Raw genomic sequence first — 72,089 nt, 5'->3', positions numbered from 1 at the left:
TAGGTTACAGTCATATTTTTCATATTTTTATTATTTTCTATAGTTTGTATGCTGCCCGTAACTGCTTCCACATCTACATATGGCAGTGTACTTGCATTCTTTTTTTTTTTCTTCCTACTTGTTTATTGTTGCTTCAAGTTCAAACAGTTCTTATATTTCCATTCTTGTCATTCTTGTCTTATATGACTTTGGTCAGACATACCACCTGCAATACCTTAGGATCAAACTCACCAACCCCTCTTGCTGCCACAGGTTTAAACACTTTGTATGTCTGACCCTTTGTTTTCTGGATTTTATCAGACATATTTTACTGCTTACATTCTGCAGTACCTCTGGTTCAAAGCTGCCCACCTTAGGGAATGGTACCCTATCTTTGTCAGTCATACGTACCCATTTCGTCACAATAAACTTCAGCGTGTGGACCATATTTCCCACACATAATAATCCTCGCTGACCCCTTGGGCCGCGGCTCTTCAGCCTGAACCCTGGCTAAACGTCCCTTAGTTGAGCAACTGTCTCCCATAATTGTGGGCCTTTTCCCACAAACACCAAAATACTCAATATAAGGTGACAGTGAAAGTTCTCCGAGTGCTTTCACCCACTCTCGCCCACGTTGGCCAGTACTACCATACACTGTCGATAGTGAAGGCGATGTACCCAGCCTAGGGCCCCTAATTGACCTATATTTACTGGAAGTTTTTAGGAATGACTTACCCTTTCCAGTAAAGTATCTGTCGTTGGCGATTTTCCTGAGAGAGACCAGCGAAAACTCCCTATGCACTTTTTATACACAAATCATACTTGCGTATGCTGTATACAGCGCTAATGATACCGCTATTTTATGCAAAAGCTCGTAAAAGGGGTATCAAGTTGCGCTATATATCGCACCCACAAACGCGCGGCCCAATCGCACAGCGTATAGGTACTTGTTACCTATCTGCCGTGCGACCACTGGAATCGAATCACAAGCTGCGAAACCTCAGCCGGAGCGTATCAAAAAAACTACATGGGTCACACAGTTCACAATTCACAATTCCCTACCATGCTCCTGTGTAAGTCTCTTCATGACTTACGTATTCCAAATCCTATACTAACGTGAGTCAGCCGCCTCACGCCACCAAGCCTCCACTCACTTGGTGTACCGAACGACGGGACCCCGAATTCCGGGGTTCGAATCCACTCACTCCTATGTTCGCTCACTCAAATACACTTTGTTTTTCTGTACAGAAAATTTTAATTCATTCAGATTGGCAGCTTTACCCCCAGAGGCAATACAGTGTAAACAAAAGTTTTATACTAATCTGTTTTAGAAACTGGGTAGTTTTGTGCTATTGTAGCCTGGCTACTGTCCCACCTTTGAACTAAACGACACTATTGTGTAATTTGTACTTAGTGCCCGCACTCTTACGCACTTTGCGTAAACACGCGACCGTGCATGTCTCTTATGCTGCGTGCGCAGTCCTGTACTTTGTACGAGACACGTGTACAAAGCCCTGCGTCCGCAACAAAACAAATCACACAGCTCTATAAATGTGAACAATACTAATTACTATTGCCCACTAGACACAACTTGTTCTGTATAAACTTTTATGCAGACCTACGTTTGTGTCTTTACACTTACTTCCTTAAAATACTGTTATTTCAAATTTACCTATATAGGAACAAATGTATCCGATTTCACACAGATCTATAATGAATGCAATAATCTATAATTTAAATGATATGATTCAGATTGGATAGCTATCTTGCAGAACATACACTGATATAAATATACACATAATTATAATAATATTATATATATGTATCATTCACTAGCCTTCTATGTGAATAAATAAATGCATTGGTAACTCATAAATGGTGCTTGATGTGACCAAGGAAATTGATTGTTCTGAGCAGACTGAAAATCAGCTATTAAGAAAATGACCTTCCTAAAATGGCCACTGCTTCTCCCCCTTCCACATCCATGAGGTTTACACAAAATGGTGGACAGGCCATGTGGTTAGTCCAAAATGGAGGACAGACCATGCGGCTTCCTTTGTCACAAAGAAATCACACATTATACAAGCACCAGAAGTTATTTTAGGCCTGAGTTATAAAAAAAAACTATATCAAGGCTATGCAGCAACTTTTAAATGTACTTTTAAACCTATTTAACAGATAAACAATTCAATCTGAATCAAACACAATATGACTTATTTGAACTTTGTTTTGCAACAATAAAAATACATTTTAGCATTTTAAATATTATGAGAAATGCATTGTCCCTTTAAATTTCATGTCATTGGCTTACTGATATCACAACAATACACACGGATATGATTTCAGCTTTACGATGCGTCCACCACAAGCTGATCGACCACAGCATCGCGTTTATAATGTAAGACCATGATATTGCGGACCAGCCCCCATCTGTGAATGCCAAATTGTTTCCTTAAAAATATTTAAAATGCCCGCTCTAATATATATTGTAAACGCCTGCACCTCTTATTACCATGTGCCATGAATGTGCGCTATACATAGCAAAACACTGCATCCCATAAGAGAAAACAATACACCCACACATTATCTGAGTTCCAAAGCTCATTGATGTATATATTTGTTATTAAAAGGATATGGATTCAATATATTACAATGTACAGTATACACATAATTACATGATTACAATTTATATAGTAAGCAGTTAATACACACAGTTACTGTTACATACAGTTACAGGCCAGCATACAATACCATTATCTTTCTCAAATAAATTCATCTCTCCATATCACTCTCTCTCTCTCTCTCTCTGTAAAATCATGCAGGCACTCCATCATCGTCTGGGACAGATCAGCAACTGCCTCCTGAGTGATCAGCAATGTGTTATCTAGTTTTTTGGAGGAGGGGACTTTCTCATTCATGATGAGTCACTAGTCTATTTGTATATGCTCCACAGGTTCAGCCTTGAAGACATCCAAAGGGGCTGTTCTGAGTTTCCTGTCCACTACCTGTTTGGAATATCTATTGTTCTAATAAAAGGCGATTTTACCTTTCATACATTTAATCATAACTATTTGTTGCAATGTCCTACAACTTAATAACAAGTATCAAATGAATTCTACACACTAATCTGCTTGCTTTAATACCAAATATGACAGGTGTATCTGGCTTTGTTCAAATAATACACATACATGACATTACTTCATTATATAATTTTAAATCATCATGATGTCTGGCGCTTGATATTATTATAATTATGTACTGCATGAAATAAGTGTCGAATCCATCTCTGTGGCATGTCCGTGTAAATGCGTGTGTTACCATATATTGCTGTGCTCGCTGCGCATATTTTCAAGTATAGCGACTCATAATGTGTGTAGTTTGTATGTTCTTTTTATGTAATATTTTTGACTTCGACATAACTGAGCGCAATAATTTTCAGGCATCTATAAATATTCACTGCACACAGCTGAAGTCATACAGGAAGCTAAAATTCACCATATCTGATGTCACAGATTGTTGTTCACTAAGCTAAATAGCAATGTTTTAAAAGACGACTTACATTCTGTACATCTCCCCAACCGTAATGCTCTGTGGCAGCTATGTTTATTAGTATACCAAATGTTGCGTGTTGTTTTGTGGCAAATAACAGGCAGCATAAGCCATTAGTGCATACAGGGGAATTTCTATGTATCCAGAATCCTCCCCATGAGGGGCTAATTTTCTGTTTGCCCACAATTGTAGCCCCCACCCCCTCTTGGCATTATGCTGCGATTTGCTGGTCAGTGGGGAGTGTGAGGAGCTAATTTAATACAATTAATAATTTTGGTTCCACCCAGTCCCCATAGGTGTGCGAATAATGGATTTGTTCAACAGGGGGCACCCCCAGCAATGACCTCTTGCAGCATCTCAAGCTCCCAGTAAGTGAAAGTAATTGTGTGTGTGCGTGCTATACAGTGTGTGTATAAAATATATATATATATATATATATATATATATAAAGCATGATAAGACTCAGCGACTTTAGTTTGACAATAATCCTTAATTATTATTAATATATGCGGACAGTGTTTAATTCACGCTTGTAACAGTTTCTTCCCTGGTCTGTTCTATTTCATACAGAATACTCAGATATGGCATGGACCGTGGGTAAAGAAATTGATATAGCATAATACTATTACAGCAAATTTTCTTATACTTATTTAAGGAATTTAGAGGGTTATTCAGACCTGTCCGCAATAGCGACCCACAGCGCAGTTTGCTGGTGGCGGGAAACTGCGCATGCCAGGCGGCCGCACAGTGGCTGCGCGAACACACCCCATTGGAAGTGACTGCAATGTGATTGATAGCGACAAACATTTTCAGGGTGGCGACGCAGCATGGGGGTGCGGGGGGAACAGAGGTGGTCGGAGCCGTGTTTTTGGGTGGCTGCGTGACTTTACAAAAAAACGGATGCTGACAGCCTGGCAACCCTAGATCTGATGCATTCACAATTAGATTGCGAACGCATTGGTAGGCGGTCCCACACATGCTGGGTGGCCTTGCCCTGTGCTGGTTGACCCTCAGCATGTACAGAGATGAATGCAGATCTGGCTGCGTATACAGCCATCTGCATTCATCTCTGAATAATCCCCTTAGTGTGAACCAATATATATATATATATATATATATATATATATAAAGTATTCATGAAAATAAGCGCTTAATTTGTGCAATACAGCCAAAAGTAATGACTAGCTGATGTTCCTGGTTTCAACCAGGCCAAGGTTTGCTGGGCAGAACATTTTATCCCTTTTCACCCCTTAGGAGTGGAATTTAGAAAAATCCCTGCTTAATGGGTGGCTTCAAATAGCTGTGACAGTTTCCAGACCGCCCAGCAGGTCACGTGTTCCAGGTCACCCAGCAGTTGTACAGAGAGAGCTCACTGTCACATTTTCCAGAGCACAATGGTGATGCATTGTAAATGGCTAGTGGACATTTTGCCAAATAGATCCAAAATTAAGCAACCAATTACAATACCAATATTTTTCTGCAAATCTATGTACCATGATCTTCAATTTGTTATAAAATGTGCCCTGTTCAGAGTAGACACCGGCATCATAGAAATATGTTGTTTATAAAAGTTGCCTTTCTGCTATTAATATATAGATGCCTCCGTACACCTTATATTTGGGTATTCATTATTTGTAGATTCACAACAATTCTGACTTTTTGCCTTAAGGCAGCCCACTCATAGGGAATTCAAAGTGGTACAGACTCTCCACCTCAAAACCAAAATTCTCAAAAAGGGAAAAACCTCCAATAGTGTAATATGTACACACAATGTATTACATATAAAACCCAAAAAACATAGGTAATGGGTTGTACCATAAAACTGACACCTGTGCTTATTTGAGATCTGCCTCAATAGATAGGGTTGTACTGCATATCCCAATACGTTTCATCCTTTTTGTGGTATAGAACGTCCTCAGGGGACTCTATGTACAAGATAAAACCTTGACAGGTAGAAAATCAATATGAAGTGGATTTGTCACCCAAATGCTCCCGAGTGTCCACTGCTCATTGCATTCAGAATGGCAGGAACTCACAATGGCACAGGTTCTATCCAGGTGAAGGTGCATGGGATCATCCAACACATTTCGTTAGATTACAAACTTCCTCAGGGTTCTTTATCTTCAAGCGAGCGCATTGGTTGATCCTGTACACCCTCACCTGGAAAGAACCTACACCACTGTGAGTACAAATGAAACAGGGTGGGCCCTTCTCACTATAAATGAAACAGGGTGGAACCCCCCACTGCGCCTCAACTACCAGCTTCCCGCCTCAACGAACAGCGGAGGCAGAGATGGTGCCTGACACTGTGACACCCAGAGTAAATAAGTGCTATGATGCCCACTAACAGTTCTGATGTGCACCACATATCCCCTCTAAAAAAATTTACAAAAAAAAGTTTTTAACCTTTTCACAGATTTAAAAAAAATGATTTATTAAATGTAAATTGTACTTCCCTGACCAACTTTGAATTAAGCAGCATTGAAATTATCTTGTCTGTGCCACTTCTAATCGCAGCCACCAGTCATGTGTAGGGGAACACAGATATGGTGTTGGGGAAATGGGGTTGCAGAGGCATAGATGTGGAACTCCCTGAGAGAGAAGCAGGTCTGATGTACACAATCCCGTGCCTCTATATCAATCTGGCAGTTGCTCAGAAGAAGTGATCTAGGGGCACGCAGTAATGAATTTCCCATAAGGCACATGAGGCACGTGCCTTGGGGCGGCACTTGTTTGGGGCTGGTACTTGGATGCTTGTGTTGGTACTGTCAGCCCAAAAAGCACTAGTAACTGCAAAATATTTCCACTGTACTGAACCATATGCCATCTTGAATGTAGTGTAAACGGGTAGGACATGCACATTCAGCCCCTGTAAACTGTCTTACTTAATAAATATGTATACATAATTAAAAATATCATAATTAGTGACTTTTTTTATTCTATTAAATTGGCTATCATCAAATGATGGCTTATAACCAATCAATAAAAATAATAAAATTAGGCAGGCAGGGGGCGGCTGTTACTGCTGTGCCTAGGGGCGCCCTCACCCTGAAATCCGCCCCTGGGGGCACGTACACAGAAAGGTGGCACTGAAGCTGGCTAAAAGGCTTGGAGCACACAGACTCCATGCCCCCATATCGATCCAGCAGAGGCTCTGGATTCTTGAGCTGCTAGTCACAGTCTCAAAGGGGGGGGGGGGGGGGGCATCGTCAATGATGATCAATTGATTATTGCTGTGAGTTACTCTTTACTTACATAGAGACATGTGTCTGTGAACAAGAAACAGTTTGCAGCCCCCATCATCAGCATGGATGGGCCCCTCTGTTAGTTGCGGCCTCATACACTTGTATCTCCTGTACCCCCCTAATGGCAGCCCTGTAGATTTGTCCTGCAATTGCTGTTGAGAATGTTTATAGAACAAATCATTGCTTGTGTACCAGGAACCTAGCACCTATGCTGCCTGCCATTTTAAAGAAAACATACTGTAAGAGTGCCTAGCTCCCAATGCAAACATAAAAGTCTGCTCACTTTGATATGAGTGGTAGGTAGTATAGGTGATGTATTAGTACGAGACTTAACCGATATCGTAAAAATTTGCAAGAAAAATTTGCATCACAACAGAGGAGGTCATGATTGATTTTATAGATAAAGAGTAGCTGGAAAAACTCAATAAAAGACTGGTACCTGGGCTTGTTTTAATGGTTGCTCAATTTCACAGGGTTTACATTTATAATGTAATTTGACAACAATTTTTGAAATTCCCAGCAGTGCCGGATTAACAACAGGGCAGCTGGAGCTTTTGCCCTGGAACACATATGTAGAAGCCTCACACATAGCTATATCACCAGCATGGGGGCACTGTGGCATAATGTGAACTGGAGTTTCAGTATGGCATAATGGGAACTAGGGGCACATTTGTGGTGCTGGGAGTATTTACACATTTTACTTCTTAGCAATACTCGCTAGTATATCATTTTGGACAATTTATTGGTAGTGGTCCCCACAAGTTATTAGCCCGGGAGCCCCCACAAACCTTAATCTGGCCATGTTTTCTTTTGTTGTTTCCACTGATATTGAGTATATCATCCAAGAACAATGGTTGTATATAGACTAGCTCAGAGTGACAAATGGTTCATATTAGAAGATATAAATCAGGGTCTTCTCTAAATATCTCATAGTGTGACCAGCTATGCACAAGACCCTTTTTACAACCTGCAGGTTGTAGGGCATAAGCAGGAAGTTCTGTACCTTTTTATACTCATCTCTGTAAGTATGATCACGTGACCTGCCACTGCACAGCTCAGCAAAACATATTGGGCCAGATGTACTAAGCCTGAAAAGTGACAAATATCACAGTGATAAAGTACCAGCCAATCGGCTCCTAACTGTCATTTTTCAAACACAGCCTGTGACATGACAGTTAGGAGCCGATTGGCTGGTGCTTTATCACAGTGATATTTATCACTTTTCAGGCATAGTACATCTCCCCCATTGACACTGTAAAACTCAATAACAAAGAAAGAAAATGTGATAATTTCACCAAACACAGCGATATCGCCGGATATATGTTCAAAACACCCCATCAGCTCCAAGTATACGACCATAAAATAGCTAAAAGGATCCAATCAATTGTATAAGAGATCTTACGCGTAGGATTCCCTGTTATATTTGTGGCTATGTCCCCGAAAACACCCATTTTCGGGGGTTAGCCGTAAATATTAAGTATCCCTGGAATGTATAAAGGAGGGATCACTTCAGGTAGCTCCGATACCTGCTGCGATCCCTCCTTTTCCGCCTGCAGCCGCATCCCCCATAGGTTTCTATGGGGGATGCGATGCTGCCCGATATTGTTCCCCGCAGCTACCGCAATCTTTTGATTGTGGTATCCCATTGTAGCCTATGGGCTACGGATTTCAGAAAGAAGTTCCAGCTGGCCTCAGCGCATCATGGTCACGTGTGACCACACAAGTGTAGGCCCCCTGGTAAGAACCTGCCCAGATCGCATTCGATATGCAATCCATGATATATGGGCCCCTTAGTGATTTACTGTTTAAACAAGCATGGTCTGTCTGAGCATTGCACATGCAGATCTGTTAATCTTTGTGCTCTCCTACTTATATACAAGTAAAACAAGGTGCACCCTCCTACAACTTCTCTCATTTGATCACGCAAATAAATATAATGTATCTTCTACCTTCTTCTATTTTCATGATGCTACCTTTGCTCTTGGCCCTTTTGTCACACAAATCAGTCTATTGCTTTCTCTCCTGTTTCTCTCATGGCCTTAACTAACATATGTAATCTCTCTCAAAGGGTATCTTTCCATCATTATTCTGGTCATCCAGACACCACCCTAACCATAACAGTAACCCTAACCGTAATGGTATCCCTAACTCTAACCCTAACTGTAACCTTGACAGTAACCCCTAACTCTAACCCTAATGGTAACCTTAACCTTAACAGTAACCCTACTTATAACCCTAACGATAACAATAACCGTAACAGCAAAAAAGCTTTCCCTAACAATATCCCTAACTCTAACCCTTACTGTAACCATAACCCTAATGGGAACCCTAACTCAACCCTAATGGCAACCATAACCCTAACAGTAACCCTAACCAAAACTCTAACGGTAACCCTAACTCTAACCCATAATTGCAGCCCTAATGGTAACCCTAGTGCCTACCCTACCTCTAACCCTAAACCTGACCCTAATGAAACTGTTGACATTATTACAATCAGCTTGGATGAGCACCCCTCCCCACTACCCAAGGGTGTTTTTAATGAGCATTGATCATTACAGACTGCATATTGGGAAAGGCACTATGATAGTAACTCCTGAATAAATGTAGATCATTTGTCAGTTTTAGGGGTGAGTTCGGGGTGTGGGGCCCCCTGGGTTAGTGTGGCCTGGCTGCTTTGGGGCATCACATACTTAATCTAGCACTTTTTTAGCACCTAATTATTTTTATACCTATGTAACAACTTTCAACATTCTAATTATTACTTCTCACCAATGTAACACTCCTAACACAAAGCTTCTGCTTCTTTCTTATGTAACACTAACACTGTAATCTCTCACTAGTGTGATGACTTGGGGCGGTTGCCCTGTGCTGATTTGTGGCATCCCATGCTCTGGACTTGAAGTTTAGTGTTAGGGACCTACCAGATTAGATCACCTGGTCGCAGTTGGTGGGCCCATAAAAGGACGCTGAGCAGCTCAGTTTTGCTCTATGTTAGATTACAGAGTTATTATAATTATTCTGATTATCAGTGCTAGAACTACAAGTCTCAGCATGAGAGCACCTCTCATTATGTTTGGAATTAGGGTGTGCAGTCCAAGGTCCCCCTTCCCAGACATTATGACAATATCATGATTTCAATGTCAATAATCTGTCTGTTATTGTCAATGGTGACATTTTGACGGGCAGTACGGATGGTGTAATGGTTAGCATTACTGCCTCACAGCACTGAGGTCATGGGATCGATTCCCACTATGGCCCTAACTGTGTGGAGTTTGTATATTCTCCCCGTACTTGCGTGGGTTTCCTCCGGGTACTCCGGTTTCCTCCCACAATCCAAAAATATACTGGTAGGTTAATTGGCTCCCAACAAAATTAACCCTAGCATGAATGTGTGTGCGTGTACATGTGATAGGAAATATAGATTGTAAGCTCCACTGGGGCAGGGACTGATGTGAATGGGGAAATATTCTCTGCACAACGCTGCGGAATATGTGTGCGCTATATAAATAACTGGTATTAATAATAATAATAATACCTGCACAGAGGTTACAGCATGCAATCTTTATCATGCTGCTTCTTGCTATTGTTCTGATTCAGCTAGGAGAAGCTGATGATGATTGAAGCTGTGCCATGAAATAGGGTAATGGTGACTGGCAGGAAGGAGGCATACGTATAGTTATATAGGGGCATGGCCCCTGTGGAATCGGAGAAAGGGATTTATCGGTAAGTACCAAAATCCTGATATCAGAGCCCCTGGTGTGCTACTGAAGATGCGCAGCAGCCATTGCTGGGGAGGGTTCCAGAGGAGCCCTCTCCAGTACTTTTTGCAGAATGCAGGCCAGAGGCTACAGCCCATAGGCTGACAGAGCTAAACTTGGTAAATCTGACACTTCTCAGCCTTCACAGAAACCTCATGAGGTTGCGGCTGTTATCGAAAATGGAGGGACCCAAACGGGTATCCTTAATACATTCATACATTGGTGTCATACATAATTGCAGGTATGCCACAAATATTGAAAGATAAATAGGCCCCAATGTGTTTAGAAAAAATGGCAGATGACAGGACTGTTAACACATTCCTGGTTAAGATGCTTAAGCCCTAACTCTCTCAATGTACAGTAAAAGGGAGCATCCTGGCTCAGGTCACACGTGCACAGTGACACCACCAAGTCAAATCCAGCAGTGTAAACTTTTGCTGTTACTAGCTAGTGGCAAAGGTGTTAGTGGTCAGGCTCACGGGGACAACAGCTATGCGGTGCAGCTGTCACCGCACCAGAGCAATACTGATTTGTTCCGGAGTGTGTCAGTGATTACTGCTGGGTAACATTACTGTGATTAGCTCTAAGAGGTCTTCAGTTCATGTATGGAAATATATTTTTTCATCAAATGACTGAAGTAGGGGCACGTTAAGAGAGGAGGACGCCCGTGTCCAGCCTTCTCCATTCGGGCCCCTCCTCTCTGCTGCCTGCGATGAGAATCTGAGCACTAGAGGGCTCAGACTCTACTGCGCATGCACAGATTTCCGGGAAAATGGTGCAGCGGCCATTTTCCCAGTGATTTCCCCAATGCGCATGTGCAGAAATGGCCCATTTTCAGAGGGTTTTAACAGCACCAGTGATGTCCTTGCAGGACTCAGGAGGGGTGAGTATTAAAAGAATAGGTGCAGTGTATGCGGTGTGGGCCCCCACCTGGACTCAGGGACCCTTGTGCACCCCACACACTGCACCCATTATAGATACGCCAGTGGACTGAAGACTACAGTATTTACAGACAGTTATGCAAGATCCTACAGTTGCAGCAGAGCGTCTTTGTGTATGACCCCTTAGATTTAAAATGGTCTTTAGTTTTGCCTTAAAAATAATTGCCTATCAAGTGACTATCTTGCCAGGACCACCCGGGTGCCCGCAAATCTCAGGCTGTTTAGTGTTTATCTTATGTTTTTTAAATGCATATTTAAAGCACTTGTGAGTCCTATTGGTAGAAAAGTACTATATAAATAATAATAATAATAATAATAATAATAATTTATTATTATTATGATTATTATTATTATTATTATTTCTACATATGAGCCCATGAGGGTATTGAATATAGATAGTTATGCAGAGCCTCACTGTAAAGACAACTGCTGCTTATTTTTTTTGTTTTGTAACCGCCAGATGTGAATTTTATTTAAACAATGAAGTGTAAGTGGGTGACTATTTCACAGACGTACCATATTAAGGGGAGAAGATTCAATTAAGTGTGAGGTTCTGTCAGAAGCTCCCATATATATGGCTGCACACATTGTGGATAGTTATAAGAAGGAAACTTTACTTGTTCTCGCTTGCACAACATAAACATGGAGCAAATTTGAGTGAGACTTTACTTCCATAATTACCAGCAAGGTGTGCTGCCCTTAACTGAATATATATATATAATATATTGTCCTGAGTTTGGCCCTCCCAACTTAAAACTGATACTTCACTGGTGCCTTCACTTCAAAGGAGCATATAACAACCGCGGCACTCAAGCTTTTTTCCATGATAATACACACAGAGCCAGGATTTGATTCAGCGTTTCAATATTTCAATTCATATTGTCATCATATCCTGAATTGAAATATTGCAAAATTTACTCAAATTCTGGCCCTGTGTGTATTATCATGGCAAAGAAGCTTGAGTGCTGCACCCATGGTTGCTATAGATATATCTATATTTGTCTATATATCTATACATCTATAGATAGATAGATAGATAGATAGATAGATCCAGTGCCGTTTCTAACGGCAGGCGAGCCGTGCGATCTTTGTGGCTCCTATCCTGCTCCCTCCCATAGTACTCCGCTCAGGGGGCGGAGTTTCATGGAATGATGCAATCGTCATTTCACAAAACTCCGCCCCCCCAAGCAGAGTACAGAGTACTATGGGTGGGAGGAGGGGGAGCAAAATAGTAGTGCAGGCTGGCTGCATTACCCTTGGCAACGAGCATGGATCCCAGTGCATGAAACCCCTGGCAACCAGCACGACACCCAGCTCATAAAACTCCTGGCAACGAGCATGACACCCAGCACATGAAACCCCCGGCAACGAGCATGACACCCAGCGTATGAAACCCCTGGCAATGAGCATGACACCCAGCACATGAAACCCCCGGCAACGAGCATGACACCCAGCTTATGAAACCCCTGGCAATGAGCAGGTAATTTAAAAGTAAGTAGAATCTTTACTGTAGGGCATAATGTATCATTGGCATTGTGCTGAAATGGCATAATATGGTGCAGGGGCATGATATGGTGCAAGGGGCATTACTGTGTGGAGCTTATTATGGTGGAATGTTTTTTTTCTTGTGGTGGACGAAGTCTGTTGTTGCAGGGTCAAAAACTGGGGTGTAAAGTAGTCTTTTCGTGTGAGGTCACACCCATTTTATAGCAAGGTCACGCCCATTTTCGCACAGCCACACACCCTCATCATATTTATTTTCTATAGGTTTTTTATGCCTATAGAGGGGTGGGAGCATTGTTTAATGTCTGAAGAGAGGGGGCGCATTTTTTTTATGCTCGCACTGGGAGCCAAATTGTCTAGAAACAGCCCTGGATAGATCTGTATATATTTTTATATAAGAGAGAGAGAGAAGGAGGGAGAGAGTTTTGTACTTTGCAACCGTTGAAAGGAATTGGCCAGAGTCTGGAAAAAACAAATGTGCCAACTTTCTAAAACTTGTAAAGACTGCAAGTTGTCATGTGCCTGCACATTCTTTAGGAGCAGTACGGTATCCTGTTAGCATTCCTAAGTCAGATCTGCTCATACATTAGCCTCCAATGATTTCCTGAAAAAGCATATGGAAGCAATAGTGTGACTCTGCAGTCACCCAAGCTGAAGATATATTAGTGGAGAATAAGTAAAAAAGCTGTAGGCTATATGCTATATGGTAACCAGCAAACAGCAAGCTGTATGATGAGGACTCTATACTGCACTCTGCACTACAATGTAACTAGACATTCATCCAATATTTCAGGTTCCAAGATCACACTCAAACTGATGAAAATAGCCAAATATTTTCCATTAATAAAATCTAAACACAGCAAACCGTTCTGCAATGCATGTGTATGCTAAAGTAACAGAATGTTCACAAGTTTATATTTAAAACTCTATTATTTGTTACAGGTTATAGGCAAAAGTATGAAACAAAAAAAGAGACTTTTGTCCAAGTTTAAGTTTACTTTTTTTCTAAACACATGGTTATAATTATACCAATTCTCCAGCGGTTTGTTTCATACTTTTGGAGCAACAGCGCCCCCTGCCAGTCAATGGAGGGGACGGTTTTTTTTTTTTTTTTTTGGGGGGGGGGGGGGCGGGTAGGGGTTGGAGGGCGTTTGTCCAACTTTTGGAAACTACAGTAGTATAGGGTCCTGCGATCAAAAAACTGGTTTGGTACCGTTAAAGAAACTCATTTTAAGATAAATTCCTAGATATTAAAAAGTCATTAAACTGATGTAATGCATGCAATAGACACAAGAATAATTTAATTTATTTAACTCAAACCTTCTTATTTTTATGCTGCTGGGAAAGTAAATTGTCACAAATTCCAAAAGTAAAAAAATCCTACATTTAGTTTTTTTTGTATGAACTGTTGATCGCTGTGAATGCCAACGCCAGTGTTTATGGTAAATCTCAATACACACAATACAGCGAAGAGACGCTTGTTTATACCAGGGCTGTTATAGCTGGACGTGTTTGTGTATGTAAAAGTCAGCTAGACTGGAGGGGGAGGGCTTACTCCCAAAATCAGTCTCTCATTGTGTGGGGAGGAGAAGGGGGACTTGCTTTCCTGACATCTCTGAGGATGATTAGGTTTTTTTGGAAGGATGGACTATAGCACTGAATCAATTACAAGACCCCGGGCTTCAGATTATTGCAGTTGGACCTAGAAGAAGGGTTACCAGCAGGACACTCTGGAATACACTGTTATTTTTTCACAATAGGTTTCATACTGACACTTTAATATATAAGGAAAAAGGTAAGGTAGAGCTTACAATCTGCGTGCATACATATATTATACCTACAGTATACTGTTTACATTAAAGTTGTTTTATGATATTTATTCAAAAATTCTATTGCAGCCAAATATTGCTGAGGCTTTGCATCCTCTGCATTATTAGACCTGTGGTTGCTGCTAGTTTGCATATAGGTTTTGTTATTTATTTGACTTAGAAGGGCAATGTTAGACAATTTTCAGGTCCTTGGGTGGCTTCAAGTAGGGCATTATGTAGACCACACATCCCAAAGTGTTCAATGATACAGGCAAATGAACAACAGACACACTTAGGACTATTATGGCAGCTGGACCTTGGATTGCATGGGATGGATGTTAAGGTGATGCTGGTGAAGATGGTGATGATGATACTTGAGGAGAGGTCTCCTTGGAGTCTACTGTGCAAACTCCATCACCCTGGTCCTGTGCACTATGGATGTACAAAGAGGGATTGCCATGGCTGGAGCTGAGCAGATGATTTCATACTGGTGAAGGTCTCAGGAAGGACTGCAGCTGCCTGAGGCTGGCTCCTGTGGATGGTTTGTCTGTAAGGCTTGCATGCACTTTCGTCTTTGGGGCACCAGCGATTTGCACTAATGACAACCACATTGCGGAGGGGAAGGCTCCCTCTACTCCCTCTACAGTTTTTGGAACGTGGATTTCTGGAATTCAGAGCTGGATTCGGGGTCTCCCTCAGGATGTGGGGATTGTTCTCCAACTGCAACACAATCCTTTTCCAAATTGTATGATCTCAGATGAATCATACATCGGGAAAGGAACCAGATATCACGGGATAAGTCAGCACTTCTTCATATTTGGGGTTCTTGGGTATACATTGAGTATCCGCCGGGAAGGAAAGGTAAGTGCAGTCTCTGATTTAAATTGCGGAATAACATTAGTTTCGGGTTAGTTTGTGCACTAATGCAGACTGTAGTCGTTTGGATTTGATTGACTCTGCCTATGGCGCCCAGTTTGCTGGTCGCTTTGTGACTCTCCCTCCTGGGCTACTATAACCTGAATGGACCTTCTTCTTGTACAACATGCTCTTTATGTGCTGTGGTGTCATTCAGCATCCTCCAACGCCACATGTTAGCATCATATCGCCATGTCAATTGTTTTCTACCAATTAATGGGAGTCAAAAGAGCTAAAAGGACTACATCTGGTCTTTCCAGGTCCCCCACTGAGCCACAAAGCAGTATAATGACTACAGAACCCACTGCTCCTCCTTTCAAATGCCCCATCTAGAACTTTGCTCTGGTAAAGAGACATGGGTTAGGATCTGTCTGTGGCTCTGGAGCTCATCATTGATCTGAGATTAGGTGATCTCAGAAATGTTCTCTGGGAAGTTTTACCAATAGTCCAAAACCTCCAGATCTACGTTGCGCTTGGCAGGGAACCCGCAGGAACGGGCCAGACTGTTTGGCTCTCCTGAGCTGTGTTGAACATTTTTGGACAGATAGATTTTTTGCTTGCAATTGATTTTTTTTTATTTTTTCCCCCTGAAGATCTTAACTGTATTAATCTATGGGAACAAATCTCATTGAGAATCATCCTTTAAAAGAGATTTTGCCATGGAAATGTACAAATAAATGGTATTTTATGCTAAGTTACTGGAAGTGTTAATTTTATATAATGTAGCTGTTTGTCAGCACATTTTCCCTGGGCGATAAGACTCCATATGGCATGTTTGCATCACTTTGGTGACACCTATCACCAGCATCTATTCCCAGGCTAACCTAGTGCTATCCTGCCCATACATTACGCAGAGAGAAGAGGAGTAGATAAGATAAGCAATAAGCTAAGAGCACTGCTGGGTCTGTCTGAGTTCTATATAAAGGCTTTAACAGGACACAGAACATCTGGTAGTGGAATTAGTCCTAGCTGAGGCATGTATATGGCACATTGCTGGATAGTGTAGCCAGTCACACCTCTCTCTTTAGCCTGTGTCACTGACATTATTATGTGCATTCACATCTCATGGGGAGACTCTATTTGCATGTGTTTGTGTGCAGGCAAGGGGGGGGGGGGGGGATAAGCATAAGTTATTTAGGTAACACAAAAGTTATTCCTGGAGATAAACTCCATTTGTTTGGGGAGACAGGATGCGATAAGCATAATATGTGGATGATGAGATTGGACAACCAGAAGACAAAGAGAAGAAAAAAATATAGGATAAGCAGAAGTTATTTGATAGGCTAGGTGTGGGAATTCGGGGGAGTTAGGATGATCAGGTTATGGATTGATAAATATCCAACAAGTCTGTATGAAAAATGTAGTTGGAAGGAGTAATAAATGAGATAGATAGATAGATAGATAGATAGATAGATAGATAGATAGATAGATAGATAGATAGATAGATAGTTGGGTTATGATATCTTAGTTTATTGAGGGAAATGTATATAGCGCACGTTAAACTGCTGTGCAATGTGTTGTTAAAATTCAGTATAATGTTTCGTGATCTAATCCTGCAATGGATCCAATTATCAAGCTGATATTAGTGTCTTATTTAAATGCAATAAAGTATAAATGTGCATGACATTGGTTTGAATGACCCTTCTGGGGTTTTGCACAGTGAGTATAATAGTCACCTCTGTGCAGATTGCATGACCCATTACTTTTCCGTAAGGCAGCAGCGTTTACGTTATGTTACCCAAGATCTAGCCATCTATATGGGCTCATCCACAAAGGGAAGACTTTGGGGGATATGTAGGCGCAGATGGAACAAATTGATGGTACAGTATGAAGGTTGGCTCTGGAGATTGCAACAGACTGATATAGCTGTAGACGCCAGATGCCGGCTATGGAAGACATTATGGAGAGGGTACAACTTACCCCCTCCCTCTTCCAGATGTGCCCAGAGAGAGGGGGCTAGGGCTGTACTCACTTCTCTGGGTCTTGTTAGATGTGGGGACTGAAGGGGGGTTGTGGATTCATTCTATTTATATTACTATGTTATGGTGTTGGTTGCTATTTTGTCCCCAGCAATTCAATGACTAGGTGGTTCAATTGATTTTGCATTTATCAAGGCGAGCTCCAGTGAAAAAAACCCCCCAAAAAACATAAAAAGCTATCTCTCTCTCTCTCTCTCTCTCGATCTATATTATATATCTATATAATGTATGTGTGTGTGTGTGTGTGTGTGTGTGTATATATATATATATATATATATATATATCTTTTGTGGTATTTTGTTTTTGGTTAGAAATTTGTGGACATTTTTGGGTATTTGCTATATATTTATTGTATTTATTTTCTATTGAACATACATATTATGCTGCGCTTAATAGAGTAGAGTTTACAATCTATATTCCCAAACACATGGACACACACATATACACTAAGGTTTGTTTGTTTGTTTGTTTGTTTGTTTATTTTTTCAATCCATCAATTAGAACCCAATCAGCCTACCAGGATGATTTTTGGATGTTGTACTTGTATTTCTGTTTGGCTTTCTGTTATACATTTTAGAATTTTTTCTAAGTGATTTTTCATTTCTTTTATTGCACTACTGAAGAACAATAAAGTACAATAGAATATAAATGATATGGGTATAGACGGTTTGGCACCGGTTGAGATATACAGCAGCTCTTGATAGCTTAAAAAAAAGAAAGAAAATAAATTACCCAACAGTTGTGTGGGCAACATGACAGGATGATAAAGAGGGGCAGAGTAGTTTGGGTGGTGCCTGACGGATGTGCTGGATAACGCTGGAGCCAGAGTATACTGTAGTAGAACGTTCCCTAGAGAGAATTTTGCGCAAATTTGTAATCCCCACGGGTTGGCCGGAGAGTGTTTGCTGCCACCTAGTGGGAGAAAGAGGGTGTTTTGTTTTGTTTCTTCATTTTTATTCGCTTTTCTAGGACAATAAAATCAATTACACATAAATATGAGAGAGGTTACAAATCACACGATGTCTTTGAAGAATATCGACTCTATATATTCATTATATTCCCTTATAGAGAGGTGATGGCTATATATATATATATATATATATATAGCTGTGTGTGTGTGTGTGTGTGTGTGTGTGTGTGTGTGTGTGTGTGATAGCTACACATATATATATATGTATGTATGTATGTATGTATGTATGTGTATGTGTATATATATATATATATATATATATATATATATAGCTATTTGTTTATTTATTTTTCTAGTGCTCTCTGGCACTGCAATGCAATTCTAAAGGGTACATGAAAAAATGCATCTACCAACTGAACATATATTTAGGAAGTAAGATAAATACAACTCCTTTATTTAAGTTAAAAAAAATTGTACTTATCACAGTAAAAAGAATATAAATAGAGTACATTGCTTCTATTAAAACTTGTATTCAGACCTGATTTTCCCCATATTCAGAATCTGTTATATTGAGATCTGAACCGGAGATCATGGTTTTGCAATGACGATGTCAGGACGAGGAGGCATGCCACTGACTTCTGCTAGTTCACACTAGCTTTAAATAGTTTATTAAATATATATGACAACAATAAATAAACACTGCTTAGGTATTTGATGTAATGTGCTAATAATCTACCTAACAACTGGGGAATAGCCTTTTGTTGCCATATAAACGTATGGAATAGTAATAGCTTAGGTAACACAGACACCTTACCCATAATATTATCTCCTTGTGCATATTTCTTGGCTCTGTAATCTTATGACTCTGGTCAGCCTGGGCTGCTGCATGCTGGTAAAACACCTGGCAAATAAATAGTGACCTGATGAGTTTCTGCAGATGGAAGACAGAGACATCAAATGTTTAGGTTCTTATTTGGGGTCAGACAGACCTTCAATAAAAGGAAACAAATAGGGTTTGTTGGCGCTGTGTAGGTAGGTGAAGGTATAAATATGCAAATCAGCGAACCACCTGGTGAATAATCTCCATATACAGTAAAGCCGACTTCATCTAACTCCAAACTCACTGCAGTGTTTAATATTTCATATATTAAGTTCAGTTAGTGTCATACTAGCATGCTAGTAGTATCTCAGTTCTATGCCTCTCGGAGAAGTGACAGCTGACAATAATTTAGTTGATTTAATAATACAGATAGACAAATATTCCTTATATAATAATAATAATAATAATAATAATAATAATAATAATAATAATAATAATAATAGCAATAATAATAATAATAATAATAATAATAATTAGGCTCACTGGCAAAAAGTTGTCTTCCTTCTCTCACCTCTCACTCAAACTTTCTGTCTCCTCTCTCTCTCTCACACACGCACACACACACACACACACACACACACACACACACACACACACACACACACACACACACACACACACACACACGCTTCCTATCTTTCTATTTCTTTTCCCTCCTCTCTCCCTCTTCCTATCTTTCCGTTCTCTCTCTCTCTCTCTCTCTCTCTCTCTCTCTCTCTCTCTCTCTCCTTACATTATATTTATATGAATTCCAGATACTGTATATTGTTGTTCCTTCTTTATTCCGTTTATATATTTTTGTTAATATGATGTAACTTCGGTATTCATTAATATCCGGTTGCTTTTAAATGTTTAATGAGCACAATATAAAACATCTATGCAGAATATGCCTAAGAAATAGCAATTTCGATATATTTGCTCTAACACTCAAATAAATGATTGTAGTGACTTTAATTAAATCAATAAGGGAAATCACCTAATTTATTTCTATTTTATATTTCTAAATAAAAATACAAATAGGTATTTATCTGTATCCCTGCTAGGAAATGCACATAAACTGACTGGCAATAAGCCATACAAAGAGCGCTTGTTTATATAAAATATATAAGTGTATACTTCAAAGGTCTGTCATCTATAGCAGAACCACCCAGCTGGTGTAGTCATGACACATTTACTGTACATGGAACAACAGGGCATAGTGTACACTGGTTGGAATGCACCATCCATATATTTAAATACATGTTATTTTATTTATTTGTTATTAAGAATAAATCCACATAATTAGATCAATAAAATGTTAGTTACCCCTTGCACAATATATTCTTTTACATTTTAATAATAACTTTTCATTTCTAGTGCAATGATAAATTATCTGTTATTCTCAGCAGTATTCCAATAATTTGTCTTGTATACAATCAATGTTGTCCATTATTTATTCTAGAAATCGTTACAAGTCTGTTTGTTTAATGATCCCAATAGTGATAAATTGTATCAATTTAAAATAAATGTTGTACGTGTTTTAGATTAATTGCTGCTAACTTCTGTTATTTCTAGACATGCTGGGATGTATGGTTCCACTGGAGACCCAGATGCTGGCTGTTCATTTTGAACAGAAAATCTATATTTCTAGTGCGACAGTGACATCTAGTGGATCATTTCTGATTTAGCATATAATTATAATAATAACCATGTTTGTATAGGCTATATACAGTAGATGTATGTAGCTTCCCTAGGCTATTTATATGCATTAATTGAACATTTTATATTCTGTGTGAACAGCTTATAAATGAACTAATGGCAACATGAACTGTAGGATTCCAATTGATACATAATGCAAAGGATAAGTTGAGGTGATTATGATGGGGATACCACTTTAAATAGTAAAATGGAAAATACTTGGGCACCATTTATTTTTCCATTCAATAAACAGCCTGAAACATATAGGAGCATTATGTCATTAGATATCGCTAATACTTTGGCTTGTGTATATCTTCCTGTACTAACTACAGTATATTGCTGCTGCTGCAGCTTCCTTCTGTGACTTTTTTTCAATGCTTAGTCATACAATCAGGCAACGTTGTTTAATTTTACTGCTCTGTGTTGTCTCCCAGGGCATCCAAAATTAAGAAACTGTCTGATGATATAAGTCTCAAACGTGGTCCTCAAGGCACACAAATGGTCCAGGTTTTAAGTATCCATATCCATGTTTGGCCACAGGTGTCTTAATTAATATCTCAGTCAATTTGATTTAACCATCTGTGCTGACCCTTGCAAATACTTAAAACCTGGACTATTGGAGTGGCTTGAGGACAGCGTTTGAGAACCTCTGATATAAGTTCATGGATGTAAAGCACTGAAAGAAGAAAGCAAAAGATAGAGTCAGCACAGCATGCACAATATAACAAGTGTCAAATTTTCTCTTAATTGCCCAACTGGTGAAGATTAGGGTATTAATAATATGTATTATGTGGCACCTACTTTCCTTTGCATTTGTGAAAGTGTTTAATGTAGTCTACATTCAGTTTTACTTTCATACAGTTGTGTCATATTGTGAACCTTTTTAAATTATTAATACGATATTTAAAAATTGTGTATTTTCCAGTTACAAAGCAGTACTATTTGATTTTATCACTTTACTGTAAATTGTTTTTTTGTTTGTTTATGAAGGCCATGGCACACAGTCCTTCCATAAATAATGGATTTAATTATATATATGATAAAGATCAGCTCAGTTGTAACTGATATAGGGGAAGATGTATCAGAGCTTGGAGAGAGATAAAGCAGAGAGAAATAAAGTACCAGCCAATCAGCTCCTAACAGCCATGTTACAGGGGGTGTGGTATAAGTTGCCGGCGGCCGGGTACCCAGCGGCCAGCATACCGGCGCTGGGATCCCGACCACCGGCTTGCTCACCACGCAGCTGATTGGTTGGTACTTTATCTCTCTTCCAGCTTTGTTACTACTCTAATATAACACCTAAAAGGGCAAAATGGGATAAAAGTCAGATTCAAATGAGGGGTTACATGTAAGTCCCTGTGGGCTGATATAAATTTTTACTCTCATGCTTTTCTGTGTGGAAATTATGGTTTTGTATTATAAGTGGGCACCAGAATGCAGTTTAACTGAGGTTTTCACTTCGCAATGGATTTCATATGAAAAATTATTTAAAGTCCCAATGTTCAATTATCAAACAATCAGTTTAGAAGCTGCATATTTGTGCTTCTTGTCACTGTAAGCGCTATAGCAGATAACATTGTTAAACATTGATACATTTGGTTTATTTAAAAACAATTGTAATTTCTTATTGTTTGGATTTGACCATCTTCAGTTAATGACCTGTAATAACTCATATCATTTTCTAGTGGAACAGTGCAACGCAGTGCTTCCTGGTATACTATCCTCCAGCACAATGCTTACTGCCATGCTATCCTCCAGAACAATGCTTACTGCCATGCTATCCTCCAGCACAATGCTTACTGCCATGCTATCCTCCAGCACAATGCTTACTGTCATGCTATCCTCCAGCACAATGCTTACTGTCATGATATCCTCCAGCACAATGCTTACTGCCATGCTATCCTCCAGCACAATGCTTACTGCCATGCTATCCTCCAGCACAATGCTTACTGCCATGCTATCCTCCAGCACAATGCTTACTGCCATGCTATCCTCCAGCACAATGCTTACTGTCATGCTATCCTCCAGCACAATGCTTACTGTCATGATATCCTCCAGCACAATGCTTACTGCCATGCTATCCTCCAGCACAATGCTTACTGCCATGCTATCCTCCAGCACAATGCTTACTGCCATGCTATCCTCCAGCACAATGCTTACTGTCATGATATCCTCCAGCACAATGCTTACTGTCATGATATCCTCCAGCACAATGCTTACTGTCATGATATCCTCCAGCACAATGCTTACTGTTATGCTATCCTCCAGCACAATGCTTACTGCCATGCTATCCTCCAGCACAATGCTTACTGTCATGCTATCGTCCAGCACAATGCTTACTGTTATGCTATCCTCCAGCACAATGCTTACTGCCATGCTATCCTCCAGCACAATGCTTACTGTCATGCTATCGTCCAGCACAATGCTTACTGTTATGCTATCCTCCAGCACAATGCTTACTGCCATGCTATCCTCCAGCACAATGCTTACTGCCATGCTATCCTCCAGCACAATGCTTACTGTCATGCTATCCTCCAGCACAATGCTTACTGTCATGCTATCCTCCAGCACAATGCTTACTGCCATGCTATCCTCCAGCACAATGCTTACTGCCATGCTATCCTCCAGCACAATGCTTACTGTCATGCTATCCTCTAGCACAATGCTTACTGCCATGCTATCCTCCAGCACAATGCTTACTGTCATGCTATCCTCCAGCACAATGCTTACTGCCATGATATCCTCCAGCACAATGCTTACTGCCATGCTATCCTCCAGCACAATGCTTACTGCCATGCTATCCTCTAGCACAATGCTTACTGTTATGCTATCCTCCAGCACAATGCTTACTGCCATGCTATCCTCCAGCACAATGCTTACTGTCATGCTATCCTCCAGCACAATGCTTACTGCCATGCTATCCTCCAGCACAATGCTTACTGTCATGCTATCCTCCAGCACAATGCTTACTGTCATGCTATCGTCCAGCACAATGCTTACTGTCATGCTATCCTCCAGCACAATGCTTACTGCCATGCTATCCTCCAGCACAATGCTTACTGCCATGCTATCCTCCAGCACAATGCTTACTGTCATGCTATCCTCCAGCACAATGCTTACTGTCATGCTATCCTCCAGCACAATGCTTACTGTTATGCTATCCTCCAGCACAATGCTTACTGTCATGATATCCTCCAGCACAATGCTTACTGTCATGCTATCGTCCAGCACAATGCTTACTGTCATGCTATCGTCCAGCACAATGCTTACTGTCATGCTATCGTCCAGCACAATGCTTACTGTCATGATATCCTCCAGCACAATGCTTACTATCCTCCAGGTGTGATGGAAATCTGCTTGATCCATCATAATGATTAGGGGGCAGATTTAACAAGTGACGAATGATAAATGGTGCTCCTGCCAATCAGCTCTTAACTGTCATTTTTCAAACACATGTGAGTTAGGAGCTGATTGGCTGGTGCACCATTTATCATTTGTAACGAGTAATAACAAGAATATTACTTGTTGTCAACTCTGCCCATAGATATTATACCATACCTTCCAACATTGTGTCATGGCAAGGAGAGACTGCTGTACGCTCCATGGTGCATGCGCCCAAAAAAGGGGGCATGGCCTCAGCAAAAGGGGCATGGCTTCCTTGGAATGCCGCTATCGTGAGCCACACCTCCCTTTTTATCATGGTGTGGGCATGCCCAGCACTCTGTGAGCTGCTGGCCATGCTCCCAGTCCCTCTCTCCTAGCAAATAGAGGCTGTGTGCAAGTGACAGGTGTGCCCCCCCCCCCCCCCCCCCACACACACACACACACACACCACCACAGGACACCGTGGCCCTTGACATACCGACCAACTGTCCCACAAAAAAAGAGACAGTTGGTCGGTATGATTATGTTGTTTAGTTGTTTTAGGAAGAATGATGACCCAACTGTTTATGTTTAAAGCATTTCCACAACCCTCAGTGCAGCAAAGTGCCCTTCCAGGCTGTCCCCAGGGCCTTAATCCCTTGGCAGATGTAAAAGATCCTGAAGTGACTCCATACACTGAGAGATTATATATATCTCTAGTGAACTTGTTTTGCTCCACATAAACTGACAGATTGTCACCTGTCTCCTGTGACATTTCAATATGACATTATCTGTTGAACAGTTTCAAACAATTCTCCAGTACCATACACCTGAAAGTTTTGAAAGATGTCTGCTGAAAGACCATCTGGTAGGTCAGACATGCTGAGAAATCAACTGATTTTGCCACTTTGGGCATTGGTAGATTATCTTTTATGTCCATAAACTCACTGACAGATTATCGTTCAGTTTAGTCTTTTTGATCTGTTGAGTACCTGTCAGTTTAGGTAGGTAAAGTTTTTCTGACTTCATAAGCATATATCGGATCAGCCAAATAGTGTCAATCCCCTGAAAGGTTTACTGTGATCTTCACCCAGTCATATGTTTGTTGTACAAGAAGCAATAATGCAGAACATCCCTAATATATTACAATTTTAGCATTTATTCATATAATTTATGGTAGAAAACAAATTATTTGCTGTCTTACACAGAGTAGATATTAAATAACCTAGGCCTCTCTAGTTTGGTCATTTTGGAACCTGTGGGGCTATAGCACATCCCACAATAGCAGAGGATGGCAGGAAATGCTGGCGAGTCACAGTTTGCCAAAACAGGTGTTCTACCAGTAGGGAAGATATACCAAGCCTTGGAGAGAAATAAATTACCAACCAATCAGCCTCTGTCATTTTTCAAATATACCTTGTAATGACAGGTGCTGATTTGCTGGTACTTATCTCTCTCTACTTTATCTTTTTTCCAAGGCTTGCGCATCTCCCCCAATGACTATATATATATATATATATATATATATATATATATATATATATACTTATAAAGGCAGAAAGATATGTACAGTATATAGAGAAATTGAGATGCAATTCATACCTGTATATATAGACAAAAACCGTAAGACATTTCACATAAATTGTGTTTTCCTTTGAGCTGCTTTTAAGCTTTGAATCTCAGTGCTTTCTTCTTTGGACATGTTACATAGTTACATAGTTGTTGAGGTTGAAAAAAGAGAAATGTCCATCGAGTTAAACCTGTATTAGAATTTTATTTTATTTTTTAAATATTAATTAAATGCTGTATCGTTGGAAAAATGTTTCTGCTAGGAATTTATCTAATCCATTTTTACATTTATTGATTGAGTCCAACATTACTAACTTCTCTGGCAGAGAATTCCACATCCTTACTGTTCTTACTGTGAAGAACCCTTTTCTCCATTGTGTATGGAATTTTTTTTCTTCTAACCTCAGGGGATGTCCTCGTGTCCTATGTAGTGTTGTTTTGATAAACAAATTGTTTGATAAATCTATGTATTGTCCCTTAATGTATTTATAAATATTAATAATGTCCCCTCTCAGTCGCCTCTTTTCCAGTGTAAACAAATCTAACCTTTTAAGTCTTTCCTCATAATCCAGTGCCTCTAACCCCTTAACCAGTTTAGTGGCTCGCCTCTGAACCTTTTTGAGTTCCAAGATATCTTTTTTTATAGTGAGGTGCCACCTTACTTGCTTTTGTTGCTGCATTTTGACATTGCGTACTGCTACTAAGCATTTATTACAAGCATTGTACATCAGATTGTGAGCCCTAGTAGGCAAGAAAGCTGTGCTTTAGAAAGCAAACATATAACTGCATGTAAAATTGTCATGTGAAATTAAGCATAATTATTATTGCCTGCTTACTGCTTTTGCACAACTATTAATCTCCCAGTGTACACCAGTAACTTTCACTTTCTGACAATAAACCTGATTCATATGTGTAAGTAAAGCAAAAAAGCAAGTAACTTTATTGCTGGAACAAACCATGTTGCCATGCGAGGGGAGCAAATACATTTACATATTTCCGTGCAGAGTAAATACTGGCTGCTTTTGCATGCAGCCCACAAATGTTAGACAGCTTTATATTTACACTGCCATTTAGATTTTAGTTTGAGCACTTACCACCCAAATCTAAATCTCTCTGCACATGTTACATCTGCCCCACCTGCAGTGCAGCATGGTTTTGCCCAGTTACTTGCTATTTTGCTTTGCTTTCAAAGATCAATCAGGACCATTGTTAGATATCTACTTGTAAATCATCCTAGCTGCCTGTTTGTCATATTGATGGCTATGCTTCCATATATGTCAGTGTAGTTGGAATCACGTCAGCAGCCAATCGTATGTTACCTCTGATACATCTGTTGGATATCATCTTATGATCTAAGTGTTGCGGATTTGTATTTGAAGAAATTAGTTTTGAATTTGCATAGCTTTCATCTCAATTCCTGTATTTATTATCATTATGTTCTCTTGTTTTATTGCAGTTTCCAGGAATAATGGCACATGTCTCAAGGACATCCCTAATTTTGGGATGTATCCTAATAATTGGTAAGAGTACAGGACTTGTATGTGGTATCCAATGTTTAAATGTTGAGCTATATAATTTATATACTCAGATAAATGTGACAATGACAGGCAATAAAGGAATGTATAAAAATGTGTGTGTGTGTTATTGTGTTAGCGTGTGTCTATAATCATTTGTTTTGAGAAGAGAGAGCAAAAGTCAAATCCACCCTCTGCTGTATGTGTTGCATTGGCAATCTGACAAACATCACGATTATGTCATGATGTAATTCATGCCATACATTGCATGTAACCTGAACTATAATGAGATAACAAAACTGATGGATTGGTTTGTAACTTTGTGTATTATTTTGCAGGCCCGGGGCTAATTCATGGTGAGCTTCCTTTACCAGTAATTTCCCCAGAAATGGAGGAAATGGTGGTACGATTGAATGACCACTTTTCCATAAGGTGCATGGGTGAAAGTGAGCTTAACTGGCATTACCCCACTTACGAAAGTGAAGAGGATGGTGTTGACCATGTTGGCATTCACAGTGAAGAAAATAATAGCGGCTTCTTTGTGTCGGTGTTAGAAGTGAGGAACGCTTCTGTCCAACATACGGGAACCTACACCTGCTATTACAATCACACTCAAGCTGAAGAGATCGAAGGCACAGACATCTATATTTATGTTCCAGGTTTGTCCCTTTCCAGTGGTGGAGAACAAGATTGGTTCTAACTAGCTCATCAGTATGTAATCTATTAGCTGTTGCTTGCCTGACTTTTATTTCATTATTTATTATCTTTGTGTCCATCACCCCCACCCCTCTCTAGTTATCTCCATCTCTTTCCTTTCCCACCCCTGTTTTCTTCCTCCTTCCCACCGTAACCACTTTCTCCCCACAGTTCCTCTTCTCTCCCTCACTGTGTCTCTCAATGGGGAAGATTTATCAAAACGAGATAAAAGTGAAGAGAGATAAAGTGACATCCAGTAAGCTGCTGTCCTTTTTCCTGCACAGCCTGTAAAATGAAAGAAGCTGATTGACTGTTACTTTATCTCTCTCTACTTTATCTCTTTCCAAGGTTTGCTAAATCTCCCCCTATGTCACCGACCCCTTGTGTATCACTGACACAGATTTGAGGGATCAGAGGTCAGACTAATTGTCATTACATTCCGACATTATGACATCATTTTTATCAGCAGTCAGTTTTATTATATTTAATAATTCTTTGTTTTGCCAAGTTGTTAATATGAGCCCAAAGAAGAAGTTAAGATGTATTTGTGTTTTTAAGTTTAGTTTCCTATTTCCTTTAGATACTGCAGTGCCCTTTGTCCCTTCGTTTATGCTTGACCATTTCATTGTGGTGGAAGAAGATGAATCTGCCATCGTTCCATGCCGTACCACGGATCCCACCAGCCAAGTGACTTTGAGGAACAAAGAGCAGAACCGGACAGTCAATGCTTTCTATGACAGCAAGCAAGGCTTTGTTGCAAACTTGCAATCAGGTTCCTACATCTGTGAAACAATGGTCAATGGTGTGCTCTTCAAGACAGCTGATTTCATCCTACAAACATGGAAAGGTACATTTAACGTTTCTGGATGATTCACTAGTGCTTGAAGATCACATGAAGTACAGTCACATAAGGGTGAGGGCTGGATTGAGGAATATGATTAATGTTGTTGGATTTGCCAGGATAATGCAGCAGAATGTTGTAGGGGATGTGCAACAACAAAAATGTTTTTCTTAAATATCAATCAACATTTTTAAACATAACTTTTAACTAAGTTTTGTGCTATGTTTAGCATAAAAATTATTTCTCATAACAAGGGGTTATATTAATATTATGTTAATGCCATGAATTCATTATAGAGGCCTCGGTGATAAAATATGCCTAAACCTAAAGCTATTTCACTTATGTTTAAATGCTAAGTTCCATCACTATGTAATATAAAAAAATGTGTGAGATGAATTTGTTGAAGAATGTTCACCACCCAACTCTTTGCTAATCTCTTGCAATGTGGATTTTCTAAAGCCTAAAGATGTTCTATTTATTTGATTCTCCAAATTTTTTATCAAATAGTGCTTCTTTCTTTCCTTGCAGCGAGTAATGACATCAACGTGGAGATGGAGGCTCCAAAAACGGTTTTCAGATCAGGAGAAACCATCACTATTTCCTGTGTTGTCCTAGAGAACGAGGTGGTTGATTTGCGGTGGTCTTATCCTGGAGAACAGGTACATCATTGCCAAAGTATAGCTTAGTAGAAGTAAATTAAAAGGTTTGTTATGACTACCCATAACACTTAAAAGCCCTACACACTGGTAGATAACACTGCACAATATGAACGTTCTCGTTAATTAATGAACGAGAACTCGTTCATATCGTGCAGTGTGTAGGCACCAACGATGAATAATGCGTGGCCCCCCGCTCGTTCATCATTGGTACCCCGTCACTTATGCATGCTGGCCAATATGGACAATCTCGTCCATATTAGCATGCATTGCTATGGCGCCGGTCACCTCCCCCCTGCCGCCGGGTCACCCATTGGCCGTATCCGCCGTCGGGCAGCTCGGCGCCAGATTGCCGAGTCTGTAGGGGGCATTAGACTTTGAATAGATCTTTTGGGCATTTTCATAGATTGATCTTTGGTTATCAACCTTATTTCACACACTTAAAAATCACTCTTGTACTATCTTATAATGCCGCTATTATTCTGCAATACCAAATATCACACTGGGACAGAAAATGAAATAACCGCATAATAAAGAAATCTTTAAAAAAAAATCAATAAAAATAATTTCAAAATAAAGAATAATTCAATCTGACCAGTAGTTAATTGTAACTTAATTATTTATTTGTTACAGATTTGCAAATTAAGTCAATGGGGTAAATTTACTAAGATGGGAGGTTTTTTTTAGAACTGGTTATGTTGCTCATAGCAACCCATCAGATTCTACTTTACATTTATCTAGCTGATTCTAGAAGAAAATAGCTAGAATCTAATTGGTTGCTATGGAAAACATCACCAGTTCTAAAAAAACTCCCACCTTAGTAAATTTACCCCTAAGAGTATATGATAGGCAGGCAACTATATATTCTTCTTTTCTGTTTTCTTGCCCACTCTGAATTTTGTTATAATAATAATAATAATAATAATAATAATAATAATAATAATAATAATAATAATAATTTGGTTTTAATAGTTATGAGAGTTTTGCTTTCTAAAAAGATATATTATAGGTTTGCTATGTGTTTTGGTGCATCTAAATGTATTGATTTAAATTATCATGTCTGCTAGTAGCAAAATGTTGCATGTTGTACTCTGCTTTGTAAATAATTGTACAATGCACACGTTAATATTAACTTAAAAGGAACGCTTTAGCATAATAAGTGAATCCAAGATTTGGTTGCAGATTTGCAAATAATACGTATTTTTTGCTAAATTTGGAATTTCCTACTAACTGTAAATCCTCACAAGTGTAAATTACTGAGAAAAAAAAATTAGCCCTATATCACAATACAATAATTTATCTTTAGTTAACAGTACTTATCTCTTGTCACTTGTTCCTATTCCCACTCCTCTCCCCTAACCCAAGTAGCAGACGTGTGTCCCTTGGGAGGGACGTCTCTATCTTGTACATGTGGGTAGTAAGTTATAATGGTAGGGGGTTGTTCAAATGTGGACAACATATTAAATTATTAATATATTAAGAAAATAATATTCCCCACATACATTTTTTGTTGTTGTCATTGTTTGCCTCCTTATTAAATACATAAGGATTGCTCTGTTTATCAGTGAGGCCAAGAGAGAGGGTGGGGTGGGGTGGGTACTAATTACCCAGACCCATGCTTATTGGAGGGGCTTGTCTGGGGCCCAGATCATCTGCTAAGGAGAACAAATGCCCCCCTGTGCAACCGCTGAGGCTGCTGCCGCCCCCTGTGTCCAGTTATTAGGGGCATGGTCACACCTCCCCAGATTTGACCACACCCCCTTCACTACCTGGGCTCGTGTCAATTCTCGGCGGCCCTGCTCATTGATGGATGTATTCAATTGATGTCGGATCCTTTCCAATGGAAAAGATCCGACATTTCATTATTCATGAGGTGCCAAATCATATCTGATTTGGCTGTTCCCGACAATGCCAATCAGACTTTTTTTAAAGTCTAATTGACATTGTCGGAAATGGGGCTAAAACCTGTCGGATTTGGCTGCGCTTCTGACAAAACACGTGGATCCGAGGCTATTGGCAGGGGGATTGAATAGGTCGTAACAGTTTCCGACCTAAAAAAGTCAGAAACTGCCGTCTTTCTGACAAGACGGCAGTTCCAACTACAGTTGAATACCCCCCATAAATGTATTGTGAGTCTCACCTTCTGATTGCCCAGATAGATGTTAGTCTTGTGGCAGTTTTTCCCAGGTGTTTTTACCAAACTGCCAGTCTGCCAGGCATAACTGATGGTTTGAGGATGGCTGTGTAAACTGCTGAATAATAAACCCAGACTAATAAATGTATGATTAAATTAATAATAAATGGAGGTCAGAACCGCCAACAATGTGTATGAGTTTCAAAACCCGGGTAAAACTATTTAGTAAATGTATTCCTCATTATCCAATTGCTCCTTTCTCGTCAATGATTGCTATAGCAAACCATAAGATCTGCAGGGAAATCTTACATAGTACCTGTCTCTGCAGCGTCCTGACAACCCAGTGACAATAGGGTGCAGGACTTCCAATAGTCAGTTCTAGTTGACAGAATATTCTGCACAAAAGTTCGGTATTTAGAAATATTTAGATTGAATGTATCTGTATGAAATAGTTATTAAAAATACACATTCATTGAAGGGTTATTCAGATGGAAAAAAAAACATATTTAATATCTTGAAAAATATTTATTGCACTTGCAGAGAAGAAGCGGTATTAGAAAAGTTGAAGAAACCAAGAAGCCTCAACAGAGGTTAGAATATACACTGACCATACCAAATGTCACAGTGCTGGATTCCGGGGAATACGAGTGTGCCGTTTTCCAGGCTATAGGGGATAACGAAGAAGTAAAGAAGATAAACATAACTGTCCATGGTAAGTATGAGGTCATGACACCTATAGACAGATGCAGGGCTTAAAGAATGTATATATATTACATAACTGACGAGGAACTGTCAAAACCTAAAAGTAAGTTATGCTGTAGGTACTGTTACATTAATTATCTCGTAGATGTCTTTTGATGATGACAGGAATAGAATCAATCATATCAGTAGTGGGGGGGTTTCCAGAAACAGAAATGTGTTCAGCTCTGTACACAGCTGAATAGCTGTATATATGCATATAGTGATGTTTTGGGCTATTGTTAGGTGTTGGGAGCGGCCACACTTACTGAAGCTTATATTGCAGGTCTACTGCAGCACATCAGTAATGATACTTAGGCAGCATGTCATGGATCTCAGCCTCTGGTATATAAGTCACTGTAAAAACTATCTGACACCTAACTATGAAGACTCAATAAGTATGAGCGAAGTGGAGCTTGCAGTATGGGCAGGTGTAGGTATTTGTGGGATATGGGTAGATATATAAAGAAGGTTTTGAAAATAGAAAAATTAGTTATCGAAATTAGTATGTAATTTTATATATTGTGTCATTTTAAGTCATTTAACAGTTTTCATAAATATATAATTTTTTTTAACTGTCCAGATAAAGGGTTTATAAATCTCAACACCAACATCGGATTGTTGGAATTTGCAAAAATCCATGAAGTGAAAAGTTTCTCAGTGGATGTACATGCTTATCCGGCACCAAAAGTGGTCTGGCTGAAAGACAACGTAACACTGAATGACAGCCTGACGGAAATCACCACCAGCACTGTCCGGACTCAGGAAGCTAAGTGAGTTCCACTTTGATAGTAGTATTGCAACAAGGTAGTGACTGAGCTAGTGTCTCAAACACAAAAAACTACCTATAAGTAGTATTGCATTGAAGGGGATCAGAATTTCTATATGAAACATGAAACCGATGACAAGTATCAGGTTCATGGAGTATTGTTACAACGCAGTTTTGGGCACGCCAATATATAATGTAAACACTATGGGGTATATTCACGAAGCAGTGAAAAAGAGTGGAGAAACAGAACTTTGGAGAAGTTGGCCATGGCAACCACCCAGCATCTCCCTTGCATTTTATAGAATGTACTAGATTAAGGCTTCCTTCAAAGCTGATTGGTTGCCATGGGCAACTTCTCCACTGGTCCATTTCTCCACTATTTTCACTGCTTCATGAAAAGACCCCTATGTACTGGGTGGTCTTCAGTATGCCGACTGACGGGATCCCGGCGCACAGTATACCGGCGCCGGGATCCCGACAGCCGGCATACCGACACTTATTCTCCCTCGTGGGGGTCCATGACCCCCTGGAGGGAGAAAATAGCGTGGCGCGCGTAGCGTGGCGAGCGCAGCAAGCCCGCAAGGGGCTCATTTGCGCTTGCCGCACTGTCGGTAAGCCGGCGGTCGGGCTCCCTGCGCCGGTATGCTGGTCGCCGGGAGCCCGACCGCCGGCATACCATAGTGAACCATGGCCCTCATTCCGAGTTGTTCGCTCGCAAGCTGCTTTTAGCAGCTTTGCACACGCTAAGCCGCCGCCTACTGGGAGTGAATCTTAGCTTATCAAAATTGCGAACGAAAGATTAGCAAAATTGCGAATAGACACTTCTTAGCAGTTTCTGAGTAGCTCGAGACTTACTCGGCAACTGCGATCAGTTCAGTCAGTTTCGTTCCTGGTTTGACGTCACAAACACACCCAGCGTTCGCCCAGACACTCCTCCGTTTCTCCAGCCACTCCCGCGTTTTTCCCAGAAACGGTAGCGTTTTTTCGCACACACCCATAAAACGGCCAGTTTCCGCCCAGAAACACCCACTTACTGTCAATCACATTACGATCACCAGAACGAAGAAAAAACCTCGTAATGCCGTGAGTAAAATACCTAACTGCATAGCAAATTTACTTGGCGCAGTCGCACTGCGGACATTGCGCATGCGCATTAGCGACTAATCGCTCCATTGCGACAAAAAAATAACTAGCGAACAACTCGGAATGACCCCCCATATGTACTGTACGCATGAAATCGGCTCCATTCCAACCATACTATGCACATCATGTTTCTAACAGGTACATAAGCACACTGAAACTTATTCGTGCCAAGGAGGAAGATAACGGGATATACACACTTGTCGTTCAAAATGATGCTGAAATCAGAAATTACTCATTTGAGTTGCAAATTAAAGGTAAATAGAAAGCTGTATTACTTTTATTTCTAAGTTTCATTTTAGATATGCAAAGTTCTTTACTTTTTTTGGCTACTATATTTCAAAGTTATGTAATTGGCTTTTAATAGTTAAAAATGAAAATATCTATTTTTTTGTTTTAATAATGTTTTATGTTATTTCATTTGTACAAGTAAATTTCTTTTTCAAAATTGTGTATAGTTCCTGCTTTGATATTACATTTGGTGGATGATCACCATGATTCTTCTGGCCAGCAAACGGTAGAATGCCTAGCTAAAGGGATGCCTGTACCCAGTTTGGAATGGTTGGTTTGCAAGGATATAAAAAGGTAAACATTCAACTTTGACGTAATACACCATTTGTTTGGAACGCCAGAAAGCTGTCTTAGTTCTTGATAATTAATGTGCTTTCTTTTCAGGTGCAATAATGACACATTCTGGTCCGTTTTGATAACCAATGGTTCAGAAATCATTGAAGAGACTCATCCAGACAATGAGAACCGAGTGGAGAGTCAGGTGACCTTCAAGAAAGTGGAGGAGACAATAGCAATCCGCTGCATAGCCAGGAATGACCTTGGGGTTGCTGAAAGGGAGCTGAAATTGGTCGCACCTAGTATGTAACTTAGTATATTTATTTCATAAAGGCCTTGCTTGTGTACTAATGCAACTAACTTTCCAGACTAGTGGCTATTGTTCGCAGGCATCTCATTGTCACAGTGGAGGGGGCTGGGGGGGGGGGGGGGGGGGTGTCTCCAGATTTATTAAGCCCTGGAGAGTGATAAATTGCACAGTGATAAAGTACCAACCAATCAGCTCTTAACTGTAATTTTTCAAACACAGCCTGTAACATGGCAGTTAGGACCTGGTTGGTTGGTACTTTATCACCGTGCAATTTATCACAGCTTGATAAATCTCGGATTATGTTTGAAATTTAACAGTTAGGAGTTAATGTTCTCAGGTATCGTATTGCTCACGAGTATTTTCAGTGAGTGTATAATCCTGATGCACTAAGTAACAGAATAAGAGGAGCAATTTATGTACAATGGGGCAGTTTCTGAGTCAGGTGCAAGTGCAAATGCGTATATCTGCGAACTGCGCATGCGTCATAGAAAGCAATCACAGGCTGTGCACGCGCCAGATTATGCATACACACATAGATAAAGACTACGAGTGAGGACAGCCCAATCCATCCATCGGCGGATCATTTTATCCATGAGATGTGCGTTTCCGGATGGCAATTAAGTGGCAGATCCGTATCATGGGAGTGTCGTGGGCATGTAGCCTGGCTCTCATGCTTGTTTAAAATGTGCGAACGGAGCTGGGATGCCTGTTACTGACAGCATAGAGTTGGTGTAAGTCCCAGTACTAATGATGAACCAGGTGGCCCGGCTTTCCGCAGGTAGACAGAAGGCTACTCGGCATGCAGGGGCGGCGGATTCCCAACATTAGCATAAGGTAGTTAGCAAGCTACCACTGCTGAATGGAAAGTGCCCACAAATACAGTACCTCCTACTCAGAATGAGATTCAGTATGTCACCATCTACTCCCAAAAGAATGGATGAAATTGATTATATGGAGTAAGTTTCCAGGAGCAATATATTGTAGTTTTATTAAGCTGGGTACGTACTTATACAGTTTTTGGGCCATTTACCCAAAATCGTCTGATCAGCCCGATAATTGTATAGGTGTGTATGCAGGAGTGTTAGCCGATAAATGGCTTCAAATGCTCCTGCTCCTGTTGTATCTTATGTGCTGCTTAAAATTTCGAGTGGTTCTCCAGAAATCCGAATCTACTCAAATTTTGTGGATCCAAACCAAACCAAAACCTTGTCCGGATCTCCCGAGGAGATCCAATCTGAACAGATTACTGGTTCAGTTCTTCACGCAGTTCGGAAATCAGATTTTAAATCTGAGTTTCCGGTTTTGGATTGACATGATTTTAGTTATTATTATATTTTTTTTATTGATTTTTATCAATGATTATAATTTTTATTAATTGATTTTTAACAGAACCAAATAACCAAATTCGCCCTAAAACACTTGAGGGTGGTTTAGACAAAAACACAAAACTAAAACCAAAATATGATGATGAATTAAAACCAAAACACGGGGGTGCGTGCACAACTCTATTAAACTTTAAGATGCCCGACCTCGCAATCTATTGAAGAACGTACACATTGAGTTTGAAACAGCTGTGCACACTGTTCTGATTATTGCAGTGAGGATCGGGGCATTTACCTGATCTGCACAGTAGGGCTGTACGTTTTTTTTAAAGCAGCAATAAATTACAAGGCAAAACCAACCTGGTTTTGCCTTGTAAATGTTTGCTGCTTTAAAAAAATCTCGGAGCTCCGTCCGTCTCGCGCTGCATTACATCCGGACCCATATCTGAATTAGGCCCTGTGTGTACCAGGCTTTAAAAATGTGGCTTGTGTGGCTTCAAATTCTGCAAAGATAACTGCTATAATATACGGGATCCGGTCTTTAGGTCGACTGCACTTAGATCGACCACTATTGGTCGACATGGTCTATAGGTTGACATGGAAAAAGGTCGACATGAGTCTTTCACTTTTTTAACTTTTTCATACTTTACGATCCACATGGACTATGATTGGGAATAGTAACCTTGCCCAAAGCACGGCGAGCAAAGCGAGCCATGCGAGAAGACGTGGTGCACTAATTGGGGGTCCCGATCACTTTCCGAAGAAAACGACATCAAAAAGTTTTAAAAAGCTCATGTCAACCTTTTTCCATGTCAACCTTGTTCATGTTGATCTAATGACCATGTCGACCTATTTCAGGTGTCGACCTAGTCACTGTTGACCAATAGTGGTCGACCTAGTTACGGTCGACCCTATGATCCACACCCTAATATACCTTCTGTTGCAGATTGTGCTGTTTTTGCCGGTTACAAGAATATTACTGTTTTGTCATAATTGTTTTTTTTTAATTTTTATTGAAGTTTAATCATTTATTTGTCCTCCAAAGCTCTGCGCTCGGAACTAACAGTGGCCGCTGCAGTGCTGGTTCTGCTGGTGATAGTCATCATATCCCTTATTGTTCTCGTCATCATATGGAAACAGGTAGGAAATTATCTTCACAACACCAGTCTTATGCTCAGAATGTCCTATTTACACACATTACATTAGCTCTCTTTCCTTCCCAGAAACCAAGATATGAAATAAGATGGCGGGTCATAGAGTCAATAAGTCCTGATGGCCATGAGTATATCTATGTAGACCCAATGCAACTGCCCTACGATTCACGATGGGAATTTCAAAGAGATGGGCTTGTCCTTGGTAAGGGAGACAGTTACATTACTATACACCACAGACCAGACATTTCTTGCTTACTGTTAGGGTCCTTTGTTCATGGAGGTTTAAAAACTAAAATAGCAGTTATTAACAGAATAGATAAAACATTGGGGCAGATGTATTAACCTGGAAAAGGCATAAGGAAGTAATAAACCAGTGATATGTGCAAGGTGATAAAGGCACCAGCCAATCAGCTCCAATATGTAAATTAACAGTTAGGAGTTTATTGGCGGTACCTTTATCACCTTGCACATATCACTGGTTTATCACTTCCTTATGCCTTCTCCAGGTTAATACATCTGCCCCATTATACTTTATCTTCACATTTAACTGAGCAGTGTTTTTCTCATAGGTTTGCTCTAGCTTTTGGGGAGATGTACAAAGCAGTGATAAGAGTGGAGAAATCAGCCAGTTTAGAAGTTGCCCATGGCAACCAATCAGCTGCTCTGTATAATTTTATAGTAATCAAATTTTAAATGCTACTTCAAAGCTAATTGGTTGCCATGGGCAACTTCTCCACTAGCTCACTTTTCTACTCTTTTCACGCTTAGTAGTACATCTCCCCCATAGAGTAATGTGTACATAATAAGCATAGAGTACTGTGTACTTAATAAGTATAGAGTACTGTGTACTTAAAAAGCATAGCGTACTGTGTACATAATAAGCATAGCATACTGTGTATATAATAAGCATAGCGTACTGTGTACTTAATAAGCATAGCGTACTGTGTACATAATAAGCATGGCGTACTGTGTACATAATAAACATGGCGTACTGTGTACATAATAAGCATAGAGTACTGTGTACTTAATAAGCATAGAGTACTGTGGGGGTCATTTCGAGTTGATAGCTCGCTAGCTATTTTTTGCAGCGCAGCGATCAGATAGTCGTCGACTATGGGGGAGTATATTTTCGCTTTGCAAGGGTGCATGTGCAGCCGAGTGGTACAAAAACAGTTATTGCAGTTTCTGAGTAGGTCTGAACTTACTCAGCCGCTGCGATTACTTCAGCCTGTCCGGTCCCAGAATTGATGTCAGACACCCGCCCTGCAAACGCTTGGACACGCCTGTTTTTCCAACCACTCCTTGAAACCGGTCATTTGACACCCACAAACGCCTTCTTCCTGTCAATCTTCATTAAATCCATCGCCCAGTACCGATCCGCTTTGTACCCGTACGACGCACCTGCGCATTGCGGTGCATACGCATGCGCAGTTATGCCGAGTTTGGACCTGATTGCAGCGCTGCAAAAAATAGCTAGCGTGTGATTAGGTCGGAATGACCCCCTGTGTACTTAATAAGCATAGTGTACTGTGTACACAATAAGCATAAAGTACTGTGTACATAATAAGCATAGAATACTGTGTACTTCCACGACACCCATAGAGTGGGAATAGAACCCGTGGCGACCGCACTCGCCCCTCCCCGCCGGGATCCCGGCGTCGGTATGCTGCCGGGATCGCGGCGTCGGTAAGCTGACCGGCGGTCAGGAGACCGCCGGTCAGCCGTACTACACCCGCACATACAGTAAGCATAGTGTATTGTGCACATAATAAGTATAGTGTAGTGTGCACATAATAAGCATAAAGTACTGTGTACATAATAAGCATAGAGTACTGTGTAGTTAATAATTGTAGTGTACTGTGCACATAATAAGTATAGTGTAGTGTGCACATAATAAGCATAAAGTACTGTGTACTTAATAATTGTAGTGCACTGTGCACAAAATAAGCATAGTGTACTGTGCACATAATAAGCATAGTGTACTACGGGGGAGAGGTATGAAGCAGTGTAAAGAGTGGAGACGTGGAGAAATAAAGCAAGTAACTGGGTGAAACCATGCTGCACTGCAGGTGGGACAGATATAACATATGCAGAGAGAGTTAGATTTGGGTGAAGAGTGTTCAGACTGAAATGTAAATTGCAGTGTTAAAATAAAGCTAACATTTGCGGGCTACATGCAAAAGCAGAAAGTATTTATCCTGCACAGAAAACATATAAATGTATTTCCTCCCCTTGCATGGCAACATGGATTGTTCCAGACACAAAGTTACTTTATTTTTATGTTTTTTGCCTTACATACAGGCCTGTTGTGTGGTATGTAATGCTTTTCTTATGCTATGGGAATGTTGGAATATTTAGCTTTACTTGATGAGCTTTAACAGAACAGGCATTAAACATTGTATACTGTAACGCTCAGGTCGAATCCTTGGATCTGGTGCCTTTGGGAAAGTAGTGGAAGGCACTGCGTATGGGCTAAGTCGCTCCCAGTCTGTGACGAAAGTAGCTGTGAAAATGCTTAAACGTAAGTATCTCACAGTAGCATGCTTGCCTGCCTCACATGTGATCTCAGTGGAGCAAGTCTGAATATACTAATTTTTATTCCTCTCATAGCCACAGCTAGATCCAGTGAGAAGCAGGCTCTGATGTCTGAACTGAAGATAATGACACATCTCGGAGCTCATCTAAACATAGTGAACTTACTGGGAGCATGTACCAAATCAGGTATGTCATCCGTGTTCTGCTTAGGCCAGCTGCCCCAACCTAGAGCCTACCTCCAACACTGACCATCTCCCTGGAGGCACAGGAAAGCTTATTCTGTAGATCTCACTGCTTCACCCGATTAGATGGTTCCGTGGGCCACAGGAGAATGAAGGCTGACACAATAAATACAGGTCTAATTACAGGACTCTGTGGGTAGGGAGAAAACATGTGATACAACCCTTTAATTGAGGATCTGTCATTTGAGATATGGGGGGAAATGTAATAGGGTGTGAGATCAGAAAGTGAGAGATTTTGGTAAAATTCTTTTATTTATTTTTAAAGTGGCAATCATTTACATGACAAAATCAACCTGGTTTTGCTATGTAAATGATTGCCACTTTAAAAAAAGGGAACATTTTACCAAAATCTCTCACTTTCTGATTCTCACACCCTATTACATTTCCCCCATAGGAGGAGATGCATCAAGCCCTGTAAAGAGTGGAGAATTTGCCCATCCGCTTCTGCCCAGCATTTACTAAGTACATTCTTTAAAATGATAGGCAAAAGCAGATTGATTGCAACTTTTCCATTTGTCTACTTCTTCACTCTATAGATGGCTTAATACATACGGTCTGTATAACACATTGCCATGTGCACTATGTAGGACATTTTATGAACTAAAGAAGCCATATACTGAACAATAATTGTTCTTATCAGTCTATTAAATAACTGTTCTGGGCGATTATGATTTAGTGTATGGTCATGAATAGCAATCATTCACAGTCTGAACATGGCTGAAACACGGACTGGAACGTTTGGTTATCAAACATGACCAGTACTCTTGTCTATTGTTCAGCTGACTTCATGCTGTTAAATACAGGTGCCTTGCAGTATACGGAGGCCCAGCCATAATCCTGCTGTCACTCTGCCCGTTGTGCGTTCCGCCCGATTGTCTGCACGATCATCCAACCTGTGGCCGGCTTTTCTCCTACAATAAACCTAGGACACCTGGCGTTTGCATATAATGCTGAATGTGAATGGCCGCTTAATGACTGACATTTCCACGTTGATGTGAACATTGTAAAATCGAAATGTGCTTGAGGCTGCTTGGGTTGATAATACGTGGTCTATCCATATCCAGACTTATAATACTATCTCAGCATGTACATTGCCTGTTATCTTCCAGGACCCATTTACATTATTACGGAATACTGCATTTATGGGGACCTGGTGAATTATCTGCACAAGAACCGGGATAACTTTCAGAGTCGCCATCCAGAGAAGCAAAAGAAAGATCTTGATATTTTTGGTCTTAACCCAACTGATGATAGCACCAGAAGGTATGAGATCACCCACATGCTCTTGATCTTGGTCATTGGCTGTTTTTGAGTTACCTAGGGGTACATGTATTATTTGTCTTTATGGGGGAGAAGTGGTATCAGTGCACGCTATGTGCTAATACCACTTCTCCCCCATGTACTACAGCGGCGGTGTGTGCAAGGTGACAGGGGCGCTATGTGCCCTTGTCATTATCGGCGCTGCTGTTAGACAGCACATTGATATGCAGGGGCAATTTATGAACAGTTAGTGGTACTGACCATTCCAACACCTGCAGCTATCGGTGACCTTTGTTTTACGTACTTCCATGAAGTTTTAAGTTAGCCACACATTATCAGTGTCACCAAACCATAAGATCTGCGTCTCTCCAATCTTGCTATGCACATGGTAGATTAGATTGCAAAGATCTTGTTGTCCAATCAGTATAAAGTGGCCGGCTGATGATTATCCATATTTTTATCTGGCTAAAACCTGATTTATTAGATTTTGATTGGTCATATAGTATAGCTATGCCAGGCAGGCTAAATGCAAAATATGGATATGTCCATGTGTGGTCACTTTAGTACCTGTTTTTCTATAAGTCATGTTTCTCTCAGTAGTAATTTGGCTGCACTGTATTATAAATGTATTTGTATTATGAAATGTACAGCTCATGAAAGGTGCAGTGCTAATGTTTCTATTTATATTACAGCTATGTAATTTTATCCTTTGAAAATAATGGTGACTATATGGATATGAAACAGGCGGACACTACCCAGTATGTACCGATGCTAGAGATGAATGAGGCATCTAAGTATTCTGATATTCAGAGATCTTTGTATGACCGTCCCGCATCTTACAAGAAGAAGCCTATTGCAGGTAAATTATATAAATAAATAAATAAATAGATAGATAGATAGATAGATAGATAGATAGATAGATAGATAGATAGATAGATAGATAGATTCTAGTTTCTTTCAACCTATAAAAATAGAAAAACAATAATAAATGATGTTGTTTTTTCAAACAGAAGTGAAAAACCTGCTTTCGGATGATGGCTTTGAAGGACTGACCCTACTGGACTTACTCAGCTTCACATACCAGGTTGCCCGTGGCATGGAGTTCTTAGCATCTAAGAATGTACGTCCAGAACCCTGAGTGACGTCTGTTGCATTCCACATGCCTTTCACATACCCTAATCTTACTGTGTTTTGTGTCTCCTCTGGCAGTGTGTGCACCGTGACTTGGCTGCTCGCAATGTCCTACTGGCACACGGGAAAATCGTGAAGATCTGTGATTTTGGTCTGGCCAGAGACATAATGCATGACTCCAATTATGTTTCAAAGGGCAGCGTACGTATGAAATCTACCCGTGCTTTACAATCTAACATAGATGGAAGATTATAATTACCAAGACCACACTCGATTTTAGAGCAGTGGTACTTGGTGAACATGCAGTTCAAAGTAAATTACATGTCATTTATGTTCAATTCCAAACCCTAAATCAGAGCCTTACATTGTGCCACTCCCAAATTCTATCTACGCTGTATGATTTTGTCTTGAAACTAACAAGTACAGCGGAGATGGTCTTAGAATGTAAATAACTGGTGTAGCATATATTTTGCTTAAATTCTATGTTGTGTACTAAGCTGTCCATTATTGTCCATTACAGACATTCCTCCCTGTAAAATGGATGGCACCAGAAAGTATCTTTGATAATCTCTACACAACTCTGAGTGATGTGTGGTCATTTGGCATCCTGCTTTGGGAAATATTTTCTCTTGGTATGTATAGATTATTATGAGATAATAGATTTACAAAAGTTATTTACAAAGAAACAACTTAAATGTTTTTCTTGGTCTTTTTACTATTATATTTTTAAATAATCTTTGTTCTTTTGAAAATATTTTATTAATGCAGAGCAGACAAAACATCTTAAAAGAAGTGGATGTATGAAGGCTAATAGAATCCCCTTCTACAATTGCAGAAAGATGTGCACATAGTATAGGGAGATACAAGAGTTAATAAAGGTATCACACACGTGGGTAGAATTGCTCTAATGCAGTGGTTCTCAAACTCGGTCCTCAGGACCCCACACAGTGCATGTTTTGCAGGTAACCCAGCAAGTGCACAGGTGTATTAATTACTCACTGACACATTTTTAAAGGTCCACAGGTGGAGCTAATTATGTCACTTGTGATTCTGTGAAGAGACCTGCAAAACATGCACCGTGTGGGGTCCTGAGGACCGAGTTTGAGAACCTGTGCTCTAATGCATTGGTTCTCAAACTCGATCCTCAGGAACGCAAACAGTCAACGTTTTCCAGGTCACCCAGCAGGAGCACAGGTGTATTCATAAATCACTGACACATTTTAAAAGGTCCACAGGTGGAGCAAATTATTTCACTTGTGATTCTGTGAGTAGACCAGCAAAACATGCACTGTGTTGGGTCCTGAGAACCTGTGATCTAATCCAGTGGTTCTCAAACAATTCACGTTTTCCAGGTCACCTATCAGGTGCACAGGTGTAGTCTTTACACAGTGACACATATTAAATGATCCAAACGTGGAGATAATTATTTCACTTGTGATTAAGGGGAGTATTTCAACAAAGGGCAAATGCATTCACCCTGCAGAAGGATCTCACACAAAAGTGTTTGCTACCCCATAGGGTAGTGAGCACTTTTGTTCGAATAGGGCATTTAGCCGGCGGGCAAAGGATTTGAGATGTGCTGCCGAGGAGACCTGGAAAAATGCTTTAATCAGTGCAGATAAACAAATGAGGTCAGGTGCCTTACATACCATATTTCATAGTTTCTCAAAGTCCACCATTACAGTGCGGGTTTTAAAGAAATCCATGCTTGAGCCCATATAGTTAAACAAACTGACAGAGGGGGATCCGGTCATGTGACTGTGACCAGCGATCAGGATCCCGGTGGTCACCATGCCGACGCCGGGATCCTCAGGAATCATAAAGCCGGCACACAGAATGCTGACCCACAGGCACTATTCCCATTGTTGCACTCGCCTACCATTCTGGTCGGTATGCTGACCGCCAGGTTCCCGAACTCCGGTCTCCCAGCCCCAACCTAACAGAGATCATAATTAAGTCACCTGTGCTCAAGCATGGCTAGCCTAAAAACCTGGACTGTAATGGTGGAGTATGGGAAACTTTGTCATATTTGTATCCACAAAATAACATAGGCCTCTGTGCCATGTACTACAAGAACACTGTCAATTCATACAAATTAAGTAAAAAATTCAGAAATTACAGCATACATGCTTACAAGATATATAATGACATGACGCAATTGTTTTTTCACAAATATGTAATTTAAAGTGCCTTCAGTACGTAGATCAGTGTTCCCCAACTCCAGTTTTTGGGGACCCCTAACAGTGCATGCTTTAAAGATCTCCTAGTTGGTGCATACAACATAGCTTTTAATAATTATTATTAAAAAGTTCAACAATAACAACAAACGTAGCAAAAACAGCCAGCATATCGGCCGGGAACACATCGTTCTGATATGTACCCAACCTTTGTGTGGCATGAGGACTAGATATAGGAAACACTGGCATAGTTAATAACGGACTCTAACCTGACTAACATTAATTACATATAACATACTGCACCTCATTATAAACTTTATACATGAAGTGCAAATATTTTAATTTACTTATGAGTGCATCATGAATGTTTAAAAAAACATATATAATCCGGGACACCTATAATTTACACAGGTTCTGTGGCAGATTAAAACCAGTTCAAAAAAAAAGCAGGCTTGAATTTATCTAGCCACAGAACCTGTGTAATTCATATGTGTCCCGGATTACAGGGATATTATGGCAACCCTATATAAAGGTAATAGAAAAAGTACAACCTCACTTTCTGCGCTCCAAATGTCCCCTTGATTGTATAGTTCTCACCAAGATAATGGTATTACATGAAACAGAAAGACATAAATCACAACATAGTGTAATATTGTCTATATGAAATAGTTCTTTCCACTGTGTGGGATGGAAGAATAGGTGAGGTTGTTCTTTTTCTATTATCTATCGTTTTATAGGTTGGTGACCTATTTTTGTACCGCCCATTGCTGCTCCATTGTGCAGCGCCACGAGAGGTTTTTTCCTTTTTACATTGTCCTATATAAAGGTCACTATAAATTAATTATTAGGCTTAGTGTTTAGAATATAAGTAGAAACATATTACAATGCAGTGTTTATGCTGTGTGGTTATTATAAAAAGGCCTTCTTTTCGGTGCTAGCAAAAAGTGTTTCCAGTAGGAGGCCACTCCCCTGCCTTTCTACCAACCACACCTGGCTTCTAGTGGCTGGAGCCGATGCAATCCCTCTAAGATGGTTTTTCGGCTCAAGTCCATTGTATGATTAACAGATTGCACTTCCAATGGGAAGCCACCAGGGGTGTAGCTAAACCTATGGCGGCCACATAGCAAAATTTCTACAGGGTCTCCTTTTCCACCATGCAGTATTTAGTGTGGGGAAGGCATTCACCAGTGGCAGCAATGAGGGTAATTGTGCCCTTAACACACAGCCACATGCTGCAGCTCTGGGCATAGTGTGAGCCTCAGTGCCAGCCAGGCATACATGCAAATTAATTTGTAACTTAGCCATTAAAAAAATATATGTATATATTTTTAAATTATATACTCTCCCTAATCATAATCACTTTTGATATATAGAGGTATATAAGAAAGCTATAGTTCACTATTAAATCAGCCTAGTGATATGGCTCTTGCAGGAGACATGCATAGTGGGTGAACTTGCAGTCAGTGTGTATGTGACTGCGTTTTACACACACTCTCCACCTACTCCCTCACCCCCTGGATCTGTCCCTGTCTCTCAGTAATCGATCAAAAGGAGGAGGGGCTGTGCTGGAACATCAATGAGGAAGGAGAGACAGAGGAGAAGCAGGGGGGGGGCTGGGTCCTGGGGGCAGCCCAGGCCCCATAGCAGCCGCACCACCATAGCTATGCCCTGAGAAGCTAGTGGACAGGCTCTGACTGGCTCATTGCTGGTGGCAAAATTTACTTGGGGGGGAAGGGGTGCTGCAGCCGTATCACCCCAGGAAAAATCCAACACTGCTCCTGACATATGCGTATTTGTGTTTTTGTTCAGAAATCACCAACACCTATTTTATTTAATATAGTCTTCTGCAATGAATTAAGGTGACCCTCATCAATTTTACTCATTGTGCTTTAAGGTGGAACGCCATACCCAGGGATGGTTGTGGATTCTACTTTCTATAACAAGATAAAAAGTGGCTACAGGATGGCAAAACCAGATCATGCCACCCATGAAGTGTAAGTATATTTCACCAACTAGTAAGTTATTTATATAGCACCTACATATGATTACGTGCTTTACAGGGAATATTTGCTCATTCACATCAGCCTGACTATTCTTTTTGAACCTGTCTGCAGGTATGACCTCATGGTGAAGTGCTGGAATAGTGAGCCAGAGAAGAGACCTTCTTTCTATCAACTGAGTGAAATAGCTGAGAGCCTCCTACCTGGTGAATACAAAAAGGTATAAAGATTTCCTATGGCGACATTGTTTGCCGTGCCGTACTTTATCTAGCCAACTCTTACAGCATGCCAATAAACAGCTATACTCTTATCTTCTTAAGTAGCATTACCATAACATCATAGTGCTATACTCTTGCCTTCTTAAGTAACATTTTCTTCCGCTGGCCATGAAAGTCAGATGTCTTTCTTCAGTGTGCCAAAGGGCATGGCCTACAGATGAATTGTTGAGTAGATCACAATCACCGACAAGTTGATAGTGGGTGTGGCTGTATGTTTTCAAATTTATTGAATGTGAGCATTGGTAGATATATATGGGAGTAGATATACTGTAACCTGTGGATGTTTTACACTTTGCAGTGTTACGAGAAAATTCTTCATGACTTCTTAAAAAGCGACCATCCCGCGGTCACCCGCATGAGAAGTGATAGTGACAATTCCTACATTGGCGTGACCTACAAGAATGAGAACAAGATGAAGGACAGAGAGAGCGGATTCGATGAACAGAGACTTAGCGCTGACAGTGGCTACATCATTCCTCTCCCCGACATTGACCCGGTCTCAGATGATGAGTCAGGCAAGAGAAACAGGCACAGGTAACCACAGCATCTTATGTCATTTGAGTAAACGGTTTATACTGTAATCATTCCCTTGGTAATAGATGTAATTTAATATTATCATTTACATTTATCATATAGTCCATACAATGTTATAGAACATTGCAGACAGATATTTTCAAGCATCATTGCAAACCTACCATTTCATATCACCCACCTGCCCTGATTTAGGTAGGAGAGTCCTAATTTGGGGGATCTGTCACCGAATGGGACAGCTTTGTTATGACTGATTCGGAAGTGGGTAGATATGTTCTGCTCTCCTCTGTTCTGCTGCGTAGTAGTCTGAGCACCATTCAGGTGGTCCTTTTAGGAATGGGCCATCCAGTTTGTCAGAGGTGACCATAGTGCCTCCAGCACCATCCATGAACTTCATTTGATAGCCAATCAGAAAAAAAATGAAAGGTGTGCAATGTCACATGGAGCCAACATATTCAATGTCATGTTTATTCAAACACATCCAATAAGCGAAGAGCAATAAACATAAACAATGTTGAATCTTACGCTGTCATCCCTTTACATACATGTCATATGCATCAGACCTTCAAGAGAGTATTAACAATAGTCAATATAATCTAAAAAGATGCAACTTCAAACAATGTCATTTCCTGAATGTACTGTAAATATAATTCAGATTTCACTGAGTGATGGCTGAAACATAAATATAATATTTTCATTTCAGTTCTCAAACATCTGATGAAAGTGCGATCGAAACAGGTTCCAGCAGTTCTACATTCGTCAAGAGAGAGGATGAGACCATTGAAGATATTGAAATGATGGACGACATTGGAATAGATTCATCGGATCTCGTTGAGGACAGCTTCCTTTAAGACATGTGTCTCAGATTTCGCTCACCATACCATGAAGTTATAAGAGAAAGGCTGTGAAGTCCAGGGATTTCTATTTTTTTACTAAGAAAACCACTTTATTGCAATGGACAATGTGACAATGAACAATTTGCCTTGCTGACCACTCGGTACTTCTGACAACTTTAAGTGCACCTACAGGTACCAACTGGAATTATTGGCTGTTGTGGAGGCCAACGTTCTAAGCTCTTCCCTGTGCATTTTATCAAGCGGTACATCGTAGCATCTCAGTATATTCTTCTTATATTTTTTTATATTTTTGGAAGGACATGAAACCGGTAGCTTCAAGGGCATTCCTGACAACAAGAAACTGACAACAATCTACAGCTGAATTTCATCAATGTAATTATGTAAATATGGAATAAATGAACATATTATTTGAACTAACAAGAAGAGACCACTCGAGAATTATGTGTGCTATATTTCTTACTGGGGGCTGCTGTTACACAAGGGTCAAAAACTTTTCAAACCACTTTAAGAGACTGAAGAAAGCTCAGAAAAAAACAAACACTTTTTTTTAAATGCAATATGAAGCATTTGGCAAACAGAATTTTAGCCATCAATACTATCATAAATGTTGTTCTGTGCAAATAACAATGTTTTAGCATTAATACTAGATGTATTTTTGATAACCCATGGTAATTCATTGAAAGTATTATTTGTTAACAAGCCAATGGACTCTAAGGACTAAATAGTCTAACATAAAGCAAACATTTTTGTGCTGTGTATTAATACAGATTAAATAATGCTTAAAGCAGGATGCGGCTAATATGCAATAGAACTGATGTTTGACTTAGGAGAAAACTATTGACCACTACAGTATGAATTGAAAGAGTGTTACTAAAACAGAAAGTAATCTGCTGTAGTATAGTATTTTATTTTTTTTTAAACTTTGTTTTTAAAACTTTACTATGTAAATGCAACTAATAGCATTTAACTGTATTTCATTACACTAAAACTTATGATCGCTTCTACCAGGTTTGGCGTTATATCAATCAACAGCCCTCTTGGTGCCCATAAAATACCTTTTTGTTAGCATGGTTGAGAAGCCCAGTCTCAATAGATCCTAATGGTGGAAGGCGAACATTCTGAATTGCATGATATGGTTTTAACATATGTGAGGAGATAGCTGGAAATTCTATTTTGGTTCTTTAAGACTACATGGTATGATTCACTCATTCAATGACTTATTCTGCCATCAGTATTAGTGCATTTATAGTTCTTGATATAGGCCATAATTTAAGAGACATATATGTAACTTAATATTTTAAGTCACATTTAAAATGGCCATATTTGGTAAGTGGGGCACCCACTATACATATGTTTTGAGGAATATGATGCACATTTGAGTGCCATGAAATTTGAATGACAGATCCTTCTGTTGCAGATCACTACCTAGATAACCGTTATTCAATTGTTATTTCTAATGATTAACCTTATACAAAAACTGGCCATATATACAAAATAAACTGGAAAATGGTTCAAAGAACCAATTAAATGGACCAAATGTAATTCTTTTTTTGTTTAATATATTTTTCGAGGTTTGGGATTGTGGTTTTATTCTCCCGCCAAACCACAATTACAGATTCTCTTTTTAATAGAAGAAGTTATATTATAATCTTCTTCGTCATCTTTAAAATGCAATCTCATATTTTCCAGTAAACACTGCTCTGTTCTAGAACATGAATAGATACTTCATTAAATGGGGTTTGTGTTAAATAGTCCTACTCTCTATTGAAGGACGTAAGCTAAGATGATGTTATACATCAATTTGTATATTTTATTACAATATAGTCCTTAAATACTGCCAAAACAATTATGTTAAGCTGTATCACTGCCTTTGTTTATATGTGTTTTGACTATGATGTACTCCACAGATGCGTTAACTGTTGCACTTTTAAATGTCCAAATTTATATTTTAGAATAATAAAAACCTATGTGTTTCTAAGATTTAATGGCTGACTGTGAGTAACGGGCTGTGTAATGGTGTTATATATTGTGTTGGTATTATTGAGATATCAATTCATATTGAAAACCTTCAAGTGGTTTCTAGTACTCATTACTGCACAGGTAATCTGACCTTGATAAACAGGGCCACCTACATTTGATCCACATGGCAAGAACAAGTAAGTAGACCATACTAAGATATATGTTTATAATATGTTGTGGGATGATATTGGGGTAGATTTACTATAACTTCTAAAAAGGGAAAGTGGCGGTGTTGCCCAAAAGCAACCGATCAGGTTCTATAATTTATGTCCTATAATCTGGAAACTGATTTTAGACAATCTACCCCATACAGAGGTGGCTGCAGCAGGTGATCGTCAGACAGCTCTGGGCTTTTGCTGGATAATCATGGTTAGAATTATATCTCCTAAAGTTTTGCAGTGAAACCAGACATTCAGTAACTAGCCACATAAGTTTCATTTATAGTGCCCGGTCCGGGCAGCAATGGCAGATTGGGAATTTAAAAATTTGAATCAGAAAAACTAATGAAAGTGGATCTATGTGCAAACGCTGTTGAGGTTAGCAGACCATTAGCCTTAGTACTGACAGCATCCCAGTAAATGCCATAAAGTATAACTTCCAACATTCCATTTATGGAGAATAGAACATTTACACATGCCAAAGGAGCGTGTCCGGAAAAGGGGCATAGCCTCCCATGAAGTGCCATTGATCGTGAGCCATCCCCCCTTATTTTCGTTTGTATATATTCTTTTATTTAAAGAAGCACAGGACAGATACAGTGAAACTCATTTGAAATATAAAATATCAAGATCACAAATTGTACAAATGCATCTAAAATTTTTGTAATAATAAGTAAAAACAAACACTAGGAAAAACATTGAAAGTAGGGGAGGGGAAAAGGCAGAACAGAATGGAAGAGAAGGACTGAGAGCATAAAAATAGGATTTTGATAACCTACCGGTAAATCCTTTTCTCCTTGTCCGTAGAGGATGCTGGGGACGACATCAAGACCATGGGGTATAGACGGGATCCGCAGGAGACATGGGCACGCTAAGGACTTTTCATTGGGTGTGAACTGGCTCCTCCCTCTACGCCCCTCCTCCAGACCTCAGTTGTAGGTACTGTGCCCAGGGAGACTGACATTTCGAGGAAAGGAATTACTTAACTAGTGGTGAGATATCTACCAACTCACACCCTCAACCATGCCGCACACATGGCATTCAACATAACACACGCCAACAGGCATGAACCAATTGCAGCAACATGCTGAAACCAAGATAACAACTTGTGTAACTGTAATAACTAAACTGCAGGTAATGTACGCACTTGACGGGCGCCCAGCATCCTCTACGGACTAGGAGAAAAGGATTTACCGGTAGGTTATCAAAATCCTATTTTCTCATACGTCCTAGAGGATGCTGGGGACGACATCAAGACCATGGGGTCTATACCAAAGCTCCAGTACGGGCGGGAGAGTACGGATGACCCTGCAGCACCGATTGACCAAGCTTTAGGTCCTCATCGGCCAAGGTGTCAAACTTGTAGAACTTAGCAAATGTATTTGACCCTGACCAAGTAGCTGCTCGGCAAAGTTGTAATGCCAAGATTCCCCGGGCAGCCGCCCAGGATGAGCCCACCTTCCCAGTTGAGTGGGCCTTTACCGACGTCGATAACAGCAATCCAGCCTTAGTATGAGCTTGCTGAATCGTATTTCTAATCCAACGTGCAATAGTCTGCTTGGAAGCAGGACAGCCAATCTTGTTGTGATCATACAGGACAAACAGAGCCTGTTTTCCGTATACGAGCTGTTCTAGCAACATAGATTTTCAAAGCTCTAACCACATCTAGAGACTTTGAATCAGTGAATGCATCAGTAACTACTGGCACCACAATAGGTTGGTTTATGTAAAAAGCAGAAACCACCTTTGGAAGAAAATGTTGGCGAGTTCGCAACTCTGCCCTATCTTCATGGGAAATCAGGTAAGGGCTCTTGTGAGACAAGGCCCCCAATTCCGACACCCGCCTTGCTGATGCCAATGCCAAAAGCATCACCACTTTCCAAGTAAGAAACTTCAACTCTATCTTTTGTAGAGGCTCAAACCAATCCGATTGAAGGAACTGCAATATCACGTTAAGGTCCCATGGTGCCACTGGAGGCATGAATGGAGGCTGGATGTGCAGAACCCCTTTCACGAAGGTCTGAACCTCTGGAAGAGAGGCCAATTGTTTTTGGAGGAACACTGACAAGGCCGAAATCTGGACCTTGATTGATTCCAATCGTAGGCCCGTCTCCACACCATCCTGCAAAAAATGGAGAAAACGTCCTAAGTGAAACTCTTCCGTAGGAGCTTTCTTGGATTCACACCAAGACACATATTTTCTCCAAATACGGTGGTAATGTTTTGACGTTACTCCCTTTCTGGCCTGAGTAAGGGTGGGGATGACCTCCTTAGGTATACCCTTCCTGGATAGGTTACGGCGCTCAACAGCCATGCCGTCAAACATAGCCGCGGTAAGTCTTGGTACACACACAGCCCCTGCTGCAGCAGGTCCTCCCGAGGAGGAAGAGGCCGAGGATCTCCTATGAGTAACTGCTGAAGATCTGGGTACCAAGCCCTTCTTGGCCAGCCTGGGGCAATGAAGATTGCTCGAACCCTTGTCTTTCTTATGATCCTGAGTACTTTTGGGATCAGCGGAAGTGGAGGGAAAACATACACTGACGGAAACACCCACTGGGTCACCAGTGCATCCACTGCTACTGCTTGAGGGTCTCTCGACCTGGAACAGTATCTCTGAAGCTTCTTGTTGAGACGAGACGCCATCATGTCTATTTGAGGAACTCCCCAAAGACTTGTCACCTCTGCAAAGACTTCTTGGTGGAGGCCCCACTCTCCTGGATGGAGATCGTGTCTGCTCAGGAAGACTGCTTCCCAGTTGTCTTCTCCCGGAATGATTATTGCCTACAGAGCTTGTATATGTTTTTCTGCCCAGCGGAGGATTTTTATTTCCTCTGCCATTGCCGCTCTGCTTTTCGTTCCACCCTGCCTGTTTATGTATACAACTGCTGTTACATTGTCCGCCTGGATCTGCACGGGACGGTCTTGAAGAAGATGTACCGCTTGTTGAAGGCTGTTGTAAATGGCTCTTAGCTCCAGAACGTTTATGTGAAGGCAGGCTTCCTGTTGTGACCAACATCCCTGGAAGTTTTCTCCCTGAGAGACTGCTCCCCAGCCTCGGAGACTTGCATCCGTGGTTACCAGGACCCAGTCCTGAATCCCGAACCTGCGTCCCTCTAGCAGGTGAGAGCTGTGCAACCACCACAGCAGCAAAATCCTGGTTTTTGACGACAGGATTATCTTTCTGTGCATGTGTAGGTGTGACCCCGACCACTTGCCCAACAGGTCCCACTGGAATACTCTGGCATGGAACCTGCCAAACTGTATGGCCTTGTAGGCCGCCACCATCTTCCCCAACAACCGAATGCACTGATGGATCGTCACACTTGATGGTTTCAATATCTGTTTTACCATTTTCTGGATTTTCAGAGCCTTTTCCAGCGGAAGAAATACTCTCTGAATTTCTGTGTCCAGAATCATCCCGAGGAAAGACAACCTTGTCGTCGGTTCCAACTGTGACTTTGGGTAATTTATGATCCACCCGTGTTGTTGGAGTATTGACAGGGAGAGGGATATGTTTTGTAATAACTGCTCCCTGGATCTCGCCTTTATCAGGAGGTCGTCCAGATAAGGGATTATATTGACTCCTTTCTGACGAAGGAGGACCATCATCTCCGCCATCACCTTGGTGAATACCCTCGGCGCCGTGGAGAGAGCGAAAGGTAACGTCTGGAATTGGTAATGGCAATCCTGAATCGCGAATCTCAGATAAGCCTGGTGTGGAGGATAAATGGGAACTTGCAGGTAAGCATCCTTTATGTCCACCGACACTAAGTAGTCCCCCTCCTCCAGACTGGCAATCACCGCCCGAAGTGATTCCATCTTGAACTTGAACCTTTTCAGGAAGAAATTCAGAACTTTTAGATTTAGGATCGGTCTGACCGAGCCGTCCGGCTTTGGAACAACAAAGAGGCTTGAATAAAAAAAACCCGCCCTTGTTGTGACAACGGTACCAGGACTATAACCTGGTCTTGACATAATTTTTGGATTGCCGCTGTTACTGCTTCTCTCTCTGGCGGAGAAGCTGGCAAGGTCGATTTGAAAAACGAACAGCTTGAAACTCTAGTTTGTATCCCTGGGATACTATTTGCAACACCCAGGGATCCAGGCCAGACAGAAATCAATCCTGGCTGAAGAGTTTGAGACGTGCCCCCACCCGAGCGGCCTCCAGCAAGGGAGTTCCAGCGTCATGCTGGGGATTTGGCAGAATTAGGAGTAGACTTCTGCTCTTGGAAACCTGGAGCCGGTGTGGGCTTCTTTCCCCTTCTCCTACCTGCAAACAAGGGGGAACCTCTCACCTTTTTGTATTTATTGGGCCGAAAGGACTGCATTTGTGGGTGATAGGTCTTTTTTGCCGGTGCAGGCGCAGAGGGCAAAAATGTTGACTTACCTGCGGTAGCCGCCGAAACTAACGCATCCAGGCCATCGCCAAATAAGGCCTCACCTTTATATGGAAGAGCCTCCATGTTTCTTTTGGAATCTGCATCCGCGTTCCACTGGCGAATCCATAACGCCCGCCTAGCCGATACTGCCATGGTAGCGGCTTGTGAACTCAAGAGTCCAATATCCTTCATTGCTTCCAGCATGTAGGCGGCAGCGTCCTTGATATTCCCTAACTTAAGGAGTATCTCATCTTTATCAATCGTGTCAATTTCTGATGACACGCTTTCTGACCATTTTTCAATAGCGCGACTCACCCATGCGCAGGCAATAGTGGGCCTGAGCAGTGTACCATTGGTAACATAAATGTATTTCAATGTCGTTTCCATTTTGCGGTCTGTTGGCTCTTTAAGAGAAGCCGTGCCAGGAGCAGGGAGAATTACCTTCTTTGTCAACCTGGAAAGTGCACTGTCTAACACAGGGGTTGACTCCCATTTTTTCCTGTCTTCAACCGGGAAAGGATAAGCTATGTGAATCCTTTTGGGAATACGAAATTTTTTATCAGGATTCACCCACATCCCTTCAAACAGAGCATTTAGTTCATGTGAAGGAGGGAACGTGACTTTGGATTTCTTTTCCTTACATAAATAAGCTTTCTCCTGAGGTACAGGAGTGCTTTCTGTAACCTCCAACATGTCCCTTATAGCCGCAATCATATATTGTATACTTTTTGCCAATTTATGATCTATCTCTCTGGATTCACTATTGTCGACACAAAAATCAGAATCCGTGTCAGTATCAGTGTTTACAACATTTGCAAATGGTCTCTTGTGTGACCCAGAGGGGCCGCCCGCATAAGGAATAACAACATCCTGAAAAATCACATCTTCCACAGATTTTCTCCAGCATGCAGCCTTAGATTCGGACTTATCTAATCTACGGTTAATCAGATGCATACTGTCACGTAGCTCTTTCACCCATGCAGGCTCTTGGTGTGCCGGTAGCGCCACCACATTACAACTCTGTGTCCCTAAAATGGCTTCCTTCGGGGAGGAACTCCCTGTCTCAGACATGCCTCAGCACATGTACACCACACTCACAGACACACTGGGACTTATTTTGGGGACAGACCCACAGTAAAATCTGTCAGAGGGACACAGGATAGGAGTAGCCAGTTCACAAACCCAGCACCAGTATTGCCTGTGAACACAGTATGTCCACAGCCCAAAAGCGCTTTTAAATAGTAATATACACTATCAAATGCACCACAATCGCTTTGTGCCCCCCCTTTATAGGACCCTGTACTTGTCAGAAGTGGAGGAGAGGACCAGCGTGTTCTCTGCAGCCTGAGGAAAGAGAGAAAATGGTGCTGAGTAGTGTGCTGGCTGCCTGAGGAAGAAGCTCCGCCCCTCAGTATCCATGACAATATTTATACTGGCCGGGGTAGGGCTGTGAAAGCTGCCTCTTATGCCCCCTTTTAGCCAGTTTGAGGTATTTTTCTTGCTGCCCAGGGCGCCCCGCCCCGCGCCCTGCAGTGCCTGTGTGTGTGGGCAGCAATGGCGCGCTGCGCTCCCGCCAGCCGCGCCGCACCTCAGCCGTCCCTTACTTGATTGAAGATCATTCTTCTCATACTCACCTGTCTTCTGACTTCTGGCTCTGTGAGGGGGTAATGGCGTGCTGTGGGAGTGAGCATCTAGACACGGCTAGCGTTCAGTTCCCTTCAGGAGCTAATGGTGTCCTGTCAGCCAGAAACAGAGCCATGAAACTTTGAGGAAGTTGGTTCTGCTTCTGCCCCCTCAGTCACACGAAGCAGGGAGTCTGATGCCAGCAGATCTCCCTGAAAATAAAAAAACCTAACATAAGTCTTTTCAGAGAAACTCAGTAGAGCTCCTCAGAGTGCATCCAGTCGACCTGGGCACATTTCTAAAACTGAAGTCTGGAGGAGGGGCATAGAGGGAGGAGCCAGTTCACACCCAATGAAAAATCTTTAGAGTGCCCATGTCTCCTGCGGATCCCGTCTATACCCCATGGTCTTGATGTCGTCCCCAGTGTCAAAGTCGAAAAATATTGCAGTACACACATCACGTACAAACAACACACAGATGGCCTCCGCGTGTGTACTTGTTCTGCTGTGCGTGCACATATTCGCAATTTGCGTATGGTCGCTCCCGCGGTCGTGCACATCAGTGCGTGGTATGGGTATTTACGGTAGAGTTTGTGAACGCATGGAGAGCTATCAAAACACATTACATATTTAATCCAAATAGTGCACAATGTACACATAGTCCCCTTGCACCACACCAGAAAATAACAACAGTTTAAATGGTTTCAGAACAAAGGGATTCACCTTTACAGAATAGGAGGGGACAGAATAAGGTTACAAGGTGGTGTTTGGTATCCAGCTGTAGGGTATTTTAAGGGAAACATTCCGGTGTTGGTTTGAGGAAGATCGCATGTTCCTGCGGATAGTTATGTGCAGGAGCAGAATATAGATATAAACTGTATTTACTGTACATTATGTATGTGGCAAGAATCCAGAGGAGACCACCCACAAGAGCAGTGAAAATAGACATCGCCCACCTATTCAAACAGACCTATGACCTCTCCTGTACTGTAAAAGGGCATTCCTGTGTCCAATGGACAAAGGGATTACAGTATCTATTGTATTGCTTTTGGAAGAAGTGTATAAAGAGAGCCTGCTTCTGGCCTGGTGAGACACAAGGCTCACAACGTTATCTATTAGATGGCGGAGGACCGGACCGGGTAGCGCAAGCGAATCCACTCACGTATGTAACATTGATTGTAGCCATTTACTCTGTTATATTGTATTGTATTATTTGTATTGTAACCCCCTTTCAGCAATAATCCACTGTGGTGTCGGAACCCAGCGGTTAAATCACAATTGCTGCCGTGTCTTCATTGCCCTGCTAAGGTTTAAAGTGTTTTATCATTGCATTGCATTACTGTGAAGGTTTAAAGTGTAATAGCATCACACTGCATTGCTGCATAAGGTTTAAAGTGTAATAGCATCACACTGCATTGCTGCATAAGGTTTAAAGTGTAATAGCATTGCATTGCATTACTGTAAAGGTTTAAAGTGTATCTCTGGGTGTGTGCGCGCTGTGTGTACTTTGTACCCCCAGCGCGGCGTTTGTACGCTAAGTCCGTACAGTGATACGGGACTCCGTACGCAAACAGTGTATAAAGTACGTAGCGTGTGTACTAAGTTTAGCGGCCGCAGTGGCTCCATGGTAAAGTGTATTCTAAGTGTGTATAAGGTATAGCTTTCTTTCCTGTAAGATAATCGACATTATCAATTGGGGGTTCTCCGGTTTTTCACATACTTACTACCTAACAGGTCACAGCAGACGTAATCTATCAGCAAAGGGTGGAAAGTTATCCTACGTATCCTTTTCTTGGTCGGTGGATGCACAGAGAAACCCTATTTATTTGCTGATTAGATGGCGTCTGCTCTGTATGGTTTGTAGGGATGCTGGTAGAACTCGTAAGGTAAACAGGAAAAAAGCTATTTAAAATCTGTGAATTTTGTTTGGCGCCAAAAAGCATACACGGCACCCATACTTTGCATACTCTCTCACATTGTTGCAAAACAAGGTTCAAATAAGTCATGTTGTGTTTGATTCAGATTGGATTGCTTATCTGTTAAGTAGGGTTAAAAGTACATTTAAAAGTTGCTGCATAGCATTGATATAGTTTTTATGTTTAACTCAGGCCTAAAATAACTTCAGGGGCTTGTATGATGTGTGATTTCTTTGTGACAAAGGAAGCCGCATGGTCTGTCCTCCATTTTGGACTAACCACATGGATGTGGAAGGGGGAGGAGCAGCGGCCATTTTGGGAAGGTCATTTTTCTAAATGGCTGATTTTCACTGCCCAGAATAATTAGCTCTCCTTGGTCACATCAATCACCATTTATGAGTTACCAATGCATTTATTTAACCCATGCCATAGTCAAATACAAATAGTTTCAGCTGGGCCTAGTGAAAGTTAATAGTAAGATGAATACTTGATGTAAGAATTACACACAGAGATAAACAAAGTTGTTGTTTTTTTCTTTTACCTCTAGGATTTAGTTAGAATCTGCTTGCTATAAGATAGCCATTGAAATGCAAATTAACCTGTGTAACTGCTTTTTCTTAGCAATGAAAAACCACTTTTACAGGCAGGCAAAAGCACATAGCTTTCATATGCAAATTAGGAGCACTGAATGGGTAAAGGAGTCTCAGGAGACCAGTGAATGGTACATATATATAATTATTATAATTATGTGTATATTTATATAAGTGTCTATTCTGCAAGATAGCTATCCAATCTGAATCATATCATTTAAATTATTGATTATTGCTAGAGTCATTATAGATCTGTGTGAAATAGGATACATTTGTTGCTATATAGGTAAATATATAGGTACATTTGAAATAACAGTATTTTAAGGAAGTAAGCGTAAAGACACAAACGCAGTTCTGCATAAAGGTTTATACAGAAAGAAACTGTGTGACGTGTTAAGTGAGCGATTATATATAGTTAATATTGCTCACATTTATAGAAATTGTGTGAGTTGTTTTATTGCGTCCGCACATTGGTACACGTGGTACGGAACGTGAGGACAGCGTACACAAAACGTGCACGCGGTGCAAGGCCGCACACGTGGCATAGAGGTACGCACGGTTGCGTAATTATGCAAGCTTGTGTAGCGTTGTGTGCGCATAATAAAACCACACGATAGTTCGTTTAGTTTAAAGGTGGGACAGTAGCCACGCTACAATAGCACAAGATTGCCCAGTTTCCAAAGTTTAGTATAAAACTCTTATTTGCTGTATTGCCTCTGGGAGTAACGCTGCTTGTCTGAATGAATGATAATTTTCTGTACAGAAAAACCAAAGTGTATTTGAGTGAGCGAACGTAGGAGCGAGTGGAAATTTGAACCCCGGAATTCGGGATCCCGTCGTGCGGTACATCAAGTGAGTGGAGACTTGGTGGCGTGAGGCGGCTGACTCACGTTAGTATAAGGTTTAAAACGCAAAACGTGAGGTGATTTGTAAAGGAGCATGATAGTGCATTCTATTGCGAAGAATTGAAGTTAAAAGGTTTTTGGTATTACGCTCCAGACTGAGGGTCCCAGTTTGTACAACGACCCGTGATCGTACGGCAGAAAGGTAACAAGTACCTATATGCTGTGCGATTGGACCGCGCATTTGTGGATGTGATATATATAGCGCAACTGGATACCCCTTTACGTGCTTTGCGTAAAATCGCGGTACCATTAGCACTGTATAGAGCATACGCAAGTGTGATTTGTGTATAAGTGCATAGGGAGTTTTCGCTGGTCTCTCTCAGGAAAATCTCCAACGGTGTATATTCACTGGAAATAGGTAAGTCACTCCTAAACACTTCCAGTGAATAGAAATCAGATAGGGACCTCACTGGGTACACGGTGGTCATTCTTGGAGTGAGTCGTGGTACCCGGCGGAGAAGGAGTGGGTGAAAGCGCTTTAAGAACTTTCACCGTCTATTCATATTGTGCATTGGGGATTGCATAATAGGAAAAAGTTTGCGATGGGATCCAATTGCACAAGCGGTGGACGTTTAACCAGGGTTCAGGTTGAGGTGCCGTGGCCTAAGGGGTCAGCGAGGTTTGTTATGTGTGGTAAATATGGATCACACACTGAAGACTTTTTGTCTGAATGGATACGTATGACTGACAAAGATAGGGAACCATTCCCTAAGGTGAGCAGCTTTGAACCAGATTTATTACAGAACTTAAGGTTAAAGATATGTCTGATTAAATCCAGAAAACAAAGGATTAGACATAATGATTGTTTAAAATTATGGCAGCAAGAGGGGGATATGCAAAGGAAATTAGCTCGTGCAGCAGGTTCCAAACCTAGTGGGAAAACAATGGCGACCGCACCACCACTACCGTATATTGCGGGGGAGAAGATGGCTACAGTCAATGGTATATCCGTAAAATATAGTAGTATGTAAAAACAATGTATTAACCCTAATTATTTTTTTTTGCAAGATGTATCCTGTTTTCTTTTTTGAAGTCTTTTCAAGGTTATAGGTCACAAGAGGATGATGGACTTGCTGGCAGATCAGTTCCTGTATTTATTTACAGAGAGAGAGAGACATAAGATGCATTGGAGGGAATGGTAATTGTATCGCTGGCCTGTAACTGTAATTGTATGTAACTATGTTTTAACTGCTTACTGTATGAGTTGTAACTATAGGTATACTGTACTTTGTAATATATATATTGAATCTATATCTTTTTTTTAATAACAAATATATCCAGCCAAATCGCAGCTCTCCTCCAAGCAGTCACCTCGCCGCAGGAAACTCAGGTGGGGCCTGTCCAACCAGGTAGAGCAGTAACAATATTCCCCAATGAAAGAACTGGTGAGGTCACAGCTACCGGTAAGTGTGAGACAGTTCATTGCACAGAGACAACAACACCTCACAGTAAACAGATTAGGAACGGAATGGTAGGATTACACCTTGTCTTGGAAATAGTAACCCCCAATGGGGGAACCGATAGTCAGGGAATAATCCTCACCAGGAATAATGCAATGTATTGCCCGTGGCCCAGAGATGAGCTGCGATCAATCATTTCAGAATTCCCCGACCCTCGGAAGCATTTAGCCAGATGTCAGAAATTTTTCAGAGATCTGGGTAATGCGTATGAACCGACAAACAAACATTGACGGATATTTTTGAAAGCGTGCCTACCTCCTAATATTGACACCCAAAAATGTATCACTGATTGTAGATTAGAGTCGGATAGTCTTATGACTGACAAAACTCAATCAGGAGAACTTAGAGCAAATTAATATGCAACTAGAGTTGTATTTCCCCACAACTGTTAAGTGGAGAAAAAATTTTCTCCATAAAACAGAGGGAAAATGAAATGACATCTGAATACTTCCATCAGGACCTGCAAATAATAAATAGATACATGGGGGTATCAGATACAGGGAATGGTGTGAATTACAGGAAGGTAGCTGTTTCTGTATTAATGGACGGACTCAATCAGACAGTAAGGGACAGGGTACAAACATTTTTTTTCCTGATTAGAGAGGGGCCACAGTAGCTTGTCGTAGAGAGTGCGCGATTGAACACCATAAGAATATTGCTAGGCATAGAGAACTGCAGGAGGAGAGGCTGGGGATTGAAAGTATACAGGCTCCTACACCAGAGTCTCATCAGCCTAAACCCCAAAAACCAAGTTGGTAAGAAAAGAGAGAGAAATTGTTACATTTGTAAAAAAAAATAAAGGACATTTTGCTAGAGATTGCAAGAGTAGTAGAGCACATAGCCAATATAGACCCCTAGACAGAGAAAACAAGCCACGTTATTAAACACATAGATGGGATCAAGGGACATATAGTAAGGAGTCACGAGCCATATAGAAAACACAGATTTGGTTAATGGGAAGAATGGAATAAATGCAACTTTACCCTTTTGACAGAACTGGGGTTAGGAGGAGGTCCCTAAACTTCTGCTTCTTTCTCCAGCATAAGTGACCTCTAATTAATTTAACAGAAGTTTTGTTAGAGATGGTATACATATAGCGTGCTCCCGCCCAGGAAGTACGAATTATGTTGGATACCCACGAAGACTAAGGTTGCATTTCGCTGTTCTAGATACATGTCCATCACAGGTAGAGGAAATTATCTCAAAGATACCGGGTTCCCTATGAACTTAGAATGGACAGGACACTGGATTGATGGCTGGGATAGTCCCAGTAGAGATATAACACACATAGATTTTTTTTTTTGGGAGCAGACCGAGTAGAGAATCATTCCCCTTAGTGCCCAATCCAGATGTCAAACTTTGTAAAATCTTCTTTGCCTCTACAAACTTATCTGTTACTAAACTCTGTGATTTGTCTTCAAAGCTTCCTCTTCATCTCTTACGTCCACCGACAGGGTTACAGTTCAGACGCCACAGGCCTACTCGGTCTTTCAGAGTTCTACCCAAATCCAGTATATCTCACCAGCATAGGGACACCAGTATTAACGCAGTGTGCCTGGTCATGCACAAAGGAGAATGAGAATACTGGTGAAGGGAGACTGTGCATAGACACCGATATGCATGATGGCGTGACAGCCTGATGGTGAACACAAATCTGAAAATTTTTATTTTTATTATTTCCTTTCTCTTTTCACTTTCCACAGATGGTTTACTTCACACAACTGATAATACACAACAGTTAAACACATTGAAATACAAGATTTATGTTCCCTACAGAAAGGCCGCTGACCCGGAGAGAACTCGTGACAAAGAGCAGAGTGTAGAGAACCTCGTATCACTGGAGTGTCTGTTCCGGGAGGGTTGAGAGGCAGGACTGTTGAAGGGCATCCGAGCACAGATCTAGAACGGTTGTAGTATCATTTTTTTTTCTTCACCTCCCCCTGCATTTTCCTGTCTTTTCCCCTTCTTATTTTCCTCCTTTCCCTAAACGAAATGGATCAATCACAAGAGATTGCGTTTCGGGTTCTATTAGTAACTCTGGTTTTGATAAGGACAGTTTGTTTTTGTGATGGTCCCAGAGAGGTCGAACAGGGATCTGGAATGGGTTCTGATGGCAACTATGAATTTGTAGGATCTCAGGTAGAGATGAGCGGGTTCGGTTTCTCTGAATCCGAACCCGCCAGAACTTCATGTTTTTTTTCACGGGTCCGAGCGACTCGGATCTTCCCGCCTTGCTCGGTTAACCCGAGCGCGCCCGAACGTCATCATGACGCTGTCGGATTCTCGCGAGGCTCGGATTCTATCGCGAGACTCGGATTCTATATAAGGAGCCGCGCGTCGCCGCCATTTTCACACGTGCATTGAGATTGATAGGGAGAGGACGTGGCTGGCGTCCTCTCCGTTTAGAATTAGAATAGATTAGAGAGACACTTGATTTACTAATTTTGGGGAGCATTAGGAGTACTCAGTAGTGTACAGTGCAGAGTTTTGCTGATAGTGACCAGTGACCACCACTTTTATTTATAATCCGTTCTCTGCCTGAAAAAAGCGATACACAGCACACAGTGACTCAGTCACATACCATATCTGTGTGCACTGCTCAGGCTCAGGCCAGTGTGCTGCATCATCTATATATATTATATATCTGTCTGACTGCTCAGCTCACACAGCTTATAATTGTGGGGGAGACTGGGGAGCACTACTGCAGTGCCAGTTATAGGTTATAGCAGGAGCCAGGAGTACATAATATTATATTAAAATTAAACAGTGCACACTTTTGCTGCAGGAGTGCCACTGCCAGTGTGACTAGTGACCAGTGACCTGACCACCAGTATATAATATTAGTAGTATACTATCTCTTTATCAACCAGTCTATATTAGCAGCAGACACAGTACAGTGCGGTAGTTCACGGCTGTGGCTACCTCTGTGTCGGCACTCGGCAGCCCGTCCATAATTGTATATACCAGTGACCTAACCGTGTTTTTTTTTTCTTTCTTTATACATACATACTAGTTACGAGTATACTATCTCTTTATCAACCAGTCTATATATTAGCAGCAGACACAGTACAGTGCGGTAGTTCACGGCTGTGGCTACCTCTGTGTCGGCACTCGGCAGCCCGTCCATAATTGTATATACCACCTAACCGTGGTTTTTTTTTCTTTCTTTATACATACATACTAGTTACGAGTATACTATCTCTTTATCAACCAGTCTATATATTAGCAGCAGACACAGTACAGTGCGGTAGTTCACGGCTGTGGCTACCTCTGTGTCGGCACTCGGCAGCCCGTCCATAATTGTATATACCACCTAACCGTGGTTTTTTTTTCTTTCTTTATACATACATACTAGTTACGAGTATACTATCTCTTTATCAACCAGTCTATATATTAGCAGCAGACACAGTACAGTGCGGTAGTTCACGGCTGTGGCTACCTCTGTGTCGGCACTCGGCAGCCCGTCCATAATTGTATATACCACCTAACCGTGTTTTTTTTTTCTTTCTTTATACATACATACTAGTTACGAGTATACTATCTCTTTATCAACCAGTCTATATATTAGCAGCAGACACAGTACAGTGCGGTAGTTCACGGCTGTGGCTACCTCTGTGTCGGCACTCGGCAGCCCGTCCATAATTGTATATACCACCTAACCGTGGTTTTTTTTTCTTTCTTTATACATACATACTAGTTACGAGTATACTATCTCTTTATCAACCAGTCTATATATTAGCAGCAGACACAGTACAGTGCGGTAGTTCACGGCTGTGGCTACCTCTGTGTCGGCACTCGGCAGCCCGTCCATAATTGTATATACCACCTAACCGTGGTTTTTTTTTTCTTTCTTTATACATACATACTAGTTACGAGTATACTATCTCTTTATCAACCAGTCTATATATTAGCAGCAGACACAGTACAGTGCGGTAGTTCACGGCTGTGGCTACCTCTGTGTCGGCACTCGGCAGCCCGTCCATAATTGTATATACCACCTAACCGTGGTTTTTTTTTCTTTCTTTATACATACATACTAGTTACGAGTATACTATCTCTTTATCAACCAGTCTATATATTAGCAGCAGACACAGTACAGTGCGGTAGTTCACGGCTGTGGCTACCTCTGTGTCGGCACTCGGCAGCCCGTCCATAATTGTATACTAGTATCCAATCCATCCATCTCCATTGTTTACCTGAGGTGCCTTTTAGTTGTGCCTATTAAAATATGGAGAACAAAAATGTTGAGGTTCCAAAATTAGGGAAAGATCAAGATCCACTTCCACCTCGTGCTGAAGCTGCTGCCACTAGTCATGGCCGAGACGATGAAATGCCAGCAACGTCGTCTGCCAAGGCCGATGCCCAATGTCATAGTACAGAGCATGTCAAATCCAAAACACCAAATATCAGTAAAAAGCCTCTTTTTTTCTTTGCGTCATGTGCTGTTTGGGGAGGGTTTTTTGGAAGGGACATCCTGCGTGACACTGCAGTGCCACTCCTAGATGGGCCCGGTGTTTGTGTCGGCCACTAGGGTCGCTAATCTTACTCACACAGCTACCTCATTGCGCCTCTTTTTTTCTTTGCGTCATGTGCTGTTTGGGGAGGGTTTTTTGGAAGGGCCATCCTGCGTGACACTGCAGTGCCACTCCTAGATGGGCCCGGTGTTTGTGTCGGCCACTAGGGTCGCTAATCTTACTCACACAGCTACCTCATTGCGCCTCTTTTTTTCTTTGCGTCATGTGCTGTTTGGGGAGGGTTTTTTGGAAGGGACATCCTGCGTGACACTGCAGTGCCACTCCTAGATGGGCCCGGTGTTTGTGTCGGCCACTAGGGTCGCTTATCTTACTCACACAGCGACCTCGGTGCAAATTTTAGGACTAAAAATAATATTGTGAGGTGTGAGGTATTCAGAATAGACTGAAAATGAGTGTAAATTATGGTTTTTGAGGTTAATAATACTTTGGGATCAAAATGACCCCCAAATTCTATGATTTAAGCTGTTTTTTAGTGTTTTTTGAAAAAAACACCCGAATCCAAAACACACCCGAATCCGACAAAAAAAATTCGGTGAGGTTTTGCCAAAACGCGTTCGAACCCAAAACACGGCCGCGGAACCGAGCCCAAAACCAAAACACAAAACCCGAAAAATTTCAGGCGCTCATCTCTAATCTCAGGATCAGCACATCACTTTAGTAAAGGCTGGCATCAGTAAGCGCTCTGGTAGTCAGGGAGCTCGGAGGCACTGTGAGGGGTTATTGTCTGATGAATATTGTATTTGTAGGAATTATGAGAATATAGTTGAGGATGGGTGCATCCAGAGATGTCAGTCCAACCTTAATATCCACATAGACCGTCATCCGTTGAGTGATTACCACTCACTAGTGGACAAGGTCTTAAACCAGACAGAATGCTGGGTGTGCTCACAGGTACCTCAAGGTCAGAGCAAGTCAGGATTAGTACCGTACCCTTTAGCAATAGATGAGGTACTCGAATTGCGGGGTGGGAGACCGGTGGACAATAAATTCAATATTTCTAGGCCCCCTAGTTTGAAGCTCTACCAGTATCATGTAGATAGATCCTTATTATGTTTTAATATTTCCAATTACCGAAAACTGGGAAATTGGGAAGTGACGTGGAATAACCAGACAATGACCTTTTCACACAGAGCTGATAGGATACCCATAGACTCTGAACTTGTACGCCAAATAGCCAACAGTGGGAGGTATTTTCGGTATAGGTATACTCGTGGAAGCAAGACCATGTGGGTTGGAAAAGTATCGCCAGGGTATTGTGCTCATATCATCCATCCTGATACTTGTACTGAGCAGATGGGAGAACTAGGGATTGGGTTTTTCACTTGGAAAGTTTGTAATATGGTGATGTTATATTTTGTCCCCTATGTTTTCCCAGATGATGGCTATTTCATATGTGGGAGGAAGGCGTACAAGTGGCTTGCCCCGAGCTCAGAGGGATTGTGTTCTATTGGGAGAGTACTGCCAGAGGTCATGACCATAACCCATGATAAGATGAGAGATGTTCACCGCAGTGCTCAGGCTCCTTATACTCATACTCACTATGAACACATCGTCAAGAGACACCTCATAGATAGGACAGAGCACGCAGCCTCTGATTTGATCCACGAATCCACGGCCGTGACAGGTGGGTACGTGTCACTTTGGCAACTCAGTATGGTGTGAAGTGCTGCACGTATATTACAAACAGCACTGATGACCCAACCGAGATTATCGATCAAAAGATGGCCGATATCTTGCAGTTGAAGTGGGAGTTCCGGAGGAGACACAACCTTACCCTGACGGCTGTGGATAATGAGCTGACGGGCTGGGTCTCATGGTTGAACCCACGAAATTGGTTCTCAGGATTAGGAGAGTGGGCTCAAAATGTTATGAGTGTAGGGAAGTTTCTCCTTTGTATCCTGGGAGTCGTCATAATTATTGGTTCGATATTTAGGTGTGTTCGAATTCTGACGCGGCGCAAGCACGGCACAAAGTTGATGAGTCTCAGGAGCAAGGGTACTGTTATAGCAGCAGATTTAATTCAAGACCCTTCCATAGAGACAGTGATATGATAAGGATTGCAAATGAATTTCATGGCCTGTTTCGTTCATCTGTTTTTCTTTTGTCTCCACTGCCCAGATACACCCATCCGGAAAAGACATCAGCCCTACCCAAGAATGTTTATGTAAATGTTTATGTGAATGTATTTTAGATATGTGTCTTATCTTCATCTCTACAACCTTCAGTTAACGACACACATAGTCGACAGGTGATATCCACATATATTAGCACTCACATATGTTCCCCCTCCATGTATCATCAACTAATTGTGCACCCCATTTGTTGGAACAAGAAGCCGAAAAGAGCTCGGTAGTGTTTGTTGGCCCATTTACAGACCCTTAAAACGGGATGAGAAGGATTTAATGTATACTTCGCAATACCTCGAAGCTTATTTAGAACATATACGTCACGATGATACATGCCCCTCAGACATGGATTCATACATGCATGCTTTTTACTATCCCACTAGGTCATACATTTCCTACCTACCACTCTGTTCTGCTGTGCGTGCACATATTCGCAATTTGTGTATGGTCGCTCCCGCGGTCGTGCGCATCAGCGCATGGTATGGGTATTTACGGTAGAGTTTGTGAATGCATGGAGAGCTATCAAAACACATTACATATTTAATCCAAATAGTGCACAATGTACACATAGTCCCCCTGCACCACACCAGAAAATAACAACAGTTTAAATGGTTTCAGAACAAAGGGATTCACCTTTACAGAATAGGAGGGGACAGAATAAAGTTACAAGGTGGTGTTTGGTATCCAGCTGTAGGGTATTTTAAGGGAAACATTCCGGTGTTGGTTTGAGGAAGATTGCATGTTCCTGCGGATAGTTATGTGCAGGAGCAGAATATAGATATAAACTGTATTTACTGTACATTATGTATGCGGCAGGAATCCAGAGGAGACCACCCACAAGAGCAGTGAAAATAGACATCGCCCACCTATTCAAACAGACCTATGACCTCTCCTGTACTGTAAAAGTGAATTCCTGTGTCCAATGGACAAAGGGATTACAGTATCTATTGTATTGCTTTTGGAAGAAGTGTATAAAGAGAGCCTGCTTCTAGCCTGGTGAGACACAAGGCTCACAACGTTATCTATCAGATGGCGGAGGACCGAACCGGGTAGCGCAAGCGAATCCACTCACGTATGTAACATTGACTGTAGCCATTTACTCTGTTATATTGTATTGTATTATTTGTATTGTAACCCCCTTTCAGCAATAATCTACTGTGGTGTTGGAACCCAGCGGTTAAATAACAATTGGTGTCGTGTCTTCATTGCCCTGCTAAGGTTTAAAGTGTTTTATCATTGCATTGCATTACTGTGAAGGTTTAAAGTGTAATAGCATCACACTGCATTGCTGCATAAGGTTTAAAGTGTAATAGCATTGCATTGCATTACTGTAAAGGTTTAAAGTGTATCTCTGTGTGCGCGCGCTGTGTGTACTTTGTACCCCCAGCGCAGCGTTTGTACGCTAAGTCCGTACAGTGATACGGGACTCCGTACGCAAACAGTGTATAAAGTACGTCGCGTGTGTACTAAGTTTAGCGGCCGCAGTGGCTCCATGGTAAAGTGTATTCTAAGTGTGTATAAGGTATAGCTTTCTTTCCTGTAAGATAATCGACATTATCACCAGCATCCTCTAGGATGTATGAGAAACATGAAAAATGGAGGGGAAGGGGTGAAGGGTCTCCCAGGTCTCCATCAAAGTAAACATATCCCAATCAGTAGTGGATCTTGCCACGGGCAAGCAGGACTTTTGCCCGGGGCGGCGCCTTCCGGAGGGCGCCGCACCATGGCAAGATCCGCTGCTGTGCCCCCCGCTGCCCGCTCTGTCCCGCTGCCCCCCACTGTGAAGGGAACTAGACGCGTAGCGTCTAGTTTCCCTTCGTGGAGAGGACCTTTACTGTGCGGTGCGCGATGATGTCATCGCGCACCGCACATCATTTCACTACTGTACAGGGGGCGTAACTGACCACGCCCCCTGTATGAAGCCATGCCCCTTTTGCCCGCCCAGGGCGCTGGGAGCCTTAGAACCGGCACTGATCCCAATCTAGAACTACCTGTGATGGGATTCAAATAGGTCAGGCCATTAAGGTGTTGTATTTATAAGATTCATTAAACTGCAAAAAATAGAACCAGGTGAAAATGAATGTAGAAAGGCAGTCGTTAGCAGCCACAGAAATCTCTTCCAGAGTCATATACAAATCTAGGTGGAGTAACCAATCTCTAATGGAGGGAGGAGATGTTTATCTCCATTTGACTGGTATAATTGCCTTGGATGACTGGTATAATTGCTTGGTATAATTGCCTTGGATGTTTTAGTATTTAGAAATTGGCCAAGGAATAATATTCAGGATCCAAAACTGTGGACCATCAGGGACCACCAACCTCTCAATAGCTTTAGCGATTTGAATAATTTGGTTCCAGAAGGACGCCAAAACAGGACAAGAGCACCACATAGGTGAAGGAGAGTTCAGATTTCCATTACATCTCCAGCATATATTAGGAAGACCTGGGAACATTTTGCTCAAAACACTATTCCACCTAGTAGTAACTATATTGCGTCTCAATACCTGACACACTTTGAGAGGAGATGTAAAAGCCTGAGACCATTGTTGGTCAGTAAGCGAAATGCACAGGTCAGTACTCCAAGCATTAGTAGACTTGGTAAACAAGGTTTCTCATATATCCTAGAGGATGCTGGGGTCCACTTCAGTAGCATCGGGTATGGACGGTTCCGCAGGAGCCATGGGCACTTTAAGACTTTTCAAGGGTGTGAACTGGCTCCTCCCTCTATGCCCCTCCTCCAGACCTCAGTTTAGAAAATGTGCCCAGGCAGACTGGATGCACTCCAGGGGAGCTCTACTGAGTTTCTCTGAAAAGACTTATGTTAGGTTTTTTTTTATTTTCAGGAAGAACTGCTGGCAACAGTCTCCCTGCTACGTGGGACTTAGGGGGCAGAAGTAGGAACTAACTTACTGAATAGTTTCATGGCTCTGCTTCTGGCTGACAGGACACCATTAGCTCCTGAAGGGTACTGAACGCTAGCTGCGGCTATGCGCTCACTCCCACAGCACGCCGTCACCCCCCTTACAGAGCCAGAAGTCAGAAGACAGGTGAGTGTTAGAAGAAAGGATCTTCAATCAAAGTGACGGCTAAAGGTACCGGCCGGCTGGCGGGAGTGCAGCGCGCCATATTGCCCACACATACACAGGCACTGCAGGGTGCGGGGGGGGGGGGGGGGGCGCCCTGGGCAGCATGTAACCTATTGAAACTGGCATATTAAGAGGCATAAGTTGCTGAGGCACAGGCCTACCCCCGCCAGTATAAAAAATTACCTCATAAATGCTGAGGAGAAACGCGCCATTGCGGGGGTGGGGCTTCCTCCTCAGTCAGCCAGCACACTGCTCAGCGCCATTTTCTCTCCCTCCAGGCTGCAGAGAAGAACGCTGGTCCTCCTCCACTGCTGAACAAGTATCAGGGTGCAAAACAGGGGGGGCACAGTGAAATTTGGTGCTAT

The 72,089-nt window shown here is 41.4% G+C and overlaps 1 protein-coding gene across 2 annotated transcripts; it reads left to right on the top strand.

The window, feature by feature from the left end:
• Window positions 1–14,607: 14,607 nt before the first annotated feature.
• Window positions 14,608–50,913, top strand: PDGFRA (platelet derived growth factor receptor alpha). Of its 2 annotated transcripts, none has more exons than XM_063920920.1 (23): window positions 14,608–14,770; window positions 27,533–27,596; window positions 27,929–28,249; window positions 28,867–29,133; window positions 29,656–29,786; window positions 32,458–32,629; window positions 33,239–33,428; window positions 34,706–34,821; window positions 35,023–35,149; window positions 35,240–35,433; window positions 37,809–37,903; window positions 37,987–38,119; window positions 40,334–40,438; window positions 40,528–40,638; window positions 41,804–41,957; window positions 42,647–42,813; window positions 42,965–43,074; window positions 43,164–43,286; window positions 43,606–43,717; window positions 47,157–47,256; window positions 47,377–47,482; window positions 47,839–48,074; window positions 48,775–50,913. In XM_063920920.1, the coding sequence occupies exons 2-23, from the start codon at window positions 27,545–27,547 to the stop codon at window positions 48,920–48,922; spliced, it is 3,270 nt and encodes a 1,089-aa protein (XP_063776990.1). In that variant the 5' UTR covers window positions 14,608–14,770; window positions 27,533–27,544; the 3' UTR covers window positions 48,923–50,913. The 2 variants fall into 2 exon arrangements, with proteins under 2 accessions (XP_063776990.1, XP_063776989.1); XM_063920919.1 differs by lacking the exon at window positions 14,608–14,770 and adding an exon at window positions 15,269–15,644.
• Window positions 50,914–72,089: the final 21,176 nt, after the last annotated feature.

Source organism: Pseudophryne corroboree, chromosome 1 (genome assembly GCF_028390025.1).
Source record: "Pseudophryne corroboree isolate aPseCor3 chromosome 1, aPseCor3.hap2, whole genome shotgun sequence".
Lineage (NCBI taxonomy): Eukaryota > Metazoa > Chordata > Amphibia > Anura > Myobatrachidae > Pseudophryne > Pseudophryne corroboree.
The sequence above is the reverse complement of the archived record's forward strand: the minus strand, read 5'-3'. Positions and strand labels throughout refer to the sequence as shown.

Coding starts and splice junctions, on each gene's coding strand:
- PDGFRA (XM_063920919.1), top strand. CDS start 15,531: ATGATCTCAGATGAATCATACATCGGGAAAGGAACCAGATATCACGGG. Junction 40,439..40,527: donor AGCTGTGAAAATGCTTAAAC/GTAAGTATCTCA, acceptor TTCCTCTCATAG/CCACAGCTAGATCCAGTGAG. Junction 43,287..43,605: donor ATTATGTTTCAAAGGGCAGC/GTACGTATGAAA, acceptor TGTCCATTACAG/ACATTCCTCCCTGTAAAATG.